The sequence below is a fragment of the Pithys albifrons genome, chromosome 2 (genome assembly GCF_047495875.1).
Source record: "Pithys albifrons albifrons isolate INPA30051 chromosome 2, PitAlb_v1, whole genome shotgun sequence".
Taxonomy (NCBI): Eukaryota; Metazoa; Chordata; class Aves; order Passeriformes; family Thamnophilidae; genus Pithys; species Pithys albifrons.
In genome coordinates this window covers 58,539,316-58,611,404 of record NC_092459.1, presented here as the reverse complement: position 1 = coordinate 58,611,404, position 72,089 = coordinate 58,539,316, and the positions used below count along the sequence as shown (strand labels likewise).

The window sequence follows — 72,089 nt, the reverse complement described above, 5'->3', positions numbered from 1 at the left end:
TCCTTCATTATAAAATGCTGTAACAGCCCCAGACCTGCTTCAAATCACAGCGGTAGGCAGGGGGGAGCTAGGATTGGGTCCCAGCCATGGCTGGGAAAAGCCACCTTTGCAGGAGGATTGTTAGTGAGTTGAGTGGGAACAGATTGCATTTGTCATGTGCTGGGATTTAGTTTCCACACACAGTCTGGTGGGGTTTTTCAGCATTGCTCCACAATGTAATTTGTGGTTTATTCCATGTTTTATTCCAGCAGCTGTGCTGAAATCAGATTAGGCTTGCTTCTTGATGTTGCAGAATTTAAAGGTGGTTTTTGCAGGCAGAACGGTGTACTTAATAACAAGTTACACAGTTCTTATCAGGACTAGCCAGGAAGACTGTGAGGCTTTGCATGAGGTTTTTCTTAAATAGTTCTTTGTTGCAGGTCCTTTGAAATCAGCAATGAGAGATGTTCCCTTGCAAGAGGGAGTGAAGATTTTTTGTAAAGTTTTATTATGCATTACTCTGACAAACTCCTAGGTGATGGTAATATGAAGCATTTCATATAAACTAATCATCTCAGTGTACAGCTGGCATGAGTGTGAGGTGGTGAGGGCTTTGGCAAGGAATTCACTGCAGCTCATTGCAGATGAGAGCAACAGGAAAATTAGTGAAGTTGCGGCAAAAGAGACAGAGAGATAAAGCTGAACATAAAGGCAGGGATTTCAGTTACAATGTTTAAGAACATGTTAGTACAAGGATGACTGAAAGGTGTTAATGCTGTGTGGTTCGAGAGTTAGTAGTACTCAGCAGGATGATAACAGCTACTATACCAGGGCCTTACAGTCTGGGCTCCAACCTTGCTGCTGCTGGTGTGGAGTTGGTCAGCATGCAGGAGAAAGAGTGTCTGTATAAAACACTTAAGTCTCCTCCTTCCTTTAACCTTGGAGACAGCTCATAATGTAGGCAAACCCAAGGCATGACAAACAAAACAAGTTAAAAATAGTTGATGACAGAAGGCAAGAAAACCACTTTAACCTTCAGATGTGTGACTGCCCTTAAGCTGTCCCACAGATTTGAGCTCAGGAGAAGCTATGCAATGAAGCAGTAGTGTGCAGTTCCTTACTTTTAACGGAATGCTGGAATAATACACTTGACATTAAGTTTGTATATGATGATTTATATATTATTAGCCTCTACCATGAAACTAGAAAAAGCGTATGGATATGCCCAGAATGGCAGGTGAAATTAAGTACTTCAGTTAGGTATGACCCAAAGCTTTTGCAAACTGGCTGAGTTTTGCTGAAGCTGCTGAAACTCCAGCAGTCCATGCCAAAAGAAAGTCTGATCCCAAAGCTGTTACGTGCCTCTCTCTGTCATTGTGTTCTGGGCTGTTGTTTTAATTGCCAGCATATAAAGTAGAACAAAATGCTGACACACAATTCAGCCACCACTGTTAAACTTGGTAGTCAAAACTTCACAAGTGCCAGAATTTTCAATTTGACTTCACATACTATATGTGGGCATTAGTTGTATTGTATTTCCAGGACACAGCAAAACCAGAGTGCGTGCTTTGAGAAAAAAGCTGAACTCGCCCAGAGTGATGAAAGCCCAGGGAAACTCCGCTGAAGAATTACTTGGGCACGGATGAGATAATCTACCACAGGTATCTAAAGAAACAATTAAACATTACAGTGAGAAATAAGTTAAATTAGATACTACTGTATATATTTTAGATTTCCACAATCTGCTGGATCTTTAACTTAAAAGTTTACATCTTTTAGCAGAAAAATTAATTTCTCTTTCACAAGTTCCACTTAGATTTTGTTGCTAATAAACCCAAGGATGTAAATACTATTAAGTACAAAACAGCCTGCTGCATAATTGTTTCAAAGCAATTACAGATTATATCAAGCCATTCGTTGAGCAGAAACAGTTTTTTCCAAGACACCAGCTCCCTGTACCTTGAAATTTTATTAGTCTAAGAATTTCATGCACCATATGTTGTAATATGAGACTAGCTGCAATTGAACAAACAACTTTCTGATATATAAGTGAATGATAACCTGATTTTAAATGTGTTTATCTAATGAGATAGTAACTGTAATTTACAGCACATATAAAAACTCCCACTGTTACTCCTGGTGCACCTTTTGGCTAAAAAGGGTGATGTGCTGAGATATGCTAATGAATATCGTCTTGGTTTTTACCAAGTCAGTAATAAAATTTGCATTTGATATTGTGCACAGTAAACTGGGTTATTAGCCTTGAAAATGAGTCTCATAAAATTTAAATATAGGCTTAAATCATATTAACTGTCCTGTAGATTTTCTGAGAGGCTTTAAAGCATTGTGTTCTCATTCTATAGCACTGAGCATGCAGATGTCATTTTGCCTTCAAGGGTGCCCCAAAATGCTCACTTATTGGAGCCTCCAGGATGAACAGCAGATTGACCCCTTCTTCTTTCACGCTTGAGGAACCTGATGCAGTTCCACAGTTGGGAAAACTGTAGTAGAAAGTGGAGGAAGAAAAGGGGAGAAGGTAGTGTTGCTAGGGTGTTGGGCCTGAGCTTGAGCAAGACAGAGCAGTGTGTCCAGCACCATATGTCCATTCTCACTGGTCTATCACCTGTAACCACACATGGGTGCAAAGGTCTGTGTGCTGGGGTCATGTCTGGTGGCAAAGTTGGTCTGTTGGTTCAGAGCAACGCTGTTTCAGCTGCTTGGTCACAGAAGAGAAGAATTTGATCCCTGGTGTTTTGAGTGAGTAGAAGGTATTTGAAAGACAGATGTTATCTACACTGTGGACAGTAAAATCTGATCCTCAGTACGTTCAGAAGGCAAATTGTTGGAGACAAAACTGAATAAAGCTGAAGCATGATGGCTTGTCTCCAGTTGAAGGGAAGCCCTAGTCCCAGCAGTGTGCAGGGCCAAACAGGGTGTTGAGCTTGGTTCTGTCTGGCCCTAGGTATTTCTGTTCACATCAAGTTTAGGTTTTAGATATTTTAAAATGTGCCTTTTAAAACTTCTTTCTGTTTTTAGAGGAAGACCGCACATATGTAGATTGCTTCCATGGTATGTCAGAGTTATTAATTTACTTTATGAGATCAAATCCACTTTCATTAAAGGCTGGTGTTTTCTTTTACCCACCATAATGTTATAGAGTTTGCTAGGAATCAGACTCATTTTTCTAACTAGTTGCTGTGACTGGTTTAAGTCACAGGATAGGTTTGGTTTAGATATTGGAATGAAATTCTTTACAGTAAGGGCGGTGAGACATTAGAACAGGTTGCCTGGAGAAGTTGTGGATACCTTGTTTCTGGACTTGTTCAAGTCCAGGTTGGATGGACTTTGAGTAACCTGTTCTGGTGGAAGGTGTCCCTGTCCACAGCAGGGGAGTTGGAACTTGATGATCTTTAAGGTCCCTTTCAGTCCAAACCATTCTATAGTTCTATGGCTGTCAGAAAAGCTTTGTCTCAGAAAGAAGTCTCTGTCTCAGTCAGTCAGGTAATGATAGCATTGCATAATATCACTGTAGTTGTAGTATTGGCTATGGAAGAAATAACCATTCTGAAATGGGGCACAGTCAATGTATTCCAAGCCAAAAAGTGTAATGAACCTGTTTGCTTGCCTGTGGGCGTCATCTACTATTATGATACAAGTGCAACAGGAATAAAATGACAGTCTTGTGACAAATGGTATTATGAAATCTTGGCTTTTCTTATCATGGAAAGTGTCTGGGCATGGTGCAGAGTATTACGAAACAGCTCCAAAGCATGGTACCTGCTGCCTTCAGAGTAGGGGTCACCCTGACACTGAGAAATCAGTGGCTACCTTAAGGTCTGATGCATGAGGTTGAATATCCCAATCATGATGCTGTTGACATTTACTATTAGTAACTCCAGGAATTTTTCAATAGTTTTATTATCACCAACTTTATATAACCCCATATTTTAATACAATCAGTGTTTTGCTTATGTATACACAGGAACACAGTTATCTTCCTTCTGCTACTCACTGAGCAAAAGCAGTATTGTAACATCAGGACCCCGTGACGCTTCATCAGCCCAGGCTGACTGCCAAGAGACAGGGCCTTGAAAAGTGGAGGGGAAAAGAAGAAAAACAACAAACCAGAAAAGATAAGCAAAACATCCTCCTACTCATGGAAAAGGAAAAATTTTCTGAGATTGCAGGAAAGTTTCTCATCTATGTGCTGCACCCTTAGACAGTGCACGCTGCACTTCCCGCAGTACTCTGTCTCCGTCTGTTCCAGTGTATTACGATTTGGCAAGTGCCCGAGCTGCATTATGTAGTGTTAAAAGAGACTGACACTTCTTTTGGCTGAGACACCTTTCCCAACTAAGCCTTCCCCACTCAGCTTAAAGAAGAGGAAGTACCAGGCTGGTTCCTCTTGTTAGACTGCTAATGACCCAGCTCCATGGACCACCTAGCAGGTCCTTCCTGTACAGCTGGCCAACGAACTAGATGACTGCTTTATTACAAGGTTTATCTAAAGCAACTGTAACATTTCTATATAAGGATTCCCCATGAGAAAAATGAATACCTCAGATGTAAATCACAGACTTTGGTTTTGCTTGACTTTTGTGCCACTAGCAATTTTTAATTTGTGAAAAGGTGACAAGAGAAAATATATAACTAAGAACTCAGACATTGACTGCATAGTTTTGACTTCCTTTCATCATTAAAAGCAGCTGAAAGGAGCCCTTAATCATCATTAAGGACACCATAGTGTTATGACTATGAGCCCTGGTTGAGCCATTGTGTCTGACTGGGATGCCCCCCAAGCGAGCGCAACAGTATCAGAATAATGAGAAAATCCTAATTGCACCCTGGATCTTCCTAAGGGCCTTGTCTCCTCCTTGCTCTTTTCTGGCAGAGATGGCTTCTCCTTCTATGAAAATGTCACTCAGAGGAGAGTGGATGGGAGAGAGATGGTTTGGTGGCAGGGAGTAGGTCTGAGACTGCATTCACTTGCTGTCATGGTACAGAGGGAAAACCACACCATTGAACCACCTTTAATCTAATTTCTGTTGCTGGTATTTCATGCTACAAAAGACAGATTTTTTATTTACCTGAGTGAAGATGGTGGCTTCAAGTGACTTTTGACTACACTGACTTGTGGAAACAGCAACATAAAAAAGTGAACACCTAGGGAAAGGAAGATAGTTTAATGGTAGATAGTAAGTGGAGGTAAAGTACCCATATTATGAGTAAGTTCTTTCCTTTAGCTTGCCTGGCTGGTCACTGGTAGCAGGCATTAAAGTGAAGCATCGTTGGAAATCATACATGCAGAAGTTATCATATAGACTATTTTCTTTAGTCTACCCTTGTGTATCCTCAAAATATGAAGTTTTCTGCTCATTTTAAACCTCTGTCTGTACCAGCATATTCTGTCCCTACTGTCACCATGAAGTATAACAACACCGGTGCTTACAATGGTTTATTAGCTGATTTATAGGGGTAAATCAGGGGTAAATTGAGCCCTTCTTTAGCAAGCCTTGAGTTCACAATGCCAAGATATGCTGAGCATAAAAACTCATGCAGGGTTAAAAAAAGGGCCAGAACAATAGTGACACTGTGTGGAGCCAGGTTATATATGCAATCACACAGTCTCAGGAGGTCCATGAAGAAAATCCAGCATGCAGTATGGTGGATGTGTGTGTAAACACAGTATCACCTATTGTGTTGCCTCAGAACCATGTAAATATTCCTGTGGAAAAACTCCCAAACACCAGAAGTAAAATGTTACTATGTTATGGGAGGGAAGAGAATTTAGGAACAACTTTAATTAAGCCCATACTCAAGCTTTCAACTCTGGTTTTACACTCAAGAAATCAGTAGAATGTGAAAAGAGAAGAATTGAAAGGAAAAAAGAAGTGTGGTGGTTTTGTTTGGACTACTTTTTGTAAAAATAACTCTTTTGCCATTTCTAGAAATCATATTTGTATTCGGTATTTCTAAATATACTGTGTCTTTATTAACTATTTATAAAGGCATGTATAAATTACTTTTATATATATGTACATACACATATCCATAAGCACATTTGTGTATAAAGTAAAACTATTTCTCGGGTTTATGTACATGTCTAGAAAGAGTCAGATTTCATCCTGGAAAAGGTTTCATTCAAAATGCAGAACTTGAGTGGGAAACTGCATCCCCTTGGTCAGTCAAAATGCCATCACTGTGGTATCAACAGCCACAAAGTTTAAATCCCAGTATCACAGAAAGTCTGATCATACTGTCAGCCTAGTTTTTAATCTCTAACTTCATGTCAGGATCTGAGGACGTCCATGTCTAAGATTGTGCTATGCTGGAAAAAATTTCTCAGAAAATTTCAACCTGCTAGAGGTAGTAGAAACTGAAGCTGTGTTCATGTTAAAGGATTCCTGTGTTTCTGGCTTTGAAGCTCTGATAACCTTCATGGTTATGTCCAGGTTGTAGAGCAGATCAGTTCTGAGGCTGGGACTTGTTGAAAATTACTGTGTATATCTTGCCTTGTGCTACCCAGCTTTCATCCCTTGGAAGCTGGAATATGGAAGGTGCCATTATAGCGTGCATCAATTCTTCATCTTCCTGTGTAGATGGAAGGTGGTGAATGTGTGTACCTGCATACAGGAGTTGAGAAACACTCTTTTGTCCCAAATAGTCTGTGCTGCCTTTTTGCAGATAATTTAATGCTCTTACCATGGGGAAGAGAATAACAGTCATACAGGGAGAAGTCAGAAGACTTAGAAGATAAATTCCTTGGACATACTCAGGAGATAGAGTAGCTCTGCTCTGCTGGAGCAGGAGGAAGGGGAGGTTCAACTCCTCAGCAGCAGAGCTCCAAGCATCCTTATACATGCCAAAACAAGCTGGGCAGACGTACATTTCTCACAATATCTGTCTGTGGGGCACTGGCAGTATCTTTTTTAGAGAATAAACCTCTTGCTTCAGCCAAGTGCAAATTAGCAGTCTGTACACAGTCTGAAACAGGAAGTTGGGCGGTCCTGTGGTGTAACGGTGAGCACTCCAGACTCTGATCATCAAGGTCGTGAGTTCAAGTCTCAGTGGAGACCGTACCGGGCAGTTCGATGCCTCCCTGCCATCCCATCCCGTCAGATCTCGGATGCTCAGCAGGGTCAGCCCCAGTTAGTACCGGGTGCTGTGACAGTCCCGAGGACTTTCCCTGTCACTGTCCAAGCTTGCTCGGCCGTGGCAAATGGACCTCAGGACTTAAACGGTGGGGCCAGTTCTGCACACGCTGTGCCTCACCTAAAACATCCACTGCGCAGGCTCGAAGGGCACAACCACGTGGGGAGAGCCCTGCCCAAATCTGTGTTCACGAAGTTTGGCCATACATACATATATACATACATACACAGTCTGAAGAGGAAGCCTTTGTCCCACAGATGAGCAGGTTATAAAGCTTTAGCAATTGTAAATGTTTGGCTGATGTTTTAACTCAGCCAATCTCCATAAAACGAATAAACAAAACTCAACACCAAAATATTTTGAAGTACTGTCCTCCACAAAACTAGCCACAGTGACACTGGGACACAGCAGCCTGAAAGAATGCTCATTTTGTAGCCCAGTGCATTCTCTCTCAAGCTGACCAGCACATCATCTCTGAAAGGATGCAGGATTGCCTAGCAAGCAGGGCAACCGGACTACTGCGTATGTAAGAGAAGCAAGAAAGGAAAAATTGCAGACATATATTCATGGGTTTTATATGTTTTAAATTTTTGTACTATTTTCCTCTGCAAAATTTCTAAAAGCAGTCACATTTTTAATTTCTTATGATAGGTTTCTTTTTGTGTGTGAACAAGGTAGTGCAGTCAACTTTCCTCCTAGCTGCTGTTTTGCTTCCATTTTATCTGAAAAACTCTGTGCCTGTGAAACTCTCTGTTTCAGTAAGAGAAGGCTTCTGGCCTGCATGATCTGTAGGAAATCAGGAAACATGAACAACTGAAGGACCAAAAGAAATTGAAAAGAATAACTCATGATTTTACCAAACTATATGTTTGTGGGGATTTAGCTCACAATGTGTTAACAATACCTGGTGTGATGTGCAAAGGACCATACCATCTTTTATGCCCTTATTATTTAGACAGCAGTGCTGATACCAGGGCAGTCTGGCCTGAGACCTGAAATGAGCTCCTTGGTAACCCTCCAGTCCCAATGGCAAGGTCCTTTCACTTTGGCTGTTTTCCTAAATCTTCCTAGAGAACCCTCTGTGCAGAGGCTGGCTAGAGATGCCTACCCCCACCTCAGTCCCAAGGGTGAGCTGGATGTTCGCAGCAGCTGCCAAGCAGATGCTTGCAGGCACCACTGGAGAGACTCAATAGAGAAAGGGGAAATTCCTACAATTGTGGAGCTTTGCAGCTGAAACCAGTGTGCTTTTAGAGTGGTGGAAACCTGATGGCTGGTGCTGCTGTACCACTTCACCTGCCTGGGCCATTTATCACCTTTGCATCTAAGATGAGCTAAGCAGTGGATATTCTGGCTTTTTCTTTCACACATGATAGATGCAGACATTTCCTTTCCTCACCATGATGCATGAGCACTAATCTCTGCCTCACTGGTTTACACCATTAGGCAATACCTTATATCTGTAGCATTTTCTTTAAAATGCTTGCAGATAGATGGTGCAAAGGCATAACAGCTCACTCACTGCTGGTCTTTCAGCCTACAGGACATTCCTTTACAAGCTGTATAGTCACATATGACATTTCTGATTTCAGCTACAGTGTTTTAAAAAGCCCAAAGACCAGTTGCCCCTGAAACCATTAAGGTACCAGGTATTACTGCATGAGGCATAACTTTAGTGTAAACATTGTCAGAGTTTCATGGGGCATTTTTGCAGGCTGTAGGAAAACATGAACAAGGGTCATGCACTCTGATCAACAGCAGGCTTAGTAGTTCAAAATAAATCCCTTTACTCACATAATCACCTATATGAAGAAAGGAGGAGGAAATCAAGAAGGAAGGAAAACCTATGTCCATTTTGGCTGACAGAATAGCTTCCCATATGTTAAAATAAAATATTCATCCATTATAGCTTTTCTGGCATTGGTTCTATCACCAAAGTGAATTTTATTTACACCTCTCTGAGACCCACTGCAGCCCAGCGTCATTATGTCTGCCTCAGCTGCAGGCATGTTTTCTCTCCCTGGCTCCAATCCGCATCACCTCCCTCATTTGAAATGTTAACAGAAGGGACAAAAGAGATGGACTTTCAACTGGTCCTCACCACTGATGTGAACATTGCTACTGACAGTTCTCTCCAGGTTTTGCTGGCGATAGGTGCCTGATCCAACAATGCAAAGAGAGCAAAACATTCTGCTGGCCAGGGAGCATGCAAGGCACTCAACTTGACAAGGAGGCAGAGCTGTGCCCACCACCCTCCCAGACTAAAACGTAACACCCAGGGTGTCTGCAGGGGTTTACAAAACCCCTCCGGTCTGGGGAGGTCCGCAGGGGGTTAATGCAGAGCTACAACACTGGAGGCATTCAGAGAAGAGGGCTGCAGTTGCTGCATAGGCACATTTGGCCCAGGTTGCCAAAGAGGCTGTGTGTGTTACTGCAGAGGAGTACACTGCCTGCCACTGTTGGGCTATTAGTATGGAAATGAGGCATGTGTGTGACAGGTGGCCTTACAACCAACACAATTAACTTTCTCCATTAGCTGACGCACTGACAAAACAGATGCAGCATCAATAAGCACCAAAAAACCCACAAACACTGAATGGGAATGACACATTGCACACCCCTATTATTTATAAGGAGGAACAGCATAATTTCCTTGGGATGTAGTGGCAAGTAGGAGGTGGTTGGGTTTTTTTCCTGTCCTGATTATGATGTTTGTTTGCTTTCTTATTATTTTAATATTGAAATTTATAGAGGCATTGCTGTGAACTTTAAACATCTCTCAGCAATGCATGGCAGACTTGAGAAGGTTTGTCACAGCTCTGGCATAGGAAGCACACAGATCCTTTGACAGGAAATAATTCCAAGTTGCAGAAGTCATCTGACCAAGCTCTGAATTAAAGAGAATTACTTCCCAGCCCTCCAGTACAGCACATTTTAGTTGATTTTACAGAACACTGCTAAGGCCAGCTAAGGTGGACCAGCTGGTCATATCCTAACATGAGTTTAAAAGCTTGTGACTCAGCTGAAAACATAGGGTTGGGTAGGAACACTTGGCATATTAGATTTCAGCAGAGAAGCATGCAATGTTGGCTTCAGAGAAAATCAACTTAAATATTGGTTGTTCACAAGAAGTAAATAGAAAGAGGAGATAGTTGGGTTTATGTTTAAATTCCCTGTTTGGCTGGGTTCTTTTTTTCAGTCAGGCGTCTCCTCCTGACAGCGTATGCGAACCATTCTGGGGATTTAAATAAGAACAACAACTTGAACTGTCTGAAATGGAGAACTGTAATGTAATAACAAAAATTTGCATAACAGCCTCCTTATGTCAGCTGGTACCTCGTGAAATATTTAGAAATGTACTGAGTAGTATCCTTGGCACATCTGAATCCTCATCGGCCTTTGGCTCCACTGGTCTACACTAGAGTTTTCCCAGGTTAAAGTCGCTAAAGATCCCATCCCGTATTATCCCAGCATGAAAACGTCCTGGAACACAGCATTAGTTGCCAGGTCGCCTTGGCAGCATACTTATTCATGGCATATAGCTCCAATTAGGAGGATGTTTGAGGAGATAAAGCACTCAGTCTGTAAACAAGTCCAGTGCTACCCTGGTTGAAATCCACTGACCATCTTTCACTGGCTTTCAAAGTGCTGAGTGGGAGTCATCATCACATCACAGACAAGAAACTGCTGTCCTGACTGTGGAGATTGATGCTGGACTGTCTGCAAATGCCAAGATGACCTACATCAAGCTGGTCAGCTTCTGCAGTGATGAACTGCTTTCTGATCATTCATGTGCCTTGAAATATTTTCAAGTGCATAGAGGATTCTAGCTACATTTTACAGCTGCAGATCGGGAGCCAGACTCTTCTTTGTGGTGTCAAGCAGTAGGACCAGAGACAAAGGGCAGAAAGTGACGCAGAGGAAGTTCCACCTGAACAGGAGAAAGAACTTTACTGTGTGGGTAACTACACATTGAAACACATTGTACAGAGAGATTGTGGAGTCTCCCTCACTGGAGATATTCAAGAACTGTCTGGACGCAGTTCTGATGCTACTTGAGCAGGGAGGTTAGACCAGATGATCCACTGTGGTCCCTTTCAACCTTGCGCACTCTGTGATTCTATGATTATGGGACAGGAGAATTTCTTGTGACATATCTAGTGGCAGCAAGACCAGCACCAGGCTCATGGTGGAAAGCATAAAATCTTATCTAGAAAGTACTAGTGCTTTCTCCATAATAATTACATGAGCTGTTAATTTTATTATTTTGTGTCATGCCTTGGGATATATGCCATGAAAGACCATGCTATTAAAGCATATTTTATTTGATTGAATTGTGGGACATCCAAAGCACAAAACCCCTACTAATCTAATTAGATGCCTTTGGTCATGCATTTCTTCTCCCTTCATTGCAAATCCAGTTTCCAGCTCTGGTGTGCAGGCGCCTGCATTGTCAAGCTTCACTCTAAGAGCCTTGCTCCATAATCCAAGCCACATAGAGGTGGGTGGACTTTCCCATCCCAGCCATCTACCTGACCTCCTGATTGCTGTCAACAAGTAGGTGTCAATGAAGTGGCTTGAATGAACTTGTCTCCAGGGAGGGGGATGTCCAATTGTGTGACAGTGCGTTGTTCTTAATGGGAAATTCCCATTTTACTGCCCTCTGTAACTAAGGATTGCAGCTAAGGTGATTGACGGACAGACAGCCTCTTCACTCAGGTCAAAGGGCTTCTTCTAGTTATGCTGTGATTTGGATGATGTCACAACTGAAATTTCCTGGTTCTCCCTGTTCTCATTTGGCAAGCACCATTTGAAAGGTTCGCAGAGCATAGTTTCACTTGGTGGGTTTTTTCCAGTTTAATAGCTATAATTTATTTGTGCATAGTCTATCAGCAGGCTTTTTAGAAGGAAAGGATGATTTTTAGAAAGTATGACAAGATAAAGGGATTTTTTTTGCCTTAATTGTGTCTATTTGGCAATGCAAGTAAATAGCCGCTTGTTCGCATGCACATGTGAAAATGTGCATTTCAGTAAATGTTCTTAAGAAATTAAAGAAGTGACCAGGCTGTTCAGCATCCACTAGGACAGAAATAATTGTTCTCATATTTGTTCAACTGGAATCATAACTTTTCTTAAAAAGCTTTTTACTTGCCTTGCTTCATCCTAAAGGTGCCCTTTTGTTTGACTTTGAAGAAGTCAGAGACATTTATTAAACTGTTATCAAGTCAAGTCTGAAAGAAGTTTGTGGACATGGGTGGGTTTATTCTTGTCTTCTTCCATACTTATTTATGTATCTATAACTGTTCTTTTCTCATTTAAAGTATTAAGTCAGTTTTTTGGGGCATGAAAAGTAGCATTAATGTATTCTGGTTGTTCACACAATTACATAATAAGTGACAGGAGTTCTTAGCATGAACTTAAGCACTCTTATTAAACCTACCCCCCTGTTTTTTAGCAGGAAAACAGCTGGTTATAAGACTATTTTATCACAGATAGTTTAAAATGTCACAAATTTTATTAAGTTTCTCAGTTTCTAGAGCTCTTATTTAACCTAGGGAACTCCCTGCCTGTATATAGTGTTGAATTTTTACCTGATTAGGATCTAAATTGCAATGAAAGACATTTTCAGGATGTCTCTTCAAACATGGCTTACTATCATGGCAGGATATGGCACAGGAACCTCAAAAAATTCTCTACATCCTGATTTGTTTGCTTTTGTCACAAATTGACTCCAAGAAGACAGTTCTTATGGGGGGGCTGGCAGATTTCTGCTAGTCCCATCCTCCTCCTGGTTTAACAGGTCCTTAGGGTTGTGTGTGCGGCTTTTTTTCCCTTCAACAGTAAGAGGTAGAAGAGGGGATAGAGTCCTAGACTGCAAGAGTCAAAGGCATTTCAGATCCTGCTGGGAAATACCATATCTTGGTAATCTCTTGAAAATATCATCAGAGAGGTGCTTCCTTAAAGGTGCATTTCAGTAGGTTGGCAAAGGGGGTGGCAGACCAGCACAGTCCTAAAAGGGGAAGTGGGCCTTCTGGACAAGCAGTTGGCAACCAGACAGGATGCCCTGAAGGCTCTTAAATGGATTAGATGATTGTATATAGGCAATAGCATTGCATCTTTTAGTCACAGCAAGAGAACTAGGGCTACAAATTCTGAGCTTAACCTACTAATATTATTAAATGCAGACTCAGTCTTTGACAGTAGCCACTTAAAAAATGGAGCTTAATCATGCTTATATTGAAGAGCATCTTTCAAACAAAAGCTCTAGGCAAGTTTTTCCAATGTAAGGAGAAATAGATTGGAATAAATAACTGTATTGGGAATTCATAGTGTTGACATTTTGGTCTGTGTTTTTGTTCATGCCACCTGTGAAAGATTTATTCTTTTCCTGACAAGTTCTAAGAAACACAAGCCGATGGAGTCCTTGCAAACAGAGTTTGCATAAACTAAAGTTATTTGGGTCTCTCCTATTGGTTAACAGCCTTTGAAGGACAGTTGAAAGAGAGAGCCTGAGACCTCCACCTGGGCGGTGCTGGACACACCTCCTTAGATAGTCATCACCAGCAGGCTCAGTAAGGTGTTCTGGGTGTGGGGTTTTTCCTCAAAAAAGGCAGCACGGATGCTGTACACCTAGAAGTAGTCCCTGCCTTTGGAGGAGTGTCCTGAGTTGGTAAGACAACCTACATGAGTAATCCTTGGGTAAGCAATGAATATTTACAAGTAGGGCTCCTGTTTTTCTTCCTCTGCCTCTCTTCTTGTTGGGTTCCTGCCATTTGGTCACCTCTGGTAATTAAGATACTGTGTTTTTGTGAACACTTAACGATGGTCAGCCTTGCTTTTCCAGCAACCATAGAACCCACCCTGCTACAATAACAGATAAATGTTATCTCTTAAAACTTGCCATAGGAAAGTATATTCATATAACTGTGGAACTACTTGCTACAGGTTGGTGTGGATATCAGTATTTTACCTGAGTTCAGAAAGCAGCTGGACAAACTCATGGAAGAACAAACCATCAAAGGCTGTTATACCATTATACCAGAAAACACAAGAAAGCCACTTTTGTTCAAAATTTCCTACAGCAGCACAGAACTGTGCACTGAAGGGAGTATTGGATTTCTACTCTTTGACCCTTTTCTATGCATCAGCTCTTCATGACTCTTGAAGCTGTATACTGACATAGATAGATTTGGAGTTTCAGTACGCCCATAATTATGTTTTGTGGCTACCTTTCACAATGCTTGGATCGTATTGGATCATATTGTGTATGCAATGTTTGAGGCTTGTTTCTAAATTCAGAGTTTCTCTGAACAAAGAAGAAAAATTGGGATCTGTGATGTGATTCATTTACACATGTGCAGAACAATTATGTCTCTCAAACACCTCCACTACAGACAGCATTCTGAATGGAGGTGGTCTTAAAGTTGCATTTATTTCCATCTAATTAATTTAGCTTACATTAAGTTATAATAATTGATAATTTGCAGCTCCAGAATCAGAAAGTTATTGGTTGATGCAGTCACTCCTCTTCAATTATGATCTCTTGTTTGGAAATGATTGCAAGGGAGAAGAAAGCAGCATACCTGTTTCTTTTCCATTATAAATTTATATACCCATATGTATACATATATGTACATATGCACATATGACTAGTTTATATATGGGATATTTTGAACATAATATATATAATATGAAATTGTAAAATTATAATATAACAAGGCTATAAAATGAGTCCTACTGAAGTCCTTTTAGGTACAGCAGCACAGAACTTGGACAGAAAAGAATGGGCAAGACCTGTTTGATGGTAGGAAGGGATGGTGATGGATGTGCTGCTTTCTTGACAGCTCAGTTGTAGAAAAGTGCAATAGCTGAAAAATTGCTGAGCCTGAGCTGGCAGACTGACTGTGAGTCTGATGCAAAACCTGTTGGAATCAGCTGAAGCTTGAGCTAGCACAGCTTTGTGAGGGGCATTGCTGGTCTGGGACAAAAACTGTTACAAGCCATTTTCTAGCATGAACATGAAGGAAGGCTTTTGTTCACTTTGCAGCCTCCACTTCCTCCTTTCTCAGTATTTACATCTTCTCTGAGACTGTGGGACAGTGTCTTGGATTTACAGTACCTATGACTGAGCTATAAAACATATCTGTGCACTTAGAGAATCCAAGGCTTTCTTTCCTGCCATATGAAATAAAAGGCTTGCTTAAAGGCAGAAAGCCAGAGGCAGCAAATGGAACTAATGGGAAAGGTGCATCAGTGTGACCTAACTCCACTGGTTTAACAAGGCTAAAAATGCATGACTCCATTACACAAGAGTTAGCTAATGAGGAATGGGGAAGATGTTACAGTTTAAAACAAATGGCTACTAAATGAATTGGGTGCTGCCTTTCAAATCTTTGCCATTCAACAAAAACCTGGCAAGACATTTTCTTCACAGGATATGAATCATCCAAAGTAAAAAAAGCAAGACTAGGGCCACCTACATTCAGAGTTTGTACAGTATGACCTTAAGGCCCAACATCTACCAGAAGTTGAGTAGCAAAAGGCCAAGCTCCAAAGAATAAAAGGGCTTACATCAGTATTAAATAATTCTTTCTTAGAGATGCAAATTTCTAATTAGTTACTGTGGAAACTGTAGAGGCCTGGAAGTAAGCCCTGCACAATGAGAGTGAGAGTTTACTTTTTTGATTTACTGCAGGGCTGCAGTAGTTGAGGGAGGACTGAGAGGGGGAAATAAATTCATTGCTTTTAACATGACAACAGAATAAAGTGCAACAGAAGAAGTGACTTTGTTTTGTGCACTGCTGCTGCTGCTGGGACAGATCCATGAGGAGCTTTATGTGACATAGGCTCACTTAAAACATCTTACAAGGCATTGTAAAAGGCTTTGTTTACAAACAAGTGTCTTTCTTAACATGCTTGCTTGTTACATCTGTGACAAAGCCTTGGGAGGGTGTTTTTATAGCCAGCAGGAGCTGGGAGTGCCATCTCTTGGTTAGGTGACCAAATCAAGGTATCAGAAATTCAAAGTGTAGCATTGCTGAAAATCAGTGTACATTAACCCAACCTATGCTGAGCATCAAACATTTCTTGTTGGAAATACTTTTAGGATTGTGAATTCAGAATAAAAATAATTTGTTATGTCATTCTTTGCCTTGTTTTCTTTATTTATTGTTTTAGTTTGCCTGTAATTATCTGGAAGACACAATATTTCTTTTCAGCTCCACCCAAGGAAATTCACCTGTCTGAGCCTTCCACCAGCATCAGGTGTTTTGAAATCTGTCCAAGGATATGTCAGAATGAAGGAGACTGAAGCACCAGTCTGCTTGGTAGGTGGGCCACAGCCAAAGCAAAGGATTGGTGCATTGCTTCTTGTTAGTAGCTGCAGAAGGCTAGCTTGGTGTGAATCAGTAAAGGCAGGAATAGCAGCTCAGCCAGGATAGGGGAAAGCATCTTTCCTCCTCGAAGGTAACAGAATAACATCTCTGAATTAATTTAATTTGAACCATGCTTGTGTTCACTCTATTTTCATCTTTACATGCCCCAGATATTCCTGAAGCAAAGAACCACTAATACTGAAATAATAGAAAGCTGTAGTTTTTGTTTTAAATATTTTTTTCCGAAAATGCAGCTAAAAGCTTACAGATAACACAGAAAAGGAAAATCAGAAAGCTAATAATTGTAACACTCTGTTTTTACCATGGGAAACCAAGAAAAGTTAGAAATATTTTAAAGTGGTATAACTTCTATGAGCATGATTCCAGGTCAGCATCAGTGCAGAATTTCAGGGTACATAGCCTGAGCTGTTACTGCTGAACACACTGTCCTTATGAAGCCCATGTCAGAGGAGAGTTTACTATGCTCAGTCCACTGACATCATTACCTTTTTAGGTAGTGCAGGAGTAGAAACTGTTCAGATGTACCTTTAGTATTTTGAATAAGAACTGGGCTGGACATCATCTTCCATTTCATTATCATCTTGCATACATATTCAATCCTGAATCAATTTTTATTAGTGACTTTAGCTCTCCAAGCCATTCCCTGAACTGTACAAGTACCCATTCATAGCATGCACAGAGAATACTCTTCTAGATGTCTGAGTTACCTGTAATTCTAACGAAAGTCTCTGAATAGCTGTTTTTAATGCTTCCTGCAGGTCACTCCTCCCCACACTTCAGTTATCACCCTGCCATCCTGGCCATCTTGCTGTAATGACCTGTTTTCATCTGGATTCTCACTGCCCCTTAGAACTACACCCAGAATTATCTGTCAATCCTTTTGCATTGCTGCCAAGGAGGAAGCATTTTTACAGCACTTGTTTTCTTTGCTACTTCTGTACAAAGTGCTTTCTTTACTACTTTGCTACTTCCTTATGCGGGAGTTTGAATTTTCTCTCCAGCAAAGCTCTGAGTCAGTCACATGACCTCTTCCAAAGTTAACTAAACAAATAAGGACCACCGTTTGAGCACCTCCAAAAGTGAAAATGTGTCTTTCAGATACTTTTTTAGTTGATACAACATTGGGAAATCTGGAAAGAAGCACTTTTTCTGCATACTTTAAACCCCTCCAGGTCTTTGAAGAGCTGACTCTATCTGAAGTGTGCTGACAATTCCTGCACTAGTATTCCCAGAGAACAATCTCATCAAATCTCCTCACAGATGATGAGCCATAAAGCTCTTTTCCTCATATAGACATTTCTGATGACTTTCTCCAGGCTTCTACCCTTTACATAAGCACATCACTCAGACTGTATAGCAGTCAAGCATCATAAGAGTAGTGCTTTTGCCTTTCTTCCTTAACTAAAAATAAAATAGGATTCATAGTTAAACAGTACAGTTAGTATACAGATAGCCTCAAGGACATCTGAGAAATCATGGTATTCACTTTTTATATTTGATGTAAGGATTAATATATACAGCATTTGAAATATATTTGTATTCCAAATGCAACAGAAACTATAAAACTCTCACTATTAGCTCTATCCTAGAAATTATTTGTAAAGAATTTGTTTAAAGTAGTGCATAAAAATAATTTTCATTCCATTCTGCTGATTCAGCTGCATTTTTTTCAGAGTTTGTTCAGAGTTCAGCATTCAAATTCAAAAACTTGCTGATCATATGAAAGTCTCTAACTAGCTGATGTCTCTCTTCTTCCAAAGCCAGAGCTCCCAAAATACTCAGATATTCAGCAGTTCATTTGGATCATTGGCTGGGAGCCAGAAAGCCTTGCTATCTTTAGCTTTCATCTTCTTCTGTCTTCTTTCACAATCCAGAATGTCAAGATTCATAGTACCAGGGTGCCTGTCAGGTGGATTACCTAGGAGATAAGATTTGATTCCCTTTTGTTTCCTATTGGAACAAAACCTAGATATGAAACTCCCCATGAAATGAGGTTACTATTCTATAGCAAGTTCTGCTCCAAAAAACCTGACAATATGGTTTTCCAAGGCTTATATGAACTTTGGGAAATAAATCTTTTAATTCTTCATAGACTGATGTGAGAAATACTTTATTGAATCATTTCTACTGAGAAATTAAAGGGAAGAAGAAGAAAGGAGCGAGGAAAGGGTATAACTAAAACTCCAGGGTCATGGCCTGACAAATTAAAATTAAGTCTGTTTTCTAAAAATGGGCTGGAGATGTTTTATTTGAAACAGTCTTAAAACATTGTTGTCCCTGCATACTTGGAGCACTGGGGGTGGAGTGGATACAAGAAGAGAGGATCAGACCTCTCACAATGCTAATGGCTTTATGAGGACTGTAGAGAGTGATTAAGAATAAAATAACCTTTCAATCCATTTTCTTAAGGAACTTTCCCTTATAGAACAAAAAAAAATTAAACCAAGACAGTAAAAATCTGAGAAAACAACGGAGGCGAACTGCCTGCCTGTGAAGTCCTAATGCTCATTATATCTGGTACATGTTTTGCTTGTAAAGGAGGGTTTGAGGAGGAAAGCAATTCAAGCAAACCAACCTGGGCCATCTTTTCATTCTTTGTCATGCACTGCTGTTGTTACCTTTAGAAATCCAGCCATGGGGCTGGTTGTGTCCTGTTTTAGTGCCCTTCGTAAAGCATTCCCTTTTCACCAACTCCGATGACCCCATTGGAGTGGCCATGACAATGGATGTTCATTTTACTGCTATAAAAGGGTTTAATGATTAAAAGGCCTCACCATTGCACTCAGCCACAAAACTCATTCTTCCACTTCTGTGGAGCCCTTTGATTCAAAATGTTCTTTTGACAGGATCAAGAGTAGTTTTCATTCTGTCAGGCAGCAGAAACATCTGCATTTTTTATCCTCTGTCTTCTCCTCAGTGCACATAGTTAATGTGTAATTAATGAAACATCCCTTCTCGGAGTGGCACACAATCAGCGTTGGTCTCCCACCAACCTCGCTCCAGCTCCAGTAAAGCAGGTCTGCTTTTATATTCTTGTACTCTTATTGAACAGTAGTAATAAACCCAGTTCCAGGCTTATCTAGCCAGCTTACATCTTAATCTTTCTTTTTCCTCCCCCCCTCTCTCTCTGTCTCCTCAGGGAAAAGGGATGAAAAAAAAACCTTCTCTTTCTTTTGGGTTATCCAAGCACATTGGGAGGGGGGAACCAAACACACCACAACATTCAAAGTGAAACAGAGAGAGCAAGGGGTCTAGGGAAAAAGTCCCCTCCTCCTCCTCCTTTCCCCTGAACCAAAAATAAAGACCTTGGTAAGTAATCAAGCAAGCCGAAAATGCAGTTACACAGGAAGGATTTCTGAGTCCTGTAGGGCAGGGCCTTCAAGAGTATGGAAGTTCAGGCTCTCCTTAAAATCTAACACATAATGTTTCAGAAAAGTACTACATCCTCCTACACAGGAGTAGCTCCTTCATTTGCTCTTCCACTTGCAGAATTTGCAAGGCTGGCAGTGTGCTTGAGAGCTCTAACATTAATGCCCAAGTACTGTCAAGGCTAAAGCTACTTATTGCACAGTGGCTATGAATGTTTCATAACCATATTTATTTATAAGAGCTTCATATTAATTTGTTTGATTTTTCTAAGTGTATTGTGAATGTGTAGAATAATGGAGAAATGTACTTCTGCATTTGTTCAACTCTAATAAAGCCTCAGCAACACTGGACAGGCTGTAAGTGCTTAAAATGGACTCAGATGGATCCTAGCCCACCAGCAGCTCTCAGATTAGTTTTCAGAGCCACATTCATGCAGCAGCTCTAGAAAATATTGCACTGTGAGCAAGTTGCTGTAAAGATCCTCCTGTAAGGAAAAACACAAGGCAAAGACAAGTAACAGATCAAAAGAAGAAACATGTGGGCCCGTACTACACCTACCTGCAATAATTGAAAGTAGAATACCCACAAAGTCCATGAGATGTAAGCCATGTGGAGAAGCAAAGCTATCACTTTTAAGCTTGTCTTGCTGTGGGGCTGTTACCCTTGATGTCCTGTATGTGGCCTCTTATGGCTCTTACAGTGGAAGTGGAGAACACTCTGCTCCCAAAGATTTCATTTTGAGCTAAAGGTTGAATTGCAGATGTAGCAGGAAGAGGGAAGCATCAAAGAAAATTTGCTTACCAAGAAATTCATTTCTGAATGAAGTCTGTTTCATGCCAATTTACTGAAAAGCTCAGGTAAAAATCAGAAAGTAGATTTGCCTGAAAGCAAAATTTCAGAGGTAAATCACAATATTCCCTCATCGCTTCATCTTCTTGAAAATTGGGGTTTCCAAGGATCCTGCCCATACAGAGAGACCTATGTAAATTGTTCTTTCTGTTCAGAGGAAATATACCTTTGCTTCACGTTTATTAGGACCATGACCTAGTTGTCCAACTCCACTATCAGTTGGACATCTAGTCTCCACTATACATTTATCTGTGAGTATCAAAGAAGCCTAAATGAGCAAAGTTCACTGCTAAAAATGAATGCACACTGAAGAAGTTTTGGTCCCCTTCTGAATGAGTCTGACTGGAAATGTTCCTATTCCTGCACACGAGGAAGAAAGCAGATTCCTCCCCAGATTGCCTGCATGTAATTCATTTTATTATCCTGGTTTCTCGGAGCTGAAATTGAGTGCATAAAACATCATCCACTTTTCTACAGTACACTTAATCTGAAAATTTACTAGTGCTCCAATTAAATCAAATTAATATAGGAAACAGTTGCAAATATGTAATGCTGCAAATATTGTCTCTCTTATTTGGAATCACAGCTAGAAGTAAGACCTGCCTATGAATTCAAGGACCTGATAAAAATTTGGTGCAAAAATACCTCCAAGGTGATACACAACAGATGCTGTTCTTGTGCCAGTCCAGTTCTGAGTAACCCCCAAGAGACCAGTAAAGTTATTCTGTTCCACCCACGTGCACATATGCAGCAAAAATCTGTTTTCAGTTAGATACTTACTTTAGCACAGACTCTGTCAGAGTCAGATGTTATTTATCTACAAATAAGAGAATCAAGACTAGAAGCAGGGCAAGGGAAGCAAGCATCTTGCAACATGACTCTTAGGGCCAAATTCCACATGTACAGCCCCCACTGAGCTCCAAATAAGGGCAACATTTATTTCCAGATTGAACACAGAATGTGTCTCTATTGTTATTGAAATTAAAAAGGGCATGAGCTTTTGAACATTATTCCATTGGTCAGACTTGCCAGCTCAACCTATGTTCAGTGATCAGAAATAATTTCACTTAATCACTTATTTTCTGTTTCACAATGGTTCATACTGCAACATAGGGCATTGAAGATAGTAGATGGGTAAAGATATGCAAATTTGCCATTGGTAAACTTTGCTCAAGAATGGTGACTGCAGCTATGCTTAAATAAACAACTTCCTATTACTTGTAAAAGAAGCATGTCTGTCTTCTCACGAGCTACAGGAAGGCTGATGTGCTGAGAGGGCCTGGGACAATTGCAACAGTCACTGAGCTGCACTGTGATACATTTGAATTCTGGCCAGAACCCGGGAAGTCCACGTTAGCTTGCCAGACCATTCAGAGAAAAAGGGCTTCAAAGAGAACTTTCTACCCTTGATTCCACAGTGTAAGTGAGTATGGAAAGAGTATAATGTTTGCTGTTGGGATTAACCCCCTACTGTGTCAGCCACATATGAGTGCACTGAAAATTGGCGGCATGCAAGGGGAAGCCTCTCAGCTTGTTGCAGCTGAGCTAAACCCAGGGTAGATTTCCAAGACCCAGAGCAGAAGGTGTGTGAACCTCATTATCATCTCCTAGCACAGAGAAGGAACAAAGCAGAAATCACACTGAAAGGAATGGAAACCAAAGACCATGTAAGATGGGAAAACATTCCCTATTTTAAGTGGGTATAAGAAAAACTTTGGTAATATTGGGGGACTGCTTAAAAAGACTTGTTGCACTGCAACGTACAAAGTGATGAGTTGGAATTTATGTTATAAAGAAAAAGATAATTCTGGTTAAAATTATTTTAGAGGATTTTTTTCTGTTCCATGAAGGCATAATAGGATAAAGATTCTCCTCTATTAGATGGCCAGCACTCTCCTCAGCTTAGAAAGGACTGGTGTCATGCTGCACAACTTTTTGCTCATGCAGATTGCTCAAGCATAACACAAATCAGAGTCACTCCACACAGTAGGATCTCAAGGTTCTTTCTCATTTCTAGCTTCTCTCTTATGTCCTTTCCCTGACCCAGGACTTTCTACAGCAGCCTCTTTTAGTTCCAACAGAAAGAACCAATTTTGACTTCTCAGGGTATCTGCCAGAGAGAAAGCTTTATCTATATAGGGAAGAAGAAGCTCACCCTCTTAAATTGCTGCCTCAGTGATTTCCCTCACCATGTTATTCATAGCCCCACAGTGAGAGGTCTAAATTCTTCAGACCAGGCCTGGGGAAGAGCTGTGCATCACAGACCAAGCTAAACAACAGCCAGTACACTGAAAAAAAATGAATCTGAGGTAGCTTTGTGGCAATGCTGAGAGAGGCTGAACTAGGCACCTCGCACCCTTCGTCCATGGTCAGAGGAGACTGCAGATACATATTTCAGATGCCAAATCTCACACTGAGAATCATGAAATGGAAACCAATTTGCCTGAAGAAGAGAAATGCTACCAGACCAATTAGCAGAAATGACAGGGAGCTGAATGCTGGGCAGCAAATGGGAGCAGCAGCAAGGGAGAGAGATGTCCGAGAGCTATCCTGCCTCCTCTCGCGAGTACCAGGAGAGGAAGAAACCAATGCAGTGCAGTGAGACTGGAGGCCATAAACCAGCTGTCAGAGAGGAAATTTCTCTGAGGTCTGATTTCAGTCTATGTGGGTGCAGTCAGGGGAATTTCAGTAGCACAGCTTGCACTTTTTATTTTTTATTCTGAGCTCCTGATTGACTTGAATAACAACCTCCAAATGAAACTTTAACAAAAGTGTAGAAACTACAGCACCATGTCAGCTGACCACAAATGGAAGCATCTTAACATTGCCATCCCACCTATGAGTATTTGAAAAATTGTTTTCAAAATACTCTGTTTAAATATGGATCTAAATCAAGCTTAGCTTGCAGAGTAAGTAACAGGTATCTCCCCAAACTTCATACTGAGCACCTAAGTGATACCACTTAGGGTAAAAGGAGAGATTGAAAAATTCACTTGCATATTGAGAGTTGTTAAGGAACAGAATTTTGTCTTCAGTTTGGTGTAAGAAAGAATGTTTTGAACCACTAAACTGAGACTGTGATGCATGTTGTGGCAGTGTGTTTGAACCATCCCTAACTGTGCCCTCGCCTTGTTTCCTTTGCACCTCTATTTTCACTCCAGTCTGCCTCTCCTGTGCCAGCACAATAAGTTTTGTTGCTCTGTGGTAAATGACGACATTAAATAATGTGGCTGAAAAATAGTTCAGAAAAAAGAAAACAATGTTTTATTTCTCACTCAGATCAGTTCCTTGCTGCAGTGGTCATGAGAACAACCGTAATACCATAGCAGAGGACATGATGCGGGAGAAAGAATCAAATAAATCAGGACTGATACTTACTTAATGCAAAGCACATGGAATTGATTACTTAATCTGCTGGATGCAGACAAACTCTTGCCACTGTTACAAACTGGTCCTGCTTGCCTATGCAGGTGCAGCAGTCTGGTTGCAGGTTTTTCTCTTTAGGGGCATCTGTTGTGCAAGGAGAGAAGGGACAACTACAACTCCAAGACTATAATGAATTTTAAAAGAGAAACTTGAGAAAGCAGGAGATAAACAGAGACTAAACTGTGATTACAAACCATAGGAGAAATAACAATTTCTAGATACAAGCTTTCCTAGCAAGACTGAGAAGAATAGCTTGCTTTAAACACGGCATTGATTTGGTTCTGATTTTTAACTGCTGGAGTCACTGAACCAGCCATGTCAGAGGCCTCCAGTGAGACAGAGGTGCTGGTGCAAGAGGCAGATCTCCAGGCCACAGATTGCCAGGAGTGCCTGATGCCTCTCAATGAGGCTGGGGCCAACAGTTATTTGGCAGAAGGTCTGTCAAGACTGAAAGGCTGTGTCACCAGGTGAGGGAACCACAGAAAGAAGTGAACAGTCAATAGTATTTGAGTGAATGAGCAAGAGATTGACCTGTTATTTTCAGGGATGTTACAGCCCCTAGACTCTTGGGAGTCCCAAAACTCTGTTGTAGTGGAGAGTCAGGTGGTCTCAGAAGCCTGCAAGATAATTTGTCAAGGGACTGTTAGTCAAGGGTCTGTTAAAGATGAAGGCTGGAAGCAAGTCACTGCACTTACCAGGAAGAAGGTTCCTCCTCTTTCTGAAAGCTTAAAAAGTAGGACTGGCAACTTCTAAAACAGGTATGAGTCCCTGGGACTAGAAGGCCAGACAACTGATGAGGTAGGCAAAGGTCCTCCTGGGATAGAGGGGCCTCCTAAAGCAACACCACTTTTCCCTCCATCATGACCTTCTCTGTTAGGAGAGAGAGAAGAGTAGTTGTAATAGGAGACTCCCTTCTAAGGAGAATGGAAGGCCCGATATGCAGACTGGACCCAGCTCACAGGGAAGTCTACTGTCTGCCAGAGGCTTGGATAAGAGACATTACTGGAAAACTCTCCAGTCTAGTAAGACCCTCTGATTACTATTTGCTATTGGTTGTTCAAGTCAGAAGTAATGAAATAACAAAGAGGAGTCCAAGGGCAATCGAAAGAGTTTTCAGGGACCTGTGACAATTAGTAGAAGGATCAGGAGCACAGGTAGTGACTTTCTTGATCCTTCTAGTAACAAATAATATTGATTGGAATAGGCAGATTCATCAGGTCAATGCATGGCTCCAAGATGAGCGTTATCAGAAAAATTTCGATTTTTGACCATGGACTGATCTATTCAACACTTGGTCTACTGACACCTGACAGGATGCACCTTTCTCAGAATGGAAAAGGAGTTTCAGCACAGGAGCTAGTAGGGCTCATTGATAGAGCTTTAAACTACCTTGGAATGGGGAAAGGGAACAAAATGGGCTTGCCAGTGATGAGCAATAGAATCACTAGTGCGTCAGGCTTCAGGAAGTGTTGGTTACAATGTACCACACCTAAAATGTTTCTAAACCAATGCAGGCAGTATGAGGAACAAATGCAAGGAGCTCGAAGCTTTGGTGCAGTCCCAGAGATTTGACATCATTGGCATAAGTGAAACCTGATGGGATGAGTCCTGTGACTGGAGTGCCCTTTAACTGGATGGATACAGATTCTTTAGGACAGACAGGGCAGAAAAGGCAGGGTGGGTTATACAAGGGTTAGAATGCGTGGAGCTCACCATTGGAAATGCCAGAAGAGAGAGCCTCTGGGTAAGAATCAAGGGGCCAACAAAAAATGCGGATATCGTTGTAGGAGTCTGCTATAGACCTCCCAGCCAGGACAATGATGCTGAAAAATTATTCTTTGAGAAACTAAGGGACGCTTCCAAGTCAACTGCCCTATTCCTTGTGGGAAAATTCAACCTGCCAAAAAATCAACTGGAAGCATCACACAGCTGGTACAACCCAGGCCAAAAGATTCCTAGAAAACCTGGATGACAACTTTATGAAACAGGTCCTGAGGGACCCAGCTTGGAAAGATGCCTTCCTTGATCTGCTGCGTGTCAACAGAGCAGAGCTCATGAATGAAGTGAAGATTGGTGGTCATCTTGGCCACAGTGACCATAGAGAGATTGGGTTTAATATCTCTATCAACAAGAGGAAAAGTGTCTGCAAAACCTCAACTCTGGATATGAGGAGAGTAGATTTCAGGCTGCTCAGGGAAGAAGGGGAGCCTGAGGGGAGACCTCATTGCAGTTACAACTTCTTCATGAGGGAAAGAGGAGGTGCAGGCACTGATCTTTCCTCTGTGGTGACCAGTGACAGAACTTGAGGGAGTGGCCTGAAGTTGTGTCAGGGGAGATTTAGGTTAGATATTAGAAAAAGGTTCTTTACTCAGAGGCTGGTTGGGCACTGGAACAGGCTTCCCAGGGAAGTGGTCACAGCACCAAGCCTACAGAGTTCAAGAAGTGTTTGGACAATACCCTCAGGCACATGATGTGACTCTTGGTGATGGTCCTATGCAAGGCTAAGGGTTGGACTCAATGATCCTTGTGGGTCCCTTCCAACTCAGCATATTCTGTGATTCTGTGATTGTCATATCCCAATTGTGTCCAGTGCAAGTGTGCCCTTGAAATGGATACAGCTGTAAGGTTCATTTTGCTTGTTTTTTCATTTACAATGTTGATTGCCTTTTCTTGGTGGTTTGACCCAGAAACATGCTGTGGAATTTAAATTTGCCCCCCTCCCATGCTACTGTTGGCATTATTTGTGTGTAAACACATTATATGGGATAACAGAAATGTAAATGAGATTTCCATGTTGATTTCTAAACAGCCAGTGTCCTAATTTATTGAAGTTGGCTTTGTGTCATTTGCACATGATTAGCAGCATATACCATACATAGGGTGCCCCTCTGTATCATGTTTAGAAAGAAGAAATGCAAAATGAATACCATTTTAGAACCAAATGAAGATCTTATTGAGCTTCAAGATGCTTTGAAACATGTAGTTACTAACTTAACTCTGCCTGTGAACTTGTCCTCATTAACTCCATAATTAGCAAGATCATGTTTGATCTTGGAGTTCATTAGACATTGCAGCTGGAAGATTGTTTCAGTTCTAACACATCAGAATAGACAATTAAAGTGATAATAAAGAATCAATATGACTTTCCTGTTTCTTAGATTTTTTTTCAAGGTTACAGTGTGCCTAATTAAACCCAGTTTGAAACAGTGAAAATTTAAAAAGCAATGTGGTCATATTTATTTTGGTTTAGCAGATTATTTAAAAGGCTGTTTGAAATGTGCCCTGGGAAATAGTTTCTACCTGCATGATGAGTAAATAGATGGGATGATGACAGACTCAGCTGCAGACTAAACTGAAGTCTGGAGTAGATGTTATGCTCATGTCCCTTGTATTGCCTGTGCCACATGGAAATCCCCTTCCTTCTTTTTACTTTGTGACTGGATCCAACCTTATAGTTCATGTCAGCTAATGTTCCAATATAGAGACAAAATTTTCAGTTCAAGTCATTTATATGTCTCTGACTTTTCCACAACACAGGCCAAACTGATCAAAAAGTTTGCTTTCTAGAGGAGTAGCCTGATTCTTCAGTGCATCAAGACATCCTTGTGCAACACAGCTATAAAACTGGCCTGATGTTGTGAGTGTCTGCAGCAGACCCGATATTGATTTACAGGGCTCCTTCCCCCTCTACTTTTCCCACAGGAAGCAGACTGGGATCCTCAAACACACAAGTGGTTTTCCAGTTATGAAAGCCTAGAAAGCAATGTAAACTAGAAGAAAAAGAGAATGGTGTCAGAAACCCCATGTCCAGGTGGACCTGATCCTATTTTCTGTCTATCTCCTGGGTGGCCAGTAACTGGACTGTAACACATTTCTGTGTCTCTGTTTTCCAATGCCAGAGTGAGGCTCTCAGTCTGAACACTGGAAGAACATGTAGGAAACCTCAACAAAATTTCCTATTTAATGAAATGCAATAACATTCTAAATAAGATTAGCAAGATTGAATATCGTTCTTCTACATATGTACTTTTATTTCAATTCTTCATCACTTTCAATCAATAAATGTAGTTAACTGAAGGCAAAAATCATGTCATTGAAGGAGAAATGAATAATGAAGGACCACTGAATAACTAATCCAACCAATCTTGCCTTTGGTTCTTGAATTTCTGTAGATCCCAACAGTAAATACTAAATTCCACATTCACCCAATTGATTTCAGTGGCCTATAGGGTGCCACATCTCATCATTTTTCTTACAATCATTTGAAACTGAATTGTTTTTAGGATGTTAATGCTTCATTGATTTAAACTGAAACAGACTAATCTTTCATATATGGGGCAGATCATAGAGAAAGGGTCAGATCCCTGGCTGATGTGAAATCTTCAAAGAGAACAAAATGACAATGAGAATCTTAGCTTATGTATCCTGGTTATAATGTCCTTGATTTATGGCAGTATTAGGGAAAGCAAATTGCCATGCCCAAAAGTTGATGTGCAAAGATGACGATGAGAAATAGTAACATCTAGACTTGATTTTCTTCACTGTGGCACAATTCAGTACCTATGTGTGCTGGTTTAACAGTAAACTGACAGGAGAAATGAACCCAACACAAAAGAGATTATAAGTCAGAGCTACAATTTAATAACAATATTACAATAAATGCAATGGCACAAAGATAAATTGGTTTTAACCCACAAAACCCAGAAGTATACCCCAGCACCCTGGGGCACAAACACAATGGTGTTTGTTGGCCCCTGTGCTGAGCCCCACGTGGTTCCCCCAAGTTCAAAGCAAAAAGAAGTGGAAAAAACCTGTTGGTGCAGTTGATGCTTGCAGTCTGGTGAAGAGTGGTGGTCTCAGTCTGGTCGAGAGTGGTGGTGTCCTCCTGTCAAGGTTCGGGTCCTCCTCTGGATCTGATGAGAGGTTCCCTGAGGTCTTCAAACCCCAAGATTATATACCCTCAGGTCCAGGTGGGAACCCCTAGTACCTCCCCCAGGGCAGGGAGTTACACAATGGGTGATCTGACTCTGTGAGTCATGGGGTATTTTGGAACTGTTGATGGCCCCTTAGCAGATACATCCTCTCAAGCGAGGTGTGAAGGTGCTAACAACTTCTTGGAGGGGAGTTATCAAAGCTCTTATCTCATAGGTGTGTTTCACACCCAGCTCACACCCTGAGGGGCCAGGTGTGCCCTGAGCAGCTGCTGCAAATGGTCCATTGTTAACAGTTATTGGGAAATGAATAGAGGGTGTAGAATACATAGCTTTGGTCACACCTACACAGTGATAAACTGTTCCTGGCTGCTGAACTAGGACACTATGCTACAGAATTTGATTACAGATGAGGACGAGTCTACTGTCAGCAGCCCAATCCCTTGCACAGCTGCATGACAGGCTGAGGATGGCCCAGCCACACTGGCACTGTTCTACCCTATGGGTCACCCCTAGGCATGACCCTTTCCAACCAGCATTTGAAGCACTTCTAGAAACACCTTCTTTTTCAAGATGTCTTCTTCTGACATCAAGTCTGTTGTGTCCCTTGGCCCATATTTCCACTGACCAGTAAAATACAGGTTTTCCTTGGATAAGCATGACATGGATATTGATCTCACTTGCAGCATTACCAACTATCACCTCATAACAAATAGGACTTTGGTTGGAGCCACACGGCTCCTTCAGGGCATGTCGTAGCTAGATGGGCAAAGTGACTAAATGGAAACTGGGAGGAAGGGTCCACAAAACACAGGCAACATCATTAAAAACTTTGGGTAGCTGTAATCCTTCAAAAATTGCCTGTGCTCATGTGTCAATAGCATGTTTCTTATAGGCCCCACTGCATAGTCTGAGACAGTGAAGAGCGCTGAGTCCTCTTCAAAAATGCTTTAAAACAGAGGGGTCTTGGGGGGAGGTAATGAGGTCAGCAGGAGCTGAAGGTCATCACAGCACCACGCATGCCGGGGTATGAGTCAGGTCAAGGGCTCTATTGGCCATGCATGAAATGGCCAACTGACTGGGGCTTCCACCCAGCAAGAAGAGGCTGTGTAGACAGCTTCTTCTTGAGGACATCCCAGCAACATAGACACAGGCCACTGGCTGCCTCTGGCCTCCAGGCTTGGAGACAGTCTGGGTTTCATTACACATCTCAGCACTGACAGAAAAAATGGCACCCTTGCTCTACCTGTAAAATGCAGTGTCCTGAGCAAGCAGACACCACAGGCACCCTTGGGCTACAGGGATATTTAATACAAATGAAGCTAACTTCCCTACAGAGAAATTCGTTCCCTTCTCTTCCCTGGCTGAGAAGTCTTAAATAGGGAACAAGTGTGCCGCTGTACCCTGACCCTGGGGATTGTCTCTGCGCTGAAAGGCTGAACCCTTCCAGGCTCCCTAACCCAGGTGAGACTGCAGGCAGGGCAGCTCTGCTGGAGTTTGAGGACATTGTCCAAGGCATATCTATAGTGTCCCTTGAATATTAAGACTAATTCTCCACATGAATAGTGTTTCTGACCCAGTGGGGTCAAGTCCAGGATACACTGGCACTAGCCTTACCTAGAGTTTTATTCTCATTCTATTTTATCCTTTGTGTTCTCTGAAGCACATGGCAAAACTCTACCCTGAGCTGTTTCCTGCTAATGAAGTGACTTTAGTGCATTATGAGGTTTGGCTTTCCATGTTTCCAAGAAGCAATCTTACTGCTTTATCTATACAAAGTTAAAGACCTATCCTCATTTTCTGTCCTTGTGACATTCAGGAGGTTCTTGTCTGAGGAAAAAAAAAAAAAAAAAAAAGGACTACCAGTCCACAGGCTGATTTTGGGATAGTTTATACTATCTCTAAACAGCAGGTTAATTTCAGTTGACACTTATTTATGAAAGCACAAAGTCTGGTGAGGTAATAAAAAAGTCAACTCCTAGAGAATATATAGCCTTAGATTTTCTTACCTAACATGTTTTTATTTAGAGATTTATTGAGCAAAATAAAGATTTGGCTGGCAAATAATGTTATCAATTGCTCCATATTTTAAAATCTTTTGAAAGCACATACAAAAACCAGATTAATTTCCTTGTACACAATCTACTGTGGGGTATAAACACGTTTTATTCAGTGACTAGCCAAGAAAATGTAAATTAGCTGTCTGACATTTGAGAAATTCGTGTGGCTGAATTATATGACTTGTATATTTGGAAAACCCATAGGGTTTGTTAGTATCCAGGTGGATATTAATTTTAAATAACAGCCTGGTCAAATGCTGAGGTTTCAGTGTTGAATCAGAGACATAGAAGCTTCTCCCATCTCTATCTTTTTACATATATACATGTAGAGGATTTGTTCCCTTAAATCAGTTTTCAGAGGGGCTGAATAAATAACAATACATCTGGTCACTTGCAATCTGACTTGGTCTCTGCTGCCCTGTTACTGCTTGGCAAGGATATCTGCTTACATGGTCCACTTCTCACATCTGCATAGAGTAAGAGGGTGCCCCCACAAGCCTGAGTCAGGGCTGTTGACTAGGTATGTGATCCCAGCTCCTCTCTCTATCTTTTTGGCCAGCGAAGGATGGAGTGATAGCCCACCATTCCCTACACAAATCTGCCATTCAGAGGGGCAAGGTTGGGAAATAATGAAGTCAGCAAATCAGTGCCTAGCCTGCTGAGCTCACACTGCTGAAAGCTGCTGGTGGATGAATTTCCCAGCATTTGGAAACTTTGTCTCAGTTCTGCGGGTTTGCTCAAGTGTGCGATGGCTGTTTGCAAGGGAGCTTTCCTGCTGAGTGGGTTTGCTTTCCTCCTCACAGCTCAGCGAAGGTGAGAGTTCTCCTTCATGTCTCCCCTGCCCCCACTGCCGCCCCTTGCTCACCCGACAAACACAATGCCCTTCCAGCGGATCTCCTACGCTGGGGAGCTTTTCCCTCTCCCAACTCCCACACTGGGACATTTTTCCACATTTCCAGGATTATGGCCACTTTTACTTAGATCTATGTGTGTTGCCTCCACATACAAAGAAGCACTTGGGGACGGGATTAGTAGGATTAGAAGAGATTCACATATGTCCAGTTCAAGCAATTGGTATTCAAAGCTTTACACTTCCAAATGCCACCAAGAGAGAGAAAAGGAGATGGGAGCTTGCTTTGCATTTCAGCACCTTCCTGCGGGGGACAGGGACCTTTGTCTGGGATGGGGGACACAAATTCCACACCCCCCTTTAATCCAACACCCCTTAGCCACCAACTCTTTCCCTTCAGTGCCACTGGTGGGGCTCTGCTATAGCCCTGACAAGAAGCTACAAGTATCGTGGCTTTACTGTTTCTCTTTTTAGAGCAGCCCTTCAGCAAAGTTTTGGCAAACCTGGCTGAGGTAGGCAAATCAGGATCCTCTCCCGTGCAGTTTGTTACCATATATTTGTTTGTTGGTGCAAGACAAGGAAATATCACTGGGTTTAGAACATAAAGGCAAAAAAAAAATCTTAAAGGAGTGCCTTTGCTCGTATTAAGTTAAATCCTTCACATATGAGAAAATTGTTCATTCTGGCAAGGCAAATCTTTACAATAAAATGAGTGCATTAGGTGTTCTGAAAAAGCAACGGGAAAATCTGCTTTCCCCCCTTTAATTTTTGATAGACTGCTTTCCTTGTTGACTTTAGGGCAATGGTGGTGGTGATTTCCTGATTATTAGGCACATCAATAAAGACAGAGTCTATGTTGCATAGCTTGCATTTTGGCAATCACTCCAAGTGTGAACAAATCATCTTGTTTAAAAATTAAGAGGAAGACTTTAATACTGGTCAGTGTAATAAACCTCTCTTAGTATAGGGAAAGATTTTTGAAGCAGAGCAGGTGGAGCCTTTTAAAAATACATTCATCAAGTAATTAATACATTCATTGTTTTGTTCAGTCTTTCTGCTTACTTTTTGCTCACTAGAATAAAAGCTCATGTGCAATACTACATTGTTTACTGTGACTTATAAGAAACAGGAATATATACAACCAGATTAAAATCCCCAGAAAAACAGACAAAATCCTTTTCGTACCTGAAAGAATGACCTTTAAGTGATTTTTCCCCCCAGTAAGTGTCTTAGTTATTTCCATTTGCTTTTTTTTCTTTAAAAGACATAGAGTCCTGGGTGAGTATTAGCTGAAATCAATATATTTAGTATTAATCTACTAATGCTAGAGTAAGCCAGTACAAAGACCAATGGATCTTACTTTTCACTAATAAAATGTGCAAAGTTTGAGCTAATATTTTGCTGGCTTGCTATTTTTGATACTGCAAGTCTTACTTCAAAAAAAATACATGGGAAAGGTTGCCATGAATATCCACATTAAAGGAACTAAGTATGTGGATTCTAGTGATTTTGACAAGTCACAAAATTTTGCTGTATACAAGTGATTCTATAGGTTTCCATATAGGTAGAAACCCTTAAAATATTGAAAAACAGGGAGCCTATCAGGTCTGTACAAGCTCCCCAAGTCTTCAGGGTGTTCTGAATAGTTTGTGTACACTAATGATGCAGGATTAGGCCTCTGCAATTAAGGAAAAAGATATTTGCAAAACCTTGAACTGCAACACACTGATTATCCATTTTGGGTGTCTGCCAGCTGTGGAGAAAGGGTTCACCTAGTAAAACAACTGGTAAGAAGATAAAACAACTCAAAACATATGTCTCTATGAACTTAATTTTAAATTGAATTTCATTTTCAGAAGTGGTCAGAATAATTATTTCCCACTACACCATGAACATCAGTCATATAAAGCTACAAAATTAAAAATACATGTAATTTCTTTTTAGTTTTTATAGTTCTGATTTTTGTTTCCTAGTCTTATCTATCTGTCTGTCTATCTATCATCTATCTACCTACCTATCTATCTATCTCTACCTATCTACCTATCCATCTATCTACACAGTACTTCCCTTGGTGGAAGTTTTACATATGCCAATATGTCCATATTTTTGGGGGTCTGTTGGTCTTGCTGAACTACAGGCAACAACTGTTAGCATGAGTGGATTATGTGTGTGTCATCCCACTCCAGAACTATATTATTTGTGTCTGGAAGAACTTCAGAGCACTTGCCTCCCCTGAATATACAAAATATCTGAAAGAAAATAGGGGTAGCATAGGAGCAGTGTCAGCTGCCTGTTTTGCTGTTTACAAACAAGTTGAGAAGAGGCTGTAGCTCCCAAGATCCTGTTCCATCCCACTCTTCCAGTCAGCAGATTTCTGACAGCCAAGCAGAGGACTAAGGCACTAACTTCCACCAAGGAATCATTCATGTCCCATGTTTTCCCTCCCTAAATTAAATTTGCTGGTAGTATCTGAAGTCACTGAGTTCTGTATAAAGGTAGTGTTTTACCAGGAACTCAGCTAAGCACCCCTGCAAGGAAGCATCTTCCTGACAAATAGAAAGGGATGATAGTTTCAGTCTAGATCTGGATACATGGAACTGCTGCTGCTGGACCTTTGGTTTGAGTGCAAAAGAATAACAGGCAGAATGGTTACAGAAATGGTATTATCAAAGCAGAGAAGATTACTTGCTTTGCACGCAAGGGTTCTTCCCTGGAAACAGTTTTGCTTAGCATTGGTGGCTGGAAAGAAAATGTGAGCTCCCTTAGTTGAGCTTGGTGTCTCTGACTGGCATGGGCTCTCTTAAGATCTCATTATAAACCTTTTACTAATCGATTTCCTTCTTGGCAAACAAATATGAAAGGGTCTGCTCCCAATTAAAGCATTTTTGTTTAAAAACTGAATGACCTCATTGGAGTAATTAAGTGCTTCCTTAAAGTGCTCAGTGGTTCTTTATTGTGAGGAACAGCATTGGTGATTTGAATTTTAGGGGCCTGACCTCTGAGTCTATTGAAACCCAGAGACATCAGTCAGCTTCAGTAAGGTTTGGCTCTGGCCCTGACAGGCCTCATAATAAGCAAATAAACTCCACAATTCATCAGTGTTTTGATAGTTAATAATTAACCCTTGCCATAAGCTATTGAGAAAAGATCATGTTAGTGGACCTAGTCTTGTCTCTCTCACTCTTTTAAGAGGCAGAGATGGGACTTTTATGATCCTCATTGCTATTGTGTCTGAGCATTTCCAAGGCTGCTCCAAGCTGCCGAGAATTACAGGCTCCCAGCATTATATCCATAGGTTTGTAGATTTTCTGGTCAATTGACATGTCCTCTGTCCCAATCCAGGCTGAAGAGAGGACCAAGAAAACCACCTGTCTCTCTCAGCACAGCAGCTGGCCTTAAGCACTTGCTTAGCTCAGCTGCTCCTGCAGTTATGCTGTTGCTTGGGGCTTCCCTGAGATGGACCTGGGATTGTTGTCCCTCTTACATGAGACATGAGCATTTCTGAAGGGGAGGTTATACAGGTGTGTTGGGCAATGACCATTAGGCTACAAGCTACCAACACTATTCTTTCCCCTCATGTCCACTTTCTGGCCATCATTCTTCTCTTTTATACTTGTGTTTGGTTTTATTTTCCTCCAGTGTATTTTATTTTCCATTTCTGGAATTGCATTTACATCAACAGTGCAATAGTCATTGCAAACGGACTGCGACTTTAAACAAAATGAGGATGGAGAATGATTCATGATGTAAGGGTGCAAAAATGTGATTTAAATGTTACAAAAAAACTAATTTTATATAGTAAAGCTTCCCTGAACATTTGAAGTTTCAACAGCTCAGCTGAAAGAAGTACAGCAAGAGACTCAGAAGTGATTTGTAAAAACAGCCTTATGCCTTAGCCAGGCCAGATTTTACCATCGTTTCTGGTGTTCATTAGCATCTCATTGCACATGTAGTCCTATTGATCCCAATGGAACAAGCCCACACAATAGACTTCTATTCAAGTGTGGTGAAGGCAGTCTATACACCCATCCCCAAACACTGAGATGTGGCAAAGGCTTGTGAATAGACTGCAGATAATTTTTGTTGTGTCTCCTAGAATTTGTACTAGCCTATTATCAACCTGTAAATATTCACTGGAAACATGTATTGTTTAAAATTGAGATACAAAATGAGACAAGGATTTTTTTTCCTCTTTAGTGAGTCTTCTATGCTTTCAAAAGTGTAGTAGAAGAATTATTCAATCATTTCTATGACTTTATTTGTTTTCACTATAGCTATGAAAAATAAATTGTGTTAAACTTATTTGTTTCTGAGATGGCAAAACACTTTAATTTTCAGTTGTTACAACATCAGTGTTTTCACTCTGACCTGAGATAACTGTAAATATTTGAGAAGCTTGTTGAACAACAGCCCTTCAGGGTTTTCTAATGGGGAGCATTTGGAGGGAGCTTGTGGGGAGCTCTCCTGTACTCTATCCATCTCCCACTCTGTTTATAGCTGGTATTTAAATAGCCTATGTGACTTCAAGACTAACATGGTAATCATCAACTATCTACTAAAGCAGGGAGGGAGAGGGTTCTTTAAAATCATTATGTGAATTTCCATATTAAGTGTAATAGATGGGGAAAGTTCACAGTAATAAGAATGCAAACAACCACAAGTGATAGGAAAGGTCAGAAATAAAAGAAAACTTGCTCATTTGAGAATGTTAATATTTTAGGTGTGGATATGGGCCAGAATATAAAGGGAAAAGAGAGAATAAATACAGGCCTTTGAGCAACATTATCATCTTTCCACACTGTTACAAACCAGTCGTGATTCCCAAGTATGTGACAAGTTTGTTTGCCAGGAATGTCAGGTTTAGCCCATTCAGGATGTCTGAAGTGTGCCCCAGTGTCTGAGCTCTGCATATAGGAAATGTATATCACAGTCTCAGCTCTGCGGCTGTATTTTGGAGTTAGCGCAAGTTTTACCAAACATCTGAAAATAAACTAACTATTTATTGAATGCCTATTCAACAATACTGAAAGGTTGAAGTTTTTTCCAAAATTTCAAAAAGCAAAATATTTAACAGTTGGCTAATATGGCATATCTGATAGCTGTACAAACATTCAAACTGATTTCCTAGAATCTTTTCTCCCTACAAAATTCAGGTTTCAGGTGCATTCACCACATGAAAAAGAAAAAAGAAATTAAATGCGAGTTGTTGATTAAGTGGTGTTTATTGTTTATGGAAACTGATTTTCTGCTTTTGGTAGCAAATGCCATATATCAGAGGATTAGTGATTTGCACATCTTTAATTAATTATTCTTTGACATTTTAGATTTTGTTACTGAGGTTTTGAGACAATTTTTTTCCAGAAGTTTTTCAAACTAGTATTTAAATACTGAAAACAAAACGTCATCCTCAATTAACTGCACTGGAATGGCTGTCAGTTATGTCCTTTAAGGTTATATTCTCCCTAGAAGCAGTTCTTGATAGGGCCCGATCCTGTCACCTTCCACAGGATACTTCAAAAATATGAGTAAGGGCTCCAGTTTCATGCTTAAAAACAGGGGTAGAATTTCTTCTGATCCCTTACTAGCAGAAAATTTAAAATTATAGGAAATGAGTAGATTTTTTTTTGTATCCAGGTTGAGGAATATTAACTGTGGCTCTATCTGACTGCAGAATTTGACTACAGCAGCCCAGGACAGCCTTCTCTTCCTTTTCCAGTCATTGCCCTCATATTGCCCTACTACTGGAAAGCAAATTCATGGTAAACACAAGAACCAAAATAGTATTTCAGCCTACTCAGCATCACCAAAGTGTCAGATGACAAGATGCTATAAATCTGAATTATACAGTCAATCTAAAAGAAATCCATTAGTATATCTTGAGCAAAACCAGCATGTGGTTAGGGAATCTCGGCAGTCCTCTCTAAAATAAAATGAACGTAGATTAGAAACAAACAAATTTCAGCTTTATGCACAACCCCTTTGTAGCAGCACTCATCTCATGGAGAGACGCTGAGAGCTTTTTTTGTAATGCGGTGGCCTGGGCTTCTTCAATAGGAGCAACAGCTACCTTACTATAGTGCTAACAGTTATAACTATTTTTATACTGAAAGCATGGTTGTCAAACGTCCAAATTAAATTAAAAGCAAGCAGAAATAGTGAAAACTAATAGCAATAAATCGTAAAAATTAATAGGATTCTAATAAAACCCCAAATAAAATACATAACACTGGTGTAAACAGTTTTCATATCATGAATCAGATTCTGTGTTGCCGACCAGGTCAATAAAATCAAAGAAAGCACAAGATTTAATATTCTGTCACAGTAATGCTACACAAGAGGAAAGTTCATCCGATTTCCATACCAAAGTCTATGAGAATTCATAATCAGGCACTACCTTGAAGTGCATCCATTAACTAAAATCCAATATTTGAAAATGCATGATTTCCATTCCTAGCATTCTCCGAAACAAAAATCCACTCCGTGAGCCACCGCCGGGTATGTAGCAGGTTGCGTCTCCCACGGTCCCGCCCGGTGCCGGCGCTGCGCGGGACGGGACGCTCCTGCAACCGGTACTGAGTCCTCCCGAGCAGTTTGTCTTTCCAGAGAAAGCCCGTTTCCCTTCCTTACCAAATCTCTCTGCCTTTAAAAAAATAGGAACTAAAAGGTGGGAGAGAGTATGTTAATTTCATGGAGCTACTACTCAGCCGCATTTTTCGCCCTCTCCGACTTCTCGAATAGGAAAATATTTGATTTTCTGACTCCCGGGAGATAATTTCGTTGCTTTGCCGTCGGGGACAGTTTCGCTGTCGTTTGAACCGGGACAGCGGCACGCCCGGAGTTTCTCGGCAGCCCGATCCGGAATGCCACTGTCCGGGAGAATGACGAGCACTTGTCCGGCGGGGAGAGACGGCGGCGAGCGCAGCCAGCCCATCGCGGGGCAGCGCGGACCCCCGCCCGCCGAGGGCACCCAACGCCCGCCGTCCGGACGGGACGGCCCCGCCGCTCTCTGCCTGCTCAGCCGGAAAGTGCCCGGGCAGATCTCTTCCCACGTGGCTGCGCCCACGGGTGGCACTTCCCACGCACCTCTCTGCTGCGCTGAGTCTTTACCTTTTTTCCCTTTTTGCCTCAATGTTTCCTTCTTTTCTTTTTCTTTCTTTCTTTCTTTCTTTCTTTCTTTCTTTCTTTCTTTCTTTCTTTCTTTCTTTCTTTCTTTCTTTCTTTCTTTCTTTCTTTCTTTCTTTCTTTCTTTCTTTCTTTCTTTCTTTCTTTCTTTCTTTCTTTCTTTCTTTCTTTCTTTCTTTCTCTCTTTCTCTCTTTCTCTCTTTCTCTCTTTCTCTCTTTCTCTCTTTCTCTCTTTCTCTCTTTCTCTCTTTCTCTCTTTCTCCCTCGCTTTCTCTCTCGCTTTCTTGCTTTCTTTCACTCTCTTTCTCTCTCTTTCTCTCTTTCTTTTTCTCCCTCTATCTCTCTCCGGCATCATCAAAGCGGCAAAGGAAAGCAGCAGGGGAGGGTGGACGCGTCAGGCAATGTAACGACCAGCAATCGTGCTGGAACAGCGCTGCCCATTTCCGAAACGACTTCTCATCTAGGGTTCCTTGTGCCCGGGATTTAACCTCGAGTTAACTTTCCCAAATCTTTCCTTTGCCCTAAGGCGACCCCGAGAGGAGCCGAGCCGAGCCACCCCATTCCTTGAGGGGGATATTGGGGCAGTGCAGGTGGGACTAGCCCGCAAAGCCGAGCCAGGGGCGTCGGGGAGCAGCGACCTCGCCGAGAAAGGGGAGAGAAAATTATTGGTAATATTCCTTCGAGTGACGAACCTCCCTTTGCTTCCCGTCCCAGCACCTCCCCTCTCCTCTCTGTCGTGCACCAGAGGTTCCGTAGTCCGGCATCGACCCCGGCCCCATCCCGATGAAACTCAAAGCCCGGACTGAAGCGGGGCTCGCCAGACAGGACCCCTCCTGTTGCTTCCTCCGACGGCATCTTTTCGACTGCTTCTTCTATGTTGCCGTCGGACGTGAACTTCCCTAAACCGAGATGCGCGTCTGTTCCGAAGTGGCCGACGCGTGGACGAGGAGTGGCAGCTCTCTCGTCCCGCTGGCTGCAGCCTCCAGCCCCGGGGCCGGGGTTTTCCCCCGGACCCTGCCTACTTTTCTGCCGCTGCCGCAGTCACTGTATCAATTTGTGTTCATTTGCTTCACCCCGGCTCTACGGGAGAAAAGGACTGAGGGAGCAGCGGGCAGCCTTCGGGAGCCATCCGGAGAGCGACTCCGCGAGATGCGGAGATCGAAGGCGCCCATATCCGCGGAGGCCGATAGCGCCGTCGGCTCCGGGCCCGGCCAAGTTGCCTGCTTGTATGTCCGGCAAACCTGTCAGCTGAGGAAAAGTCTTAGTGGGTTTATGGCTTTGCCTGTGGAAGAGGACAAAGCACAGGCCGCGTTCAATTACTTTTAATGTATTCTCCTACATATTTTTTCTTTTCTTTTTTCTCTTTTCTTTTCTTTTCTTTTCTTTTCTTTTCTTTTCTTTTCTTTTCTTTTCTTTTCTTTTCTTTTTTTTTCTTTTCTTTTTTTTTCTTTTTTTTCTTTTCTTCTCTTTTCCTTCTCGCCGCAGGATTTACTGATAGTGCTGCAGCCAGAAGGCTTTCATTTTGATTAGCAGATTAACCACAGTTAGACTCAGCCGGAGGAAAATATCGCTCTTTTCCTGACTCTTCGCCCTCCTCGGGGCCTGGACACTATGGAGGAGCAAGATCTGTCAAGGAGATTTCTCCCGGGCCCTAAGCGCCTTTTGGAAAGCTGACATTCAGCCCACTGGTTTCCCACAAGCGTGCGGGGCTCTGAGGCCTCCGGGAATTTCAGGGTTCGTCCGACTTCGATGGCTCCCGCCTTGTCCTGGCTGCCAGCCCCGTACTCAACGCGGACGCACCGGCGGGGGCCGGGAGGATTCGTCGGAGGACCACACGCCCTTCCCTAGGCACGCAGGCTGCTCCCGCCGCCATCCCCCGCGGGAGAATTCTCACCTCCTTTAACCGGCAGACCCCGCAAGGCGGCCACGCTGGCTCAAGTCCGCACCCGGGGCAGGGGCAGAGAAGGGGCTCAGCCGAGAACTGGGGAAGTGACACCTGCTCCGGGTGCCCCGCCCGCATTGCCCGGCCGAGCTCCCACACACCCCCACCCTTCCCCGTGCCACCGCAGCTTGTGGCCGGTGCCCGGGACCCATCTGCTTACTGGCGCGAACGCCTGGGCATGTTTGCAGCACTGCCCCAAGGAGCTGACTCCCTTACCGCCTGCGTCCAGCCCGGCACGGCGCTCTCGGTTCCGCCGACGGCGCTCCGGCCACCCCGCCGCACCGCCCTCCCGCCGGAGCCCGGAGCCAGCGGAGCCCCGGGGGCTGCCGGCCCCCCTCCCGCCACCAAGCACGCCGGCTTGCCGCCGCACTCTGACTTTCCCCGTTTATTTAAAGGGAGTCACTGGCCCGGGGGGAGTCGGGTTTCCCAGACAGCATCTTCCCGCGGCGGCTGCCCGAGTCATCATTGCTCATCTAAACAAAGCGACGACTCAGGTACGAGGCAGTCGCAGCCAACCCGTCCAGGAGAAGGCCAGCCGGTGCTGCACCACACACCCCGGTCGGGGGTGACAGTGGAGGGAGGGAGGGAAAGGCAAACAAAGCGGAGAGCCCCGACTGGAGCCTGGCATGATGCAGGACGGGGGCGACCCACGTCCCCCACCCACTCCCGCCGTGGCAGAGGGACTTTCCCGGGCGGCTTTTGCCCGCTGCCCCCCGCGACTGGGGTGTCCTGGACGGCCCCGAGCAGGCGCGCAGCCTCTCGCAGCCCCCTGCCTTCCTACTGTAGACGGGATGAGGTTTTATATTGGAAATGAGGAAGCAGGGGGAGGAGAAGGCGCGCACACGGAGCGATGAGTGTGCGGTGTCAATCAGAGAGGTTTTGTGTCTCCTTGACTCCTGATGGTCCGTGGCTGAGGTGTCCCGGGTGGCACCACAATGAATATGAATAGGGGTCCTTGCTAAATGGGACAGTCAAAGCGCACCGCCCTGAATAATGGCACGTCATCCTAACTAGACCATTATACATAGGAGGGCTCCTTTTGTCTCTGCTCTCTGCTGCAGCTCTATAAAAGCCCCTCTTTCTCAGGCTGAGGTTAGTCCAAGCATACACTAACTAGCCATCCTGTAAACAGGCTGAGTAACCGGGAGAAGAGAGGAGAGAGATTGGAGAGGGGTTTTTTTCCTCTTCTTCCAGCATTTCCAGCCCTTTGCTGACAGATCCTGCCGTCCATTTATCTTTTTCTCTTCGTTTTTGTTGCTTTTTGAAGGAGAGTTGTCTCGGTTCCTCCACCTCCAGAGCAGGGAAGAGTTTCTTGCTCAGAAGCCCGAATACAATGAATTCTGATTCCAGCTCTGTCTCCAGCAGAGCTTCCTCTCCAGACATGGATGAGATGTACCTGAGAGACCACCACCACCACCACCACCATCACCACCACCAAGACAGCCGGCTCAACTCTGTCTCTTCCACCCAGAACGACCTGGTGCAGAAGATGTCCGGGGAAGGCCTCACCAGGAACGGCTCCAAGACCGGAGGGGAAGGCAGCAAGTACAAAATCAAGAAGCAGCTTTCAGAGCAGGACCTGCAGCAGCTTCGGCTGAAGATCAACGGCCGGGAGCGTAAGAGGATGCACGACCTCAACCTCGCCATGGACGGACTGCGGGAGGTGATGCCCTACGCCCACGGACCTTCCGTGAGAAAACTCTCCAAAATCGCCACTCTTCTGCTAGCCAGAAACTATATTCTGATGCTCACCAGCTCCCTGGAGGAGATGAAGAGGCTGGTCGGGGAAATCTACGGGGGACACCACTCGGCTTTTCACTGCGGCACGGTGGGACACTCCACCGGGCACCCGCCTCACGCCGCCGGCACTGTGCACCAGGTGCACCCTATTCTCGGCAGTGCCTTGTCCTCCGCCAATACCTCCTCCTCCCTCTCCGCCTCCCTGCCGGCCATTGGCACCATCCGGCCCCCACACTCCCTGCTCAAGACTCCCTCAACACCCCCCGCTCTGCAGCTCGGCAGCGGCTTCCAACACTGGGCGGGCTTGCCGTGCCCCTGCACCATCTGCCAGATGCCTCCCCCGCCCCACCTCTCAGCCCTCACCGCGTCCAACATGACCAGGATCTCGGGGGAGACCAAGGACCTCCTGAAGTGACTCGGCGAGGCTCCCCCGGCCGCTGGGGCTGCGCCGGAGCCAGTGCTTTCATGGACGGGGAGGGGGCTGCAGCCGGCCCCCTCTGGGCCGCTGACGGACCTGCCCCCGCTGCCCCCCGCCCCGCCAACCTCCCTGTAACACGGGATTAGTGTAGTAAGGACCTTGCAAAGGTAATGTTCTACCCGGCTCCTCGGGCGATGTTTTCTTATGATACTAACTGGAAAAAAGTCCCTGTTGTAAAAAGAATGATAAAGATAATAATAATAATGCCGCTGATGGTAATCAAATATAAATGATTCCTTAAAATGTATGTAAAAGGAAAAAAAAAGACATGGTTGTCATTGTAGTGTTCGCAGCTACCAAGAGACGATAAAATCGGTTTGGGGCTTTCCCCGCTTCTTTTTCCCGGTTTTTCCTTTCTTTCCTTTAGCACGGCGACACCTCTGAAATTTCCTGCTCCAAACCTGGCTGTGGCAGCGCAGCGGCGTCCCAAGATAGCCCAGAGAGTGCATGCATGCTTCCCACTCCAGCTTGTCACCCGTGGGGACCGGTCATAGGCAGGTTCCCTAGCAACAGGGACTTCCGAGAGAATTCACTAAAGTTTTCGAGTATAGTTTATGATTTTGGGGTTTTGTGGTTTGTTTATTTCTTTGTTTCCCCCAAATTTGGTTGTGATGCGGTTTCGTTTGAGGTACTTTTCTTCTTATCTCTATGAAGAAAAGAGAAAAAAAAACAAAGAAAAAGAAATAAAAGAGAAAATACAGCACGGCCGTCCAGCGGATCTGTTTTGGCAAATCTCCTCTCCTACTCTCGGCGAAGTGTGCTAGTTCAGCTGGCTGGGGTACTAATTTCTCTTGCTGACTTTATTCCTGTTTGCTAGTTTGGGTTTTTTTTTTTTCTTTTTGGTTGTTGTTGGTTTTGGGGGAGTTTTTGGTTTGTTTTGGTTTTTTCTTCGCTATGGTTTTGTTTTGCATGCGGGTTCAGCTCTTCCCACATCGGTGACTTGTATAACTAAATAGGAAGGTTTATTGCTGTTTATTTCCTTTTCGGTACGTTTTCCTGGGAGTTTGCTTGAAATAATGTTATTACTCATTTCGTTCGTTCGTTCGTTCATTTGGTTTCTTTTTTTTCGGTTGGGGCCTCAAAGAAAACACCGTGTCTTTATTTTTTATATATTCTTGATAACTATCAATATATTTATTATTGACCAGTGTTTCTGGATGAGATTTCCAAATAAAATAAAAAAATTAATTCCAAGCTCACTGCTTCGCTTTTGTCCGGGACTGGACGCTGACAAAAAGCGCCATATCTGATCACTTTGGGTTTCGCCAGCACTTCCCCGTCCCAGCTGGAGGAAGATAGGCACATGCCCGTGTGCGGCTCGGGAGCCGCCCTGTCTCGGAAGCAGCCATGAACTAGACGTGCTCCACTGTGTGCGAGCTGCCAGGCAGCTTCCGGCAGTTTTCCACCGGGCTGGGGGCCGGCAGGAATTCACCAGCCGATGGTCGGTCCTGCAGACAGCACCAGGCGGCGGGAGGACGGGCCGCGGGCACTGCTGGGGAGGGACACTGGGGCGTTTGGGTTTTTTTTTTGAGGTCTGGCTGTCGGCCCTTTTCCGGGAGGGAAATGTCAAATGGGCAGGGTTGGGAAAGGCCGTTCTGTCCCGCTGGGACGCGGTGTTCCGTGGGGAGCAGCGCTGTGCGATGTGGCATCCTCGAGGGAGCGCGGCTGGCGGCTACCAGCGCTCTCTGGCTCCTCACACGGGAGCGGGGTCCTGCACCTCCCGGCCACACGCCAGCCCCATGCCTTACGCGAAAGGGGATGTTCGGAGAAGACCTGAAGAAACACGGAGAAGGTGACTTCCCCTGAATCGCAAGCTGAGTAGGGACAGAGGAAGGCATTTAAACTGAAATGCCAAACAACTTTAGAAAGCACCTGGGGGTGATCCATGGTGGTGAACGGGCTGCGCAATACTGCAGCACACGAGTCAGCGTTAAGACATAAGCACATTTGAAAATGAAAAAAAGAATGTGTTTTTGCCCCGAAAACATACTGAACTAACAAATCACATTGTAAAAAAGTCACTCCCAGGCTGAAGTAAGTCTTTACTGTAATTCAGCAAGATGATCAAGACATGCTGCAGTCCTTCCTTCCTTCCTTCCTTCCTTCCTTCCTTCCTTCCTTCCTTCCTTCCTTCCTTCCTTCCTTCCTTCCTTCCTTCCTTCCTTCCTTCCTTCCTTCCTTCCTTCCTTCCTTCCTTCCTTCCTTCCTTCCTTCCTTCCTTCCTTCCTTCCTTCCTTCCTTCCTTCCTTCCTTCCTTCCTTCCTTCCTTCCTTCCTTCCTTCCTTCCTTCCTTCCTTCCTTCCTTCCTTCCTTCCTTCCTTCCTTCCTTCCTTCCTTCCTTCCTTCCTTCCTTTCCCCCTCCCTTCCCTTACTTTTCCTTACTTTCCCCCTCCCTTCCCTCCCTCCTTCCTTCTCTCCGTTTGCTCCCTCCCTCCCTCCTTCCTCCCGTCTTTTTAGTTTTCAGCTGTGCACGATTCCTTTGGGTTCCAGGAATTTTTTCGCCTCTGACCAAGTCAGAGCGGTGCCCGGCACCCCCGCCCCAGTCCCGGGCGTCAGGAAGGATGTCCTGCCGCAGCAGAGTCCGGCTCTGCGCGGGGAGGGGGCGCAAGACTAGGAGGTGGAAATGGGAACGTGGGATGCAACCTGTGCTCCGTGAGGGACTGTCCTGGAGGAGGGGACAGGCGGGGTGACCTCCACGGGGCTGTCGAAACTGTGCTCTGGCGCTGTGCAGGACGTAGACACCTGTCCCGGGAAGCGAGGCTGGGCTGGAGCCTCTGCCCAGCCCCGGCAGCCGGAGGCACTCTCACACACACTACCCTCTTCTGCTTGACGGAGGGGAAGCGAGCAGAAGGCAAGCACAAGCGGGGGAAATCCGGCAGAGAAGCGGGGACTTGCGGGGAGCGGCCCTCGGGGTGCCGGTCCGGACGGGGGGCTGCCGACCCTCCTCAGCCGACCCGACTGTCCCCGACGCGCTTCTCCGTGCGGGGCTGACACGACTGAGGCACAAAGCCGCGATACCCTGAGCCCCACATCCTTCTCTGCCCTGCATCCTTCCCCTTGGAGTGGGGCGAGCGACGCAGCCTTGGACGGGGCTGCTTCTGCTGGGGCTGTCCCCCAGCTGCGACTGCCAGCTGCCAGCTGCAGCTTGCCGAGCCTGCGACGGGACTGGGCTGTAAATGACAGCCAAGATGAGTGCGAAGTCACCCCTCCGTCCAGGTGCCGGTCGTCAGGGACCCGGGACCCGCAGCTGTCCTCGGCAGTGCTGCCTCGCCACAAAGCATTTCTGCCGCTCGGCCCCTCAGTCCATGGGACGGAGGGCGCCTTGCCTCAGCAAAAGGGCTCTTTGGGAACAGTTGATCCCCACTCAGCCGTCCCAGGCTCTGCCCCACGTTCCCCGGAAGCACTGGGCTATTTTCCAGTGGCAGAGCAAGGGCAGCTGAACGGTGAAGAGACCGCTTTGCGCTTTTCCGCAGCAAAAGCGACCGAGCAGCCGCACGAGGCTGAGGCAGAGTTTTGAGTCTTTAGAAAAGCGGTGATAAATGTCCTGCCACCCCGATTCCTTTGCGGCAGCAACGTAACCCAGGCGGTGTGAATCAAATGCCAGACTCGCCTCCCTGGTTTCACGTCCTGATCCGCGAAGGGAAAAGGGAAAGAGCATCCGAAAAGATGCCTTTTAATTTTGCTTTGCGATGGGTAGTGAAACACCGAGCAACTTGGACATAGCGATGCTGCGGGTGAGGAGGCATGTTCGGAGAGCAGCTGCTCTCTGTTGAAAAGGAAGCTTCTGTCTGATTAACAGAAATTCAAGTCTCTCCGTGTTCTGTTCCTCTCCTCGGGCTCCTGCACCGGTGCAGCGGGAGGGACGGCCCCTTCCCCTTCCCCTTCCCCTTCCCCTTCCCCTTCCCCTTCCCCTTCCCCTTCCCCCAAACAACTATCCAACAATGGAACAACTTCTGGAGAAACTGCCTATGGGGAGAAAAGGGGGAACAGTGGGGTTTTCTTTGGTAGAGTTTACCTCCACAAGCACGCATGAGAAATAAAATAAAAAGAAATACTACTACTAATAATAAAAAGGCAGGGCAGGAGGCTGATGAGGGATAGAAATAGGAAAGCAGGAAAGATCCTGTAGTGTCAGAGACTGGCAGTGCCCATCCTGTGGGCTTGTCCCTGTCTGGTGATGGGGCTGCAGGGCCAGTGCAGGTAGGGCACAATATGGCATGGTGCAGCATGGCACAGGACAGTTTGACTAGGCATAGTTCTCCTGGGATAGACACGGGCTTGGTGCTCTCAGAAAATTTCTTTCATTTTCACTACAAAAATGAGTAATGTTTGTGTGCACGTATATGAAACACCTACATGTGTACTCACACACATAAATATAAATATGAATATAACATAAATATATCCAAGACTGGTGGACACCATTTGTTTTCACTTGTGCATCCCCTTGCTGTCCACTCAGTCCTGGCATGGCTGTGCTGTGGAGAAGGCAGAAGCTGCTGCTGGTCTCAGGGGAAGCAGCCTTGTCTCCTTTTCGGTGTTTCCTAGTTCCCATGAGGGAGTACCCTGCTGCCCACACCTCCACGGTTCTGCCACAGATTTGACACCAGTCCCACAGACACTGGGCATTTGATTCAACCCTCTAAGTTGTGGGGTTTCTTTTCTCCTCCACTGTCCCATCCCACCAGACTCGCCAACTAACAAGTCCAACCCAGACCATCCCTTCACAGGGTGTCTCTTCCCCACCTGTACAGGGCCAGGGAGGAGGTGGGGGTAGGCTTGTGTTTTGATTAATATGGAAATAAAATGCAGAAATAGTAGCAGTACTTAGCTTCATTGCTTCAATTTAGAGATTTATTGGCAAAGAGATAAACAGTGGGCTGGGGGCCTTGCTGAGTAATTCATGGTCCCCATCAGTTATTACCAAATGAGCAAATCGTTTTTCTTTGAAGTCACAGAGGAAAAAAAAAGGGTAATATGGGAAAAAAAGTAATTTATTTTAATTGGCTGCTATTCCCTGCCCCAGGTCCACAACCCAGCCTTCCTGCCCACAACCCAGCCAGCTACCATGGCTGGGGCCCTGCTTTCCAAGCAAGACTAGTAAGGATTTGTGCCTGTTAAAATGCATGCATCTTGTTCTGCCTCCCTCCAACTTTCTTTTGTATTTTCCTATTTGCTCCTAATCAAATTTTTATTTTGTATTATCTATTCTTTGCAGCCCCATTTTCCCTCCTGCAGAAGCAGGTGGGTATGGATTTGAGCTGGAAAATGCTACCACAAGATGACATTGTGCTTCTGCCAGGGAAAAAAAAGGGCAAACTTGAGAAGGGGAGTATAATCCTTTACTAGATGCAGTAATATTGTTGAGGAATGTTATGGGTTTAGGGCATGTTATGGGCACTTTGAAGGTACACAAACACATTCTCAGGTCTGAAATGGAAACAATAAACAAGGAGCTGATTGCAAGCTAAATACTAAAACGGAAGCAGACATGTTACACTAACGTTCTGTGAAATCTAGGGATTTGAGTTTGTTGCTTTGTATTCAGTGTTATTAGAAATACCTTGAGACATCCACACTGTACTGCCAAAAAATGACCCAGAACCCACAGAACACTCATATTCTACTGGATCAGCAAGAGAGGTTAGGTGAGAAATCCTAGAGCATCTTAGAAGCAGTAAATACCTATGTTTAGGTGGCTGAATTGAGCCTTACAATCATAGAACCATAGAAACATTCAGGTTGTAAAAGATCTTCAAGACCACTGAGTCCAATCGTAAACCTAACACTGCCAAGTCAACCACTAAACCAGGTCCTGACATGCCATCTTAGTATATTTTGAATAAGGAAACAGGGCAAGAATAAATCAGTTTCAAAAAAAAAAGTCTGTGTTATAGAACCTATTGAATAAAAAACTACACTTTGACCAAAGAGGAAAAACCAAAACACCCTCCCAGCCCCCCATTCACAGAAGAATCTTTGTCCAGCTGCTTAATTACTTTTCAAGCAAAGAAGCTTAATTTTTGTTTAATTGTTGATAATTTTGTATTTTTTGTTTTTTTTCAGGTAATTAGATTGATTAGAAAGGTTTTAAGGTCAAATGAATAAAACAAAGTAGAATTATGAATCTTACATCACATCAGGGAAGTGATACAGTTTTCCATGGAGCTGGAGCTGGAGCTGTGTTCCCTTTTCTGCATTCAACAACTGCTGAGTAGGAGACACTGAACTGAAGACACTAAAAGGGTGAATGGAAGAGCCCACAGTCTGCTTAACCCAACAAATTTTTCTTCTCATGCCCCCCATTTATCTCTTCTGCAGTTGAAACAAACCCTTTTTCTTTATAATTACATTGAAGTAGGCACCAATGTAAGGACAGTGCAACTGCAGAACAATAAAGTATGGTTGATAGAAAAAACTTTATAAAAATCAGTATCATCAGTTAAGACTGAGTGATCAAAATCTGTGCCTAGGCTCCCAAACTCTCCTGAAGCTTTTGTGGATAGGGTTTTGTATAGCCTTGGTAAAAACCTGCAAATCAATATTTTAATTCAGTATTTTTATGTTTGTTTGTTTTTCCCAAAAGTGTTGTTCCTGTTGACATGTACATCTTGAAAAATACCTGGCAGAACAGCCATGTCTGCCAGATGGGCAAGGGAGAAAACTAAAAGCAACGCATTAATTATTATTTATGATGAAGATGACTTGTGGAGTCCTATAACGCAAAAACTAATGTATTCTTTGAAAAAAATGTAGAGTGCCTTTCTGCATAAGTTATTTTTTGTGGGTTTTTTTGGGAGGTATGTGTGTACTTTTTTCCTTTTTTTTTAAATGCATTTCTCTTTCGTTTTAATTGTTTTCTACCCAGTGACTCTACCTGTCACACACCAAGTGCTACTTTGTTGTGTTTTAGCTACATACTGTTAGGTGGCACTCTGAAAAACATGAGATTTCATTTGTATTTTTTTTAAAGAACTAATTTCACAACTAATAAGAACCTACTTTTACAAAATCTGACCTTTGACCTGAAGGAGTTGCGAGTCCTCATCCATGGGGTCAGAGGAAGAACAACAAGGTAATCACATAAAACATCCAATTTCCAGACTTTTTATTTTTGGTGATTAACAAAGATCTGTCAAGTGCTGTATAGGAGCAGACAACTAAAGATGCACTTTGTCCCTTGTGCTCCCGTACCTCATGGTTTGCAGAGGAATTGGCCATGGTGGATTTTGTGGACTGTGTTCTTAGATCTTCACACAGCAAGTGAGTTTTCAGGCACTAGGAGAAAGGCAGCCTGAAATATCTGCTGGGAGAGATTCCATCTCCAGCTTCAGTGCTTGGCTTTCCTTCTAAAACTGTGAGCGACAGTGACAATGTGTTTTGGGGAATGCTTCCTGAGCAGGCCCCAGTCCACACAGGCCTCTAGGCCGCCTGCTCCTTATACCCTTGAGACCATATCTGTAATCAATACATGCACCCCTTTTTCTTTCTCACCTTTGGAAGGTTTAGTTGTGTTCACTTTTAAAGCAGGATGAGGTATAGTCTACAAGACCCCTTGAGCATAGTCTTTCCAAAGCTTCCAGCTCTTCTTTCCATTGTTTGTCATTCCCTAGACTCTCCAGCACAGTCTCTTTGCCCTTTCCAGAATGAAAATATACATCTCCACTATGTGATGTCTTCCACGACTTCTGCCAGGATAAGAGCTTTTTCTTATGCCCCTTCAGTGCAGCTGTAGATGCCTGCCTCTCTCATATCAGCACACTCTTGCAACTCTTGGGTGCTCTACGGTTTTTCATTTCTCAGGGTTCTGTAAGATATCCAAGATTTCCATTCCAAGCTAGGATCATACATAGACTTCATTTCTCGTAGTAAATTAATCAGTGCCACATAATATTCTCAGGCCCTGTAGCTCCATTACCTAGAGAGTCAAATTGTTACAACAGTTCCCGGCATGTTTTGGCTTCAGTCAGATAGCACTCCCCTGAATGTTTCCTAGGCATGATTTGGGTATAGCATAGGCCAAAGGCCAATCCCAGCAGGCAATTTGTGTTCAGCCACACTGCCTGGAAAGGAAGAATTCAATAATGTGGATACACTCCAGTCTGCGCCAGTTGGCTTCAGAGTGAGGTAATGGTCACAGGCATGTTTTGTATAGATGTAGTCTCAGTCTTTCTCCCTTAAAGCAGGTTTTTGCCCTTGTCATCTCTTTCTGTCTGTCTTTCTCTTCACATTACCAGGAGAATACATTTTCTTTCTGAAGTGAGGTATTTATCAGAATTATTAACTGATGAAGGTCCCCATTATTTGATTTGTTTCCATCAATCTTTGGCTTTCTCTGCTTAGCTTTTCCCAGTTGTGCATGATTGGTTTATTGAACTATGAATCTGTAAAGAATGGCTGTTTCTACTTCTGTGCCATGTGCAAGAAATCCTTCTTCCATCGGTTTTTCATCAACATGGGGCAAAAGATGCCCATGGCAGTGGGGACGCACATTCCACAAGGTGCTTTATCAGTTCATAAATATGACACATAGACATAAAATATTTCTCAGTATCAGAATTCATCATATGTCCAGAGACAGTCCTTCCTTGTCTATTATCAAATTTCCACCAAGAAAAATGAATCCACAATACTGTCTCTCTTACTTTTTCTACTCCAAAATTTGTAAGCAGCTGGGGAAGGCACATGGCTTCTGCTTTCTGCTGTGTAAGGATCATATACTTCGTGGGAGATGTGGTTTCAAACACAGATTGAATATGGGCATTGAATGTGTGATTTAACTTATGGCTTTCTCCTGAAACTAGTCCCCCCTTCTTTCCACATGCTGAAACCAGGCAAGCTGCACTTAGTGTCCCATCCTTCACTTGTTTCAGCATATTTCAACTTATCAATGCAAAGCTATGATCCAAAGAGAAAACTTTACTTTTCTCTTTCCTAAAAGGTTGCAGTGGTTTTTTTTCTTCCCACTGGTACCCTTCGTAAGTTTGGCAGCACTCCATTCACACTTTGGAATCACAACACTTCTTTACAGTGTCTTTGCGTTCAAACTCTCTGCTTAAAATCCTGTCTATAGGCAAAGCCAGAACTAATTAAATACCTTGAATCAGATCAGCATTGACTGCTTCTTCACTTCTGCCCATATGGATTTTACCTGAGATCTCTGGGGTTAACTCTGTTCCCAGAAATACAGCAGAAGGACAGTCCTCCTGTAAATGCAATATCAGCATTTGAGCTCCTTCTCTTGCAGTCATACTGGGACAGACTCCTTTACCTGGTCTGTCCCCATGAAGAGCCCAGCATGTTTCACATCTTGCAGGGCTGTCAGCAATGCAGTCAGCAGCTGACCCTTTCTTTGAGATTGTCTGGTTCAGTCACTTGAATATCTCCTGTTCATCCCCTCACTCAACCACCAGCTCCATCCATCTCTCTCCATGGGCAGCCCTCTTCCTCCAGCTGCAGTATCTTCTATTCCAGCCTTCACTGCTGTGGTTGTCTCACCTTGCCATTGCATCTGCCTGACCATCTGTTGAATCATGTGCAATATAAATAACAGCTAGTGACAAATAATAGCTACAGATACTCTTCTGTAATAGTCTGCTGGTCTTACTGGACATCCACCACTTCATAGCATTTTCTTACTTTACTTTGCAGGTCACAATTATATGGTAATTTTAAAGGGGTTTAGAGTCCTTAGGCTACTTTATAGATAATTTTCATATTTTCCCCAAAAGCATTTGCCATTATGAAACTGCCCTTGCTCCCATCTGTGATACTTTTCTCATTGGAGAGATCACAATAGCCTCTACTTTTATACTTCAATGCAGCACTGAAGATACCACACTGACTGTAATGGGTAAGGCAAAATCAGCTTTTAAAACTAAGCACATTTAACATTTTACATCAGAAAAATGCAGAGAAGAACTGAGAATAGTGAACTTCTCTACATTCCTCTGGACAGAGAAGCAAATATTTTAATCTAGAGTACAGAAAAAGGGAAAACCTTTCTTAATGTGTCTGGTCGGTAACAAGTCTTTATCTCATTGAGACCTTTAACCTGCCCTTAGACATGGACTCAGCCACTGGGGTTGATGAAAACGTGTTGTAGATGATGTAGTGGGCTGATGCTTCATCCAGTAAAGTCACAGACAGCTTTGCTTAAAGGCCAGTAGCTGAGCTGCAGCCTTGCAGCAGGAGTTTGTCCTCTATCTCACACCTTTCTGGCTACATTTGAATGCCAAAAATGAATTGCTCTAAACATAGCGCCTGAGGAAACTGTTGGCACAGACACATGCCAAAGTAACCCTTGAACAATTGTAATGCCCCTAATGGTGAGCAGAGCTAAGTGGTTTTTGAAAATCTTTGCTTTTTCTCTTTCATTCTTGATTCAGTTTAGGAATGTTCACAAAACTACTACATTTGACAAAATTCTTGTTTTATTCACGATCTCCCTTGAACTAACAAGCTGATGACAGATTGTTGGTACAGGTGGGATTATTTAAGAAAAATACTCCTAGGAAGCAGGCACAGTCTTTAAGCAAAGCTATTTCAGTTTGTTGTGCTTATCTCTCAAGGTATGTGAGCTTCTCTGGCAAGGGGAGCTGCTGTATGCAGCTCAGGGGAAGGAGGAAAACAAGAGTCAGAGCTTTTCTGCTGTATGAGGGAAACTTTCATCTCTTCTTTTTCTATTGAAGATGGCCTTGCATTCACTGGGTGAAGGTTCTTATTTCTGCAAGTCAAAGATGGACAAGTGTTTCCTAAACTCTGTGTTTTATTCATGCTCCCTGGCTGGCTACGGAGCTGCCTGTGAGGTTGCTGTCTGCTCCTCTTCTGTCCAGCTCAGTCCTGTAGAGACCCTGCAGTTCACCAGTACTGGAGACCACAGTGGCTGCCCATAAAGAGATGCTCAATATACTGTACAACAACAGCTACCTGGCTACAGCTGCAAGTGAGTCTCCCAGAGGCTCTGTGGCACTAGCTGGGATATCCCTCCAGCAGACTGTATTCAGCAGTCCTGGGGTATATGAGTCACCTCTAACTACACCGATGACACCAATTCACTCCTTGGCCTTTGACAGGGATTTGTAGACACATACAGGTTTGGAAGTTGTGACTGATTTGTTGTCCAGCTTATTTGCTCAGCTAGAACTTGGAAAGGCACAGAAATTCTTGACGCGGACCAAAATTGCAGTACCACCAGCTCGATAAGTAGTGATATTGATTTGGAGTGGGAGGAAAACCACTCCTGAACATGTTTATCCTCCCTTTTTTTTATACCCTCCCAAAGACAGTGCACATGCAATGAGTTACCCTTACCCCTTTTCCCTAAATCTTTAGGCCAGCTCCATGCATTTCAGAATGACCATGGGCAACATTTGCCTTTTTTGGTGCCTTTTTTTTTCCAGGAAAAAACCCAACTGGGTTGAATTAAAACTGGTTAAATCTCTCAGGACCTCAGTTGTATTTTCAAACATATGTGAAGGGGAGGAACCATTTTTTGCACGTCCTACAGAATATAGCTGACATATGGACCATTCAAAGGAAATTTTTTCAGGCCATTGACCATGCATGAATGGCCTGGATTATCCAGTGGGTAGCAAAGATAAGATACGGAACTTCTCCCAAAAATTTGGCTTTCTGGGTAGTGAGAGCAGATCCTGTATATGTTAACCATGCTACCAGCTCTTGAAATGGGCAGCAGATCCAGAAGCCCGCTGGAGGGGCAAGAGTGGGCTGGGACAGCACATTTACAGCTGAGTAGTCTTGAGCTGGAGGGGAAGTGTCCCCCCAGCTCTGAGCCTGGCCCAGCAAAGCCTGCCCCATGTGACTCCACTTTTGCTCCTCTCCATCATAAGCTTTCTCCTAGTTGTGTTCACTGGTGCTTAGTGTTCCAAACACTGCTTTACTGTGACTGGTTGCCATTGTAGTGACTCGGGCAGATTTAACATCTCAATCATCTTTCCACTAAATATTTCCAAGGCTCCAGAGTAACATCTTGTAAATCTTTTGACTTCCTCAGAAAAAAATCCCCAAAACCTAAACAAGACAAAACCAACAACAAACTGCAAGGAAGTTCAGGGAAATAAACCCTTAAATCGAATTTCTTGCTTTAAAAGTGCTTTACATATATCACCACCAACCAGCATGTAAATTTTAGTCAGCTACTGGACTAGTCTTTTAAAGAAGTTGAAAAATGGCCCTGTGTCCTCAAAGGACACACCTGTTATTTGAAACAGTTTTTAACCAGCTTGTTAAGCAGCTTTGACAGATCAAAGACCCTGGACAATGGGCACAAACTTTAACAATAGTTTAGCCTTGAGCAAAAGCTTCTGTCAAAGCCAGGCTTGTGCCAGTAGTATTATGGCCTGCAATTGAAAATAAATTTTACTTGAATAAGTACCTCAGCCCGATCAGAGGCACTGCCGCCAGGGAGACAAAAGCAGTTGGGGATAAGTTATTGACTCCACTGACAGCATGAATGAAGTTCATTATGCCAGCCCACTCTTGGTAAATGTGTCAGGTTTTAAACTGAATTAGGTGGCAGGTGCATGGACCATTTTCCTGCCCCCCTTGAGACAGTAGAGGGCCAGTCATCACCTGATTCTACAGACAAATGTTTAGATTTGGTTTTCATATTGCACAGGGACAAGTGACAGCATATTTAAATCATAAATAAGGTTTCCTGAAAGCCCTCATCTATCCCACTCTCTCTCTCTGTCCGCTGTCGCTGTCTGGTTGTGCTCCCATTGCCTTGCCCCCTGCATGATGGAGGTGGGTTTGCCTCCCCTCTTTGCCCCTGCTACAGCCCCTCTTCTGGTCCCTGTTCCTATCTGCCATGGAAGCATGTAGGATCTGAACTTCCACAGACTGCCTCTGGGTCCAGCCCTGAGCCAAAGAGAGGTTCTTCTGCTCCCATTTGAGTGACATTGCACATGGCTGAATGTTTCTGACTTCAACAGGGTCTGGATCAAGCCCTCCCATAGCTGATAATATGTGATATATGTGGGCCTAAAGAGATTGAATCCAGACATATTACATTAACCTTCAGAAAGATTTTCTACAGTAAAACTGTATTTAATCCTTACAAGCTGATGAGAAACATCACTATCACTTCCATTTCACAGAAATTCAGGCTCGATCTGAAAGAAGTGGTGTGAAACATATACACGTATCTGTAGAAAACCACATATAAAAATACAAAAATATCTAGATATGAACCAGGGTTTAAAAATTTTACTATTTGAAGAAATAAAGAGATAATCTGTCGTGATAATTTGATATTTCTCTGCTTTAAGATTGAACTGTAGTTTTAAGATGCATTTCTTTTAAATTTTTTCATCTGCAGATTTAGCTCAAAAATATTTTAGTTTATAGTCTACCAGGGCCTACAAGGATAATGCAAGATCAGCTGAACTTCAGATACTTTGAATGCCAGCTCTCATTACTTAATCATGAGACACAGAACTATTAAGACTCTTAAAAATGAAAGCCTCATTCTCTGACCAGGGAGGGAAGAGTTGGCATATGCCTTTGGCTGCATGCCTTATATATGTTAATGAGCAAGTAAAATTCCTTCCCCCTGTGAGGGAGCTGAACCTTCCTTCTCCTGAAACTTTTGGAATATGCTGCCTGTGTTAGTTACAAAGGGAAGATTTTTGCTTTTTGACAGCACTTTGGATACACGTGGGTACTTTTTTGCACTTGAGCCACTTAAATGACCCTAATGTTTCAAAAATGTCTTTGTGAGCCTGAAGATGTCTTTTGTTTTATTTTGTTTGCTTTGTTTTTACTTCCACATACTTAAGGTAAAGATTCTGTTTTTGTCTGCATAACAGCCTCAGAACAAGGCACTAGTCTCTGAACTTTAATAAAATTTATTTATCCTCTTTCTCCAGGTATTTCAGAGGGCTGACAAACACCAGTTAGTCCTTGCTACTCTCACCTGAAGAAAAATCTTATTGCTGTTCCTCAAAACTGAGAGCCAATTCTGAAGAGAAGGGATGGGGGTTGCCCAATGTCACAAGCAAGTTGGTGGGAAATTCACTCCTGACCGGGTGTTTTAGCTGTCAGATAGTGCTTCACCTCCCAATATGACATTGCTAAAGATACATTTGGCTCAGATCACAATTGTATTTACTACACCTGTTAATATAATGCAGACATAACAAACCCTTTCTTTTTCTGGCTTCAATAAAAATAAACCCAGGAAGTCTCACCCATGGACCCCCAATGAGAGAAAATGTTTCTTTTCCCCATACACAAATCTGGAAAACAAAGTAGGCTTGTTCTTTGGGGCTGTCTAAAGACTGCTGTGTGTCAACACACAAAATCATTTCTCACAGTGGTATCACTTGCTGGATATGTTCCTTCCCTCCAACTACAGCAGATGGTGTTTCATAGTTGGTCACAAATGGCTGTCAGCGAGTGTTTGTCTGCCTGCCAGTAACCTGTAGTTTGGGGACTCCCTTGGAGAGTGTACCAGCACTGACTCTGCTGATAGCAGCATCTAAGAAAATGATCTGTCCTTTCTTGTCAGGCACAAAATTAGCCATCTCATTTTCAAACTGTTGACAAGGGGGATATGAAAGAAATAAGGGCCGTGCTGGCTCAGATGATGTTTCTTCAGCTCTAGGTTGAGGCAGAGAGTTCTGGCTACAGAGCAGAAACTGCCTTTACCACAGCGCATATTGTCCTCTGGTGAAAGATCAGGAAATAAATGCAGCCATCTCCTAGTGCCAGGATTTTGCATGGCATTTCTACCTTTCCTAAGTTCAATTTAGATTTCTCTTGGCCAGTGTGAGTAACAAGGAGATGACCTTTAGAAGCATTGCCCTGTAGCAGGAAAAAGCTTTGGACCAGCTAAAGGTCCCAGTGCACCAGCCAGGTTTGCTGCTGTCTTCATGTGCATGAGGAGGAGGCAGCCAGGCAGCCTGGGGTCCACTGTGACTGCAGCATTGTCCCAGCAGCAGGATATGGGAGGGATGGCAGAAAGAGGAGGCCATGATGATGTAGACCAAATACTTTTGTCACCACCTTCTTAGGTAGAAAGCAGTTCTGGAAGCTTTGTAGCAACTTGTAGAGGCAGTCATTACCTTGCTGGTGCACATCAACATTTCAGTAGCACACAACTACAACCTAAAGTGATTTATTTCAACAGGACTCTTAAACATGGGTCCATGGAGCAGAGCCGAAAGCTCTCCATAGCAGCTATCTCAGGGTCCTCTTGCCTGTAGAGCAGTTTCTGTTTAAATCTCTGAGTAAGATTTGGGCTGGTAAGCGCAACTGGCCTCACATTCCACCTACCGTAGCCAGGGCAGGAGGCCCTTCCAGGCATATCAGCTGCCTGTCAGAGGTGAATGTATTTTATTCAGGACTGTGTGGCACTGCTGCCAAAGGGAACTGGTGACAGAGTGCATTCCAACACTCTAGTTTTCACATGTGTCAAGAAGCTGATGTATATATCAGTCCCATGTAGAAAAAATCCTGCATCAGTCAGTGGAAAGCCAGATTGTATCAGTGCCAGTTAATATAGATAGTAATTTTGCTGCTGTAGCACTGAATTGATAGAGGAGTTTTAAAGAAATCCCATTTGCATAATTTCCTTTTCACAGAGAGTTTCTAATATTTTAGAATTCCTTTCCTAAATGTGTCCTCTGTGAGAAAATGATAGATGAAACAAAAATTTAAGTTCTGCAAAAGACAAATTATAACTGTTTTTGAAGACATCACAATGATTCATCTGAAAATAAATATCCTAAAAATACAGGATTGCTTTGCTTCAACTTCCATATTTTTTGTCACTGAACTGATGTTAAAAACAGAAACTACTAAATAAGTCAATAGTTGAATGTCAAAATAAAGACCTCAGGCTGTGTTGAAATAAAACCTTCTAGTCTTCTAAAAATGAAATATTGCTGTAATTGAATGTCATGAAGCTTTGGTACCATCCTGCTAATCCACTCCTTCCAGTGCAAATTTTGGTTTCCAACGAACATTTTTAACTACTTTCTGGAATAATCATAAGCAAAACGAAATTCACACAGCAACTGCACAACACCAATGACAACAACCAACCAGAACAGAAAGGACACCAAAATTTTGCTTAACTGGAATCTTACCTGTAATGAAATTTCAACTATTTCAACAAAAGAGATTTTTAAAAGACTATTGAAGGTAGAATCTACAAGAAAGGCTGAAAATCGAGTATCCAATCATGGTCCTGTTGCATAAAATCTATAACTATATAGTAATTTTCCATTTTCCCTGAGTTTCAACACTGAATTTTTATTTTGATTTTTTACATATGAAGAAGTCTGTTTCTCTTCCCCTTTGGCTACAAAGATTTTTCTGAGAAAAACAGAGGGAGAACTTAGATGAGGTATGGCTACCTACCTGAGAACACGAGACCTTAACTCAGCTGCTCAGCGGAGGATAATGGAAATATCTGTTTCATGACTGATCAGAATGAGTACAAAAAGCAAATGATGACTAGACTTATCTTGATCCTCACTAGTTGCCTTGTGTCCTGGCTTACATCCAGCAGTATGTTCAAGCATGAAGTCTGAGTGAGACAACACAAATATCTATGGATAAGCACATATATAAACATTTGTCCTGGTTCAGCTGGAGGGACCAGCTAACCCTGTGTGGTGGTGATCAAACCTGTGTATTCCACCCCCTCTATTCATTCCCCAAGGACAATGGGCCATTAGCAGCAGCTGCCCAGGGAGCCATTATCACTTCACACCCAGCCTAAGGGGGGCGGAGCTGCTAATGGGCCATCAACAGCTCAACAACCCCTGGCTCCCAGAGTTAATCACCCATTGTGTGAGTCCCCGCCCAGGGGGAGGGACTGAGTGCTCCCTGAGGGTACATAAGTGGTGGGTAAGAAGACCTCAGGACCTTCTCGTCGGATCCAGAGCAGCAGCAGGACCTCGACAGCAGGAGATCACCGCTCTCGCCCAGACCACAGCCCTCGCCTGCACCAACAGGTTTTTCATTTCCTTTTGCTCTGGACTTGGGGGAGCCACAGGGGTCTCAGCAGAAGGGCAAACAAACCCCCTTGGGTTTGTGCCCCAGGACACTGGGTTATACTGCTGGGGTATTGTGAGTTGAAAGCAATTTCCCTTGTGTATCAGTGTTGTTATTGTAATATTATTATTAAATTTTAGCTCTGACTTATAATCTCTCTCGTGGTGAGTTCATTTCCCCTGCTGGTTCACCTTCAAACCAGCACAACATTCTTACTGTATTGTAGCTGGGAAAATTCCTATAACCTGGTTAAGAGCAGTTTTATGGCTCCTTATATAGGTACATTTAAACTCAGCTCAGTTTACTCTACTACCTGATAGGTCATTTAGCCTTGTGTTTGGTTTGCCCAGGTACATTACTTTGTTTGTGCATGTATTGGACATATTAGTGTGAAGTTCATATCCTTGACCACTTACAGATAGACTATGAATAACTCAATGACAGAGATGCCCAATAACTTCAGTTTCTTGTTTTGGGACCATAGTGAAGGGCCTTACACAACAAATAGAGTAGTCATTTCTCAGACAGCCCTGTTCCAGGCAAGGATCTCGAAAGAAAAGGCTGCTAAAGATCCCTGAGAGCCCAGCATCCTCCGGACAGAGAGCATCTCCTTTTGGAAAAGTCCATGTGGGCAGAATTTGATTTGTGGATTTTTTCAGAACATACCACTAATGTTTTCTACTCTCCTCTCATGAAGTACAAGAAGTGTCTGAAAGGCTAGAGAGTACACATGGCCAGGTAAATTTACAGCTTTCCAAACCACCACTTTCTGTGTCAGAGTGAAAAGCACTCATGCTTATAGAAAATGCTCCCCTGAAACATTATCTTCACTCTTTAAGTTACCTTTTTGATTTTGGCTAAGACCTCTGATGTCCAGAGATAATACATTGGCCACTTCAATAGTCAGCTTGTGATTGATCAGATAAACATTTCCAACACAGAGATCCCTAGCTCAGAAAAAAAAAAAAAGGAGCCACTTCAGAGCAGTGTGGTTCATTGTGTGGCCCATCATTGAGGGCCATCTTCAACAGCAGTTGCCATGGTCAAAACATTTGTTTCATCTAGCTGAACGAGAGGTATGCACAGGGTTTTGGAAGTCATCCATTTGATTAAGAGAGATGTCTTGCACCAGGAAGATGACATGAGTGTTGAGACACTCTGAAGTGCTCTCATGCGCTATGGGGAGCTGTGCTGCCACACACAGTGAATCATGTGCTAGTCCAGGACTCAGAAGGCAGGGATGGATTTGTGGGCTTACACGCATCAGGAAGTCCAGTAGTACAGCATCTGAGCATCTGGCTCATTTTGGGCACCTGAGCATTTGAGCATCTGCCTCAAGTTGGCAGTGGTGAATGTACAGGATGAACAAGTGTAAGGCAATTTCATGGATTTGGTTGGGACAAGGAGATGTGGAAACAACTGAAATTAGTTGGGAAAGATTGTAGAGCATTTCTGAGTTTTCCTACTACTCCTTTAGCAAAATATTGAAAACATAAGTTCTTAGCTTGCTAATATCTACTTTGCTTGAACATGACCTTTCTCCCCCGCATTTCTCTCACTTCCTTTACTGGGTTTATTATCTCTAGTCAAGCTGGAAAAATTTTTCTTTTGCATACAAATTCCATTCGCTTTTTGATAAAGTTGTCAAGGAAAAATGTTGGTATTCTGCCATATGGAAGCATTTATTCACTACCAAGTATGTAAATTAGATTACATTCTTGATGGCAGCTGTGTTAATTAGCATATCTTGGGCTCCTGCTTGCTACAACTGTATCCAAAGTTTGGGTTTTTTCCTTTTTTCTTTTTTTTCCTCAAGCTATTCTTGGGGCCTTCACAAACCCTGTTAACCTGATCAGATCTCCCTCAGATCCCTGCAAGAGTCCCTCTTAGCATTAGAAATTCCTCACAGCATTTGCCCTCTGTCAGAGTCTCTCCAGCTGAAGATCTCAGCAGGGCTGAGGACATTAACAGGAACCCCTTTGGGGTCTGAGGAGATCAGCTTTACAACATGGCTTTAAATGTTCACTGGACTCATTATAAGGCACAGAAGCTTTGCAAGGGCCTTCAAGTTAATTAGGGGAACTTGCCAAGGCCTGTCAGACACTTGGTGATCACCATAGGGCCCTTCAGACTTTTGGCAAAGCTTCGGAGACAGAGACATGCCAGTGAAAGTCTCTGGTTGTACTAAGTAACCACAAGCACATTCCCCCACACTTACCACCATTTCTTGGAAATAGCAAAAGCAAGAGTAACTCATGAATTTCACAGCAAACCAGGTCTGATACCTCTTGCCCTCCCTAAAATTTAACCCAAACCCCCTCAAAAATAATGAAGTGGTGAAAATATCCCATTTTCCCTCTTTGCCTCATCTTCAGTGGAATAATTTGTGTTAGTACTTGCATCCTGACCTGACACATTTGAAGAGCTTTGTTAAATAATGTATTGAAAATTATTGGAGTGAAAATTTGTACTGTAGAACATGGAATAGTGATAATTTACCTCTTGAACATCCATTTGTCACAATATAATACAATATTGATAGTTTGCCAGCCAGGGTCTATAGATAATTCCAGGATAGCAGATGACTGTCATGTTTCTTTTAAAAAATATGGGTATTTTTCTCAATAAGATAAAACAAACTTAGAAGACCCCAAAGGATGTGCTTGGCAACAGCACCAGTTCTTCTAAAGAATGGCACTTTGCAGAGGAGACATGAGACAGAAATGCCAACTGCTTGTCATCTTTAGTCATGACAGTATTTACAAAAATGAGGATGCCAGTGTTATTATTGCAGCTACATTTTAACCAGTTACCACATGTTCAGCCAAGTTTGGCCTTGTATACAGCAAACAAAAGCTGTATACACGTATTGTTAAGCCTGAGGAACATGTTCCACTATGTGCAGATGTGTTAGCCTCCACTTTCATCAGTTCAGTTGTAGGATGCCAGCTAATGATGCTCTGAGCTTTTAACTTGATGTTTCTTTGTTCACTGCAACTTGATGTGTATGTCCAGACTCTTAATGTAATTGAACAGATAACCTCCTGTCCACAGATTTCTTACACCTTGCCCTGCTTTCATCTGTCTGGCTGAGAGCAGCAGTAGAACAGAAACCTGAAGGAAGTTTAGGAAATCATCAGCCTCATTCTTTAAGTATTTCTACGGGAAAGATTCCTGCAGGCAAATCATCCTCAGCAAACAGGGCGCTGAACAACAGAGTTTAAGGGCACTGAGAAAGAAAAGTAGCACTCTCCTTTGCTGTGTCCAGACAGTATGACTTGGATTAGGATGTAACTGATATTAGCGCTTTCCAGAACTTCTGTTCTGCAGTAATATTCTGAATATAGGCATTATTATTATCCAAGTATTTGACTACCATAAACCAAATTAAGATACTTTCAATAAATTTTAAAGTATGTTATGGATTGCTTGGCTGTTTTTTGCATTTTCATGGAAGTGTTCTCCATTAAAGTCTCACATTTCACTGACTAATCTGAAGACAGTACTTTTGGTGGGTTCTGTACATGTCTAAGTACATACCTACAAAAGTGAAGCTCCAGATGTTATCTCAGCATGACATGTCCTATCTTTCTCTTTTGACAACAGCATAAGGATCAAGACAATTTGGGACTGTTAATATTATACAGTCCCAGACTGCTTCCTCTGTCACAAGCTCTTGCTGTTGACTGACTGTTCAATAGATGCCTATGCATTTCAGTATCTAGCACTTGGCTGGCTCAGGAAGTTTTTGCTCCATTCACCAAAAAACACAGAAAATATATGTTTTAGTGAGATACTTAAGCACAGAGCTCAAATCAACTCTATAGCAGGGTTAGATATTGATTCTCATCTTCATTAGGCCAAAGTGTTACTTGACATGACAGTGAGTTTGGAGGTTGTATGCAGATGTGCTCTCCTTGATGCATTGATTAACCTGCAGCCTTGTATCTCTACAACACTGAAGACAAAGATTTGTGGACCGTAATTCAGTCTCCTCAGTACTACTCTATAATTGTTGTTACTGTTGAATAATGATGGTGAAAATGATTCTTGCACTACTGTTAATTCTTCAAGAAACTGAAAGTCTTGCATTAGATGTATACAAAGATGTTTACACAGGGCAGGTTATAGTTAAGGGAATGAAACATCTGTTTTCTTAATTTTCATTCATTCATTTTCATCCATTTAAAATTTCTTACTTTTAAAAACTCAGTTCTCCACCAGTGAAAACACATCTATCTTCTGTGAAATTATTTTTGGTCCTTCCTCCTTGAGGCACAGATTCCTTGAACACTCCTGTCCAGTCATTCTTTCCTAACTGGTTGTAATTTTTGAACCGACAGGTACAACTGGGAGTAAAACTACACACTGTCATACTCCATGTCACTGTTAATTAATGATTCATTATATTGGTACAAAATCTATGGCAATGTCAATGAGCATAAATATTGATACTGAATGGCATCACAGAACAGAAATTAATGAGCACGGGGAAATTCAAACATATAGCAGAAATAGTTGCTTCCTCAATTTATTGCTGTAGATGCTGGGGACTAATTAATTTAAATATTAATTAAAAGATTAACTATTACTCCTTCACCATATAATTTCTTCTGCTTTCTGCCTTTGGGCACTCAGCTAAATACTTGCTCAGTATCACTGTAGTTCAGGACAGTATTTATACTTGCATTTAACTTCAAATGTGTACTGAAGTAGTCTTCCAAATATGAATGCTTTCTCAATCTGGGTTTTTAATTTACATTTCATGCAATTTTTTTTCTTCACAGAATCACAGAATATTCTGAGTTGGAAGGGACCCATAAGGATCATCAAGTCCAACTCTTAAGTGAATCGTTCATACAGAGATCAAACCCATGACCTTGATGTTATTAATACCATGCTCTAACCAACTGAGCTAATATCAGAATTGCAAAAAATGTGGAACACTTCATGAATTTGCATGTCATCCTTGCTCAGTGGCCATGCTAATCTTCATTGTATAATTCTAATTTTTCAGTATATGTGCTGCCGAAGTGAGCACAGTTATTGCTCAAAACTTGTTTTCTTTCTTCAAGGATCTATAGAAATAGGAATAACAAAACCAAAATATTTTGTGAGCCTTTTTTTCCTTCCAAATTAAAAAGATAGAAAAAAAAAAGAAAAAATGTTGTGTCTTATTTTAATAGCACCAAAAAGTCAGATATTTTTTGCTGAGTTGTATCTGTTCACTGAAGTTTAATGCGGGGAAGTGCAGTCAAGTAATTCACAAGGTTTGATCTTGGTGTTAAGTTTTTGCATTAACCATAAACCAGTTTGTTCTCTTGAAAATAAGAATTTCAGCAGTAAAGGGCAAGATGTTTTGCAAAGCATTTTGAAGAGTTTTCCAGCTATAAACCACTCTCCCAGAGGTAGCTGGCAATTTGTAAAATAAACTTTCTTGAATTATACTAAAGAAACTCAATTACATTGCTTTTCCAATCTATGCTATTTCACAGATTTTCATATTGCAGTCCATCATTTAAAATTATTTTCTAATGGCAGTGGCAGTACATGGAGCATTGGGAGTTCCGGGCAGCGTAACAGCAACAGCAGTGTTTCTCTACCTGTGTTGTGTCTGAGAGTGTTTACCTGAGGGCAGGAGCCAGATTAGAGTTTGTAAAGGTCTTTTCCATATACTGCCATGAGAAAATCTGACCCAAAGAAGGATGACCCTGTTGGGTAAATCAGCTTGCTTTTTCACTCTTGCCATGTATGCAATATTAGTGGCACAGGGAAAGAAACTTTGGGGATAGTAGACCTGCTGAAATCTGAGTTGCATCCCGCTCTCCATTTAAGACAGAGAAATAGGAAATTGCAATTCTGGAAAATATTAGAAGACATACTCTTCCACACTGAGGAAAACCAAAAGCATGTGAAGAGTGGGGCAGGGTTTGTATGCTGACTAGTTAAAAAAACGATTTTTTGTTCAGGTAAAACTTGTCATTGCAAGATTATGAAAGTTTTATTTTCATCAGAAGCGTGACCAGTAGCAAGACTTAGACTAGCATCTTCTAAGAAAATTTTTAACAGAAGCCACAGTAACAAAATCTCAAATTTAGAAGGTTTAAAAATATGCATGCATGCGTATACATGTGTGTAGTCAGGCATGTGCATGGGAATGTACTTAGATTCCATGCAGATGGTCATCAAATTTTGTGGTGAAATAACCCAACCATTGAAGATGGTGCAATACTTCTTCAGCCCTAGCTATTTTCTGGTCTCTGACCCTGTCTGTTTGCTTCTCCTCAGGGATTTGCAGTGGTGCCTTGAGAAAAAACCACAAAAGTGTGCTTGAGAGCATATTTTGGTCCATGTCTTTTCATGCCTCTTAAAATGGGCTGTGTTCTCTCAAAGGTGCAGTTAGTCAGGACCTTGCAGACTTGTAAAGGGATCATTTTTGGATGTATGTGGTTCCTTTACTCTCTTAAATGACATTGGACTGGGCAGCTCCTCCTGCTTAAAGTCCATCCCCCCATTACTATGGATTATTTCACTGTGTGACAGGGACATTGATGTTGCCTCCTGTCAAAATCAGAGACTTGTTGAAGAGTTGAGCAGGTTGTGCTGCAGGCATCTATGGGGAGTGGGAAGGGGTGTGCCAGTGCAGGACACACATCACATCTTGCCAGAATCAGCTGGTTGCAGCTGAAAGCTTCTGAGATTAAAAAAAAAGTCATTGCAGAGATGCTTAGGAAACATAGCACAATCCTGGCTTTTCCTGTTTTCCCTTAAAGGTAGAAGCCCTCAGTTCTAGGGAGACGGTGTTGTTTTTGTGGGTTGGGACCCATCTTGCCCAGCAAAGATTTTGGTGAGCAGTGTGTGTGTGGGTAGAGCATGCCATGGGAGACTACCACGGGCTGATATGAGAGATGATATCAGAGATTAGTTAACCGTATGGGCTGAGTCCCTGGGGACGTGTGTGAAATGAATCAGATTAAACAAAATTGATAATGTGAATACTTAATCAAACAGACAAAGGTAGTCTGCACAGCTAATTAGGGGCAAATAGAGCGTCCCTCTTGTACCTCATTTAACTGACAAATTGTGCAGACAGTTTTAATGGGAGTCTGTTTAGCAAAGAGAAGGCTGTACAGTTGACAGCTTGGCAAAATGTGGTTTCTGTAACACCACATGATGCTTATGGAAATTAGCTTGGTGCAGCTGAGCTCAAGGTAGGTGAGAGCTGCCCAAACTCTAGTAAAATGGTAAAATGAACCTTTTGTAGGCCTCTGTTCCTGACTTCTTAAAGGGACCTAGCTGCTTTTCTGCAAGCTGGCAGGGAACATTTCTGAAGAAGCACAAAGGATCATTAGTGATACCAGAAAGGACCACTTTTGTAGCCACAATGGCAGATAAAAATTCAGACTGTACAACTTTAGCTTAATGCATTTTCTGGTTGGTCCTTTGCAAAAACAAAGTTGCTTTTTCAGCTTCTCAGGAGTTATGTAGATATGAATTATTGTCAGTGATACATACAAAGAAAAGGACAGTGCAAAGTGATCAGCTGAGTCCTGTAATATGGGCCAAATCCAGGGCCAGGCAGAGGACTGAGTGGTCAGACAAACTTGAAGCCACAGACCATCTTCTGGGGCAGGAGGGGCTCTGCTTCACTGTTAAGTGACTTTCCTAACAAATGCATGTCTCCAGTTTCTTATGTCCTGAGTAACACAGATGTGATGTTTTCTACATTTTCTGATTACTGCTTCCTCTGCATCCTTCTCCTATTTCTTCCCCAAAGCAACCATATCTCTTCGTTGTCTCTCCCTGTGTATCCCCAAGGTTCACGTGTCAAGCCCTCTTCCAAAGGAAGAGCAAAATGTTTGGATATGTTTTAAAGTTTGATGAGAGAATTTATAAATATAAATTGGAGACTGAACCCTTCAGGAAAGTGAGACAAGTGTTCAAAACTTGTTGGTCATCTGTGGCCTTCTCCAGACCTTTCATTAACAGCTGTTGTTGTACTGACATAGGAAAACAAAGTGCCTTGTCATAAAGGGAGCACAGTCTTACATTTGTGAAACTACATTCAGGCTTCCTCTCTAGTTTTGCATCTGCATCTGTTTATAGGTTAGAATCTCTAGTACAATAAATTTGAGACATAAGAGGTTTAACAACGAATTTTGAGCATATCTCTTTGTGTTGGTTCTGATCAGGACTGCTCTGCCTCACACTGAGTGTCATCAGGGGCAAGAGGAGAAGACTTGCTATCCCTTGCAAGACCAGCTAGCGGTAACAGAAGTTTTGCTGGGAGTCATTGTCTGGAACATAGTACTCTTTGCGGTTGAACCTCTTTTTTATTTTCACTGACCTCTAAACATCCCAAGAATTTAGTATATGTATATGATGTGCACACCTCTGTACATCCATGGGTATCCCCATACATGCTGCATTCACTCAGGAAAGCTATACATTTTGATCACAAAATCAAGAGTGCGAAGTCTTATGCTATAATTTGAACAGTGACTTTCCACTCAGTGTTGGCCATTTTACTTAAGTCTTCTGTATCTCAGTTTCTACACCTACAAAACAGGATTATACTTTCTATCCTTTCAGTTAGAAGGAAATGCCATGTTCACCATGACCATCGGTGGTAAAGCACAGGAACTGGCATAGGTCAAATCCTTAGTTAATGAGAACTGGATGACACAGACCAAATCATGTGTTGAAAGTGTCCAGGATGATTGTGGAGATCTTAGAGAATTTGTGGCTTCTGCTTTTGTGACTCATTTGAGAAGCATGTTAGCTTCATTCCCTTCCAGCTGAGCAGCACTTATCACCTCCACACTACAAGGACTTCAGCAGAAGAAAAATGGAGTGCTGCCATCTCTACAAAAGCATGGAGTGTTGTCTCGTTTGACATCTGACTTATGCTTAAACATCATCCACTGTTGAATGGCATGAGTTTATGATGGAACATAAAGATAGTAAGCACATTCCCTGAACTGAACATTTCAGGAGTGAAGTGTATTATATGTGTAATAAAGCTGCAAAGATGAGGCACTGCCTGGAGCTAATGCTTTTGCTGAATTCACTTGTGGAGCTCTTTTTGTAGAGCTCTGTCCTTGCAAGGAAAATCATTAATACAGAAATTATAGAAAAATTAAATAAAAAGTGGGAAATAATGGGAATTATTTAATCAAACAAGTATTATATGCCCATTAAAAGAACTTAAAATTTGCTCCTTGTATACTTGTGAGTTATTTAGACCTGCTTGTGCCAGCTTTTTTCTTTCATATCTTCTCAAGGAACCTTCATAACACATAAAGCCATCTGATTAATTTATTGAATAACTTCACATATTTGGACAGAAGTCTGTAAACTGGCAATTCCTATTCTGGTCCCCAGTCACTTATTCTTTTTAGCATACCTCCACTAATGTGAAATGGGTGTAATGGAAAGAGCAAGTGTCAGAGTGAGGGAGGTAACATTTGGAAAACAAAAGAAAGAAGGAAAGAAGGAAAGGATGAATGAGAGAATGAACAGACAAAGGAACAAAAGAGAAAGGAATAGAAAAATTATGGGGAAGTTTCTGTCTGAATGCCTCAATTCCCATTCTTACACTCTTCTGAGAAAGAACCTTTCTGTCAGGTGGACACAATCCAGCTATCATAATGGCTAATAAAGCCTTTGGGAAGCAAAAGGATTTCTTTTTTTAAACTCTTCTCTAACTTGTTAAAGCCTGGGTAAATCCCACCAGCTCCCTCATGAAACGCTTGCTTGAGCAAAAGTTTTCCAATACATTTTTTGAGTCTCACATAATTGAAATAGGAGGGTGTTTGAGTCTGATTCAATAGAGCAGTTTGAGTTAATTGATAAACCTTCCCTTTTTATTATCAGTGCTACCCTAGTGTCTGAAAGGCAGGGAGATTTCCTTGTGGGATTTGAGCAAATATTGGAAATTGCAGTGGCAAATTAGCAGGGGCCACAAACCAGAAGTGACAGCTCAAGGAGGCTGGTGGAGGGAGTGGAGCAATCCCCTACCAGTAGCAATTGGCCAGACTTATCATATGGACTAATCACAACAGAGCTGGTGAAATAATGGGCACCAGATGTTAGCGCTTTGTAGACGTTGGGTCTCTGGGGACCAGCTCCGCCAAGTGAGCTCCCTGGGAGCAGGAGCATGGCTCTCTCATCTATTAATAGGTCAAGGGACTGCTGGTCAGTGCCTATTCCACATATCTAATTGGTGATGCTACAGCCCCTTTCCACAGCTTAAGGAATATTTACATTCATGAGGAACATTTCCACAACTTGTATTCCTTAGATTCATGGCACTTTTTTTTGTTAAAACATGAATGAGTGAGTGAAAACTAGTCATGCAGTGGATCAAATCACTAGTGGTTGTTTCCACAGAGATCTTTAATAAGGATGCTGCTCTGCAATGTACTGAGCATTTCCCTTCAGAGTTCTACAGCTGCAAAGATTTTGCTGGCATGGTGGGTCGGAGGGAACTGGGTGGGAATGTTTTTCCCCTGAGCTTTGCAGAGAAAGTCTTAAACTGCTCTCCAGAGTCCAGGAGTTGCAAATCCAGAGGGGGAGCAAAGCAGTCTCTTCTCTTGCTCTTATGTGTTAACTTTCAGACCAGTCTGGCCTCAATCTAGCTTTATAGGATTATCTTATGCCTCTCTAATTGTTTATACTAAGCTTGCTTGACAAGACAGAGATTTGCAAGTAAGCCTCTGCTAAGAGCATGGCCACTGGCATTGCTGGCAGCTGCAGCACTCTGTGCTGTGCCATACCATGGCTCAGAGGGACAATGTGGCTGTGGATTAGGTTTTGTGCAGAAGTCAAGCCTGGTGAGGTAATCAGTCTGGTGGGCAAAGAGCATCAGGGATCTTGCCTGCAGTAAGTCAGAAGTGGCACAGAAGACAGTCACAGAGTTAGATATAACTGCTACTAGAAATTAGATTAATATATCTGTGAGCTCTTTGCTGTGGTTTGTTCTAAGGGAGTCTTGTCTGCAGAGTGGGCTGACACTGCCAGTGTCAGCCACAGAGCACAGGGTCCCTCCTGCCCTGTTTCCAGCACTGCCCGACCAGCTCTGCTCTTTCTCCTTTAGAATGTGGACTGACTGTGGGCTCAGCTCCAGCAGATGGGAGCTGTCTCTCCTGTGTGATCTGTTCATCTCCCAGCCCAGGACTTCTTGGGCTTTTTTCATGGCCAAAGACTCATCTCTGCAGAGGGGTTATAACATGAATGGCCTATGAGGATATTCGGCAAGTATCAGTCTTCTCAGCTAAAAATTCTTACAGATCCTGACCAACGTGTTGAAAAGCAGAGTCGTAGGCACTCTTCTCTCCATTTACCCATGTCTTCCTTGGCCGAGAAGAAAGGCACTCTGATAAGGACGACCTACATTAACTCATGCACTATTAATTATATAATAAAGACAGAAACAAAGGAACAATCTTAGGTATTTTTAATAGAAATATATACTACATAGTTCAATAAACATCAACACATATTTGTGCTCAGCGTGAGTGTGACTGCAGGGCTTTTGGGTTGGAGTGGGCTTCTGTGTGGTTGGAGAAAGTGGAGGTACTACTATCCCATCCCTCAGCAAAGGACCTCTTTCTCTGGGAGCTTCTGAAAGCAAAAGTGAGAGGGTAGAGCACAGAGCTTTTGAGGGTCAATGGCAACTATTAATTCTCCTGGACTTACAGGTGAGACTTCAGAGCTTGTTTCTTTAGTCCTTGGCACAGGCAAGGTTGGCTAGTCCTTCAGTTGTTCTG

The 72,089-nt window shown here is 42.8% G+C and overlaps 1 protein-coding gene and 1 non-coding gene across 2 annotated transcripts; one reads left to right on the top strand and one right to left on the bottom strand.

The window, feature by feature from the left end:
- The first annotated feature begins 42,405 nt into the window (after window positions 1-42,405).
- OLIG3 (oligodendrocyte transcription factor 3) lies at window positions 42,406-43,227 on the top strand. The gene has a single exon (XM_071547937.1). The coding sequence runs from the start codon at window positions 42,406-42,408 to the stop codon at window positions 43,225-43,227; it is 822 nt and encodes a 273-aa protein (XP_071404038.1).
- Window positions 43,228-65,250: 22,023 nt separating this feature from the next.
- Window positions 65,251-65,359, bottom strand: LOC139669133 (U6 spliceosomal RNA). Its single transcript, XR_011697189.1, has one exon. It is a non-coding gene; the product is annotated as a U6 spliceosomal RNA (small nuclear RNA).
- Window positions 65,360-72,089: the final 6,730 nt, after the last annotated feature.

What these genes read in the sequence shown, in the direction of transcription:
- OLIG3 (XM_071547937.1), top strand. Translation starts at nt 42,406, where the DNA reads ATGAATTCTGATTCCAGCTCTGTCTCCAGCAGAGCTTCCTCTCCAGAC.